General features: G+C 45.5%; 8 protein-coding genes across 8 annotated transcripts in view; 5 read left to right on the top strand and 3 right to left on the bottom strand.

The window, feature by feature from the left end:
- Nucleotides 1-302, bottom strand: part of LOC131284452 (innexin inx7) — a 1,567-nt gene extending 1,265 nt beyond the window's left edge. The window contains exons 1-2 of the mRNA XM_058313311.1: nt 163-302; nt 1-73 (exon numbers count right to left, since the gene is read on the bottom strand). The exon at nt 1-73 is cut by the window's left edge and continues 202 nt beyond it. Of these exons, the coding sequence (XP_058169294.1) occupies nt 1-73; nt 163-302 (213 nt within the window). The remainder of the gene's footprint in view (nt 74-162) is intronic.
- Nucleotides 303-2,591: 2,289 nt separating this feature from the next.
- On the top strand, nt 2,592-6,624 carry LOC131289070 (glutamate [NMDA] receptor subunit 1). Its single transcript, XM_058318269.1, has 12 exons — nt 2,592-2,759; nt 2,892-3,014; nt 3,117-3,338; nt 3,429-3,631; nt 3,720-3,885; nt 3,954-4,059; nt 4,134-4,294; nt 4,590-4,806; nt 4,896-5,465; nt 5,540-5,813; nt 5,876-6,302; nt 6,370-6,624. Exons 1-12 carry the CDS (start codon nt 2,592-2,594, stop codon nt 6,622-6,624), a joined length of 2,892 nt encoding a protein of 963 aa, XP_058174252.1.
- A 2,055-nt stretch (nt 6,625-8,679) lies between these two features.
- On the top strand, nt 8,680-19,021 carry LOC131284453 (LIM domain only protein 7). Its single transcript, XM_058313313.1, has 10 exons — nt 8,680-8,747; nt 12,893-13,276; nt 13,345-13,453; nt 13,533-14,639; nt 15,838-16,572; nt 17,110-17,242; nt 17,318-17,872; nt 17,941-18,184; nt 18,262-18,491; nt 18,684-19,021. The coding sequence occupies exons 1-10, from the start codon at nt 8,680-8,682 to the stop codon at nt 18,869-18,871; spliced, it is 3,753 nt and encodes a 1,250-aa protein (XP_058169296.1). The 3' UTR covers nt 18,872-19,021.
- A 1,026-nt stretch (nt 19,022-20,047) lies between these two features.
- On the top strand, nt 20,048-30,657 carry LOC131288419 (biotin--protein ligase). Its single transcript, XM_058317550.1, has 11 exons — nt 20,048-20,174; nt 20,281-20,721; nt 20,798-21,000; nt 21,065-21,862; nt 21,931-22,076; nt 22,148-22,286; nt 22,354-22,554; nt 22,631-22,816; nt 22,875-23,024; nt 23,097-23,240; nt 30,134-30,657. The coding sequence occupies exons 1-11, from the start codon at nt 20,048-20,050 to the stop codon at nt 30,641-30,643; spliced, it is 3,045 nt and encodes a 1,014-aa protein (XP_058173533.1). The 3' UTR covers nt 30,644-30,657.
- LOC131288417 (kinase suppressor of Ras 1) lies at nt 23,820-28,745 on the bottom strand. The gene is made up of 2 exons (XM_058317549.1): nt 27,679-28,745; nt 23,820-27,598 (listed from the first exon to the last, which is right to left on the bottom strand). Exons 1-2 carry the CDS (start codon nt 28,058-28,060, stop codon nt 24,297-24,299), a joined length of 3,684 nt encoding a protein of 1,227 aa, XP_058173532.1. The 5' UTR covers nt 28,061-28,745; the 3' UTR covers nt 23,820-24,296.
- A 2,020-nt stretch (nt 30,658-32,677) lies between the features above and the next one.
- Nucleotides 32,678-40,040, top strand: LOC131284454 (homeobox protein Hox-D1-like). The gene is made up of 3 exons (XM_058313314.1): nt 32,678-33,323; nt 39,387-39,589; nt 39,660-40,040. Exons 1-3 carry the CDS (start codon nt 32,678-32,680, stop codon nt 40,038-40,040), a joined length of 1,230 nt encoding a protein of 409 aa, XP_058169297.1.
- Nucleotides 40,041-40,243: 203 nt separating this feature from the next.
- LOC131288764 (AP-3 complex subunit mu-1) lies at nt 40,244-42,048 on the bottom strand. Its single transcript, XM_058317938.1, has 7 exons — nt 42,014-42,048; nt 41,861-41,948; nt 41,463-41,788; nt 41,242-41,401; nt 40,870-41,170; nt 40,597-40,800; nt 40,244-40,456 (listed from the first exon to the last, which is right to left on the bottom strand). The coding sequence occupies exons 1-7, from the start codon at nt 42,046-42,048 to the stop codon at nt 40,323-40,325; spliced, it is 1,248 nt and encodes a 415-aa protein (XP_058173921.1). The 3' UTR covers nt 40,244-40,322.
- Nucleotides 42,049-42,515: 467 nt separating this feature from the next.
- LOC131287417 (26S proteasome non-ATPase regulatory subunit 5) lies at nt 42,516-44,238 on the top strand. The gene is made up of 4 exons (XM_058316466.1): nt 42,516-42,718; nt 42,796-43,538; nt 43,620-43,806; nt 43,875-44,238. The coding sequence occupies exons 1-4, from the start codon at nt 42,552-42,554 to the stop codon at nt 44,236-44,238; spliced, it is 1,461 nt and encodes a 486-aa protein (XP_058172449.1). The 5' UTR covers nt 42,516-42,551.
- The last annotated feature ends 7,228 nt before the right edge of the window (nt 44,239-51,466 follow it).

Here is a 51,466-nt window from a genome sequence, read left to right on the forward strand (position 1 = left end):
GCAGAACGTATTGATGACATGCTCCGGTATGGAACCTCCGGTAATGCATCGAATGTGCTCCCCAATGTACTGCCTGTAGTAAATAAAAACAGCAAATACGACACAGATTGCCAAATAACTAATTCATCTTCCACTGGAACACTTTTCCTGCGCTTACTCTACCTGGAGGTCACCAGAAGCGTACACACTAGCAGAATGATAAACGTTGCCCGGTAGTGGAACTTGAATGCAAGATTGTCGATCGTCACTAACTTGTACTTAAATTTAAGATGAGGTGAAAGCACCGAAAATGTATTCAACATTCTCACGCCTGGTCAAGTGTCTTAGGGCTTTGTTGGTGAGCGAACCAGCGTATGCTGCAATGCACTGAACGACGGACGACATTTCTTGGGACCTAGGAGGTGTCATAAGGCCAGTTCGAAGTACTGATAAAAAAAGCCTTCCTTCTTCAAGCGGTCGTGGCGATAACGTTATCATTTGATGCCTTTGGAGTGCGCGAAGGTTGAAGTTTGAGGCGGTAATGATACAGCTAGGAAACACCACGACTGTTGTCCAAAACACAAAAAATATGTACCTTTCTGTCTCTTCGCCTTGGGATACCCAGTGAGCTCCAATCAACTGATAGTGTGCATGTTTTCATTCTACTGGTAATATAAGTGTTTTAGTAGGCTCTTGAAGAGAAACAGCATCTCTTGAGTATACTGTCCCTGTGGCTCGTTTTTAGATTTCAAAACAAAGCTTTCGTGTTCTTGTCTACAATTCACTTTTACTTACTTAATTAATTGGCGCTACAACCGCTGAGCGGTCCTGGCTTGACAATCCGAAACCGCTCACGGTCGCTCCTCAAACTGGTCCATCCTTCCATCTCAATTTAGGCCTACCACGTCTCCCTTGGGGGCAGCCTAATAGGACTTTACGGTCTGGGTCGTCCATTCGCATGACGTGACCAGCAAACCGGAGCCTGGCAAGTCTAATTCGCTGTAGGACAGTGAGGTCTCCGTATAACCCTTAACCTGTGGTCACAGCTTTCCGCAACCGCATGCGGTTGCGTTTTTGATCTGTCAAACGAGCACAGCTTTTTGCAAAAAATAATACTTTAATGTTTGAATATACCACTTATATGAGCAAATAATCTCATTAAAGTCTACTAGGAACAATATTTATTGTTGACATATAAAAACGCAAGAGTCTGCGGCAAGAATCAAACTCGTTTGATTTTTTAGTACAGAAACCGCAAGGTCTTGCGTCTGCGGTGACAGCCCATGACAGCTCCTATCTCTCCCATGGGAAAAAACGCAACCGCATGCGGTTGCGCAAAGCTGTGACCAGGGGTTTAGAGCTCGTCAGTATATCGGCTCTTCCATTGGCCCTCCACACAACCGGGGCCAAAAATCCCCCTAAGCACGGCTATGTGGGTTCCGTCAGATTTGGATAGAGTCCATGGTGTCGTATGACAGAGTCGGAGGCATATGTGGGCACTGGAACTATGTATGACCGGTATAGTCCCAGCTTCGACTGTCTTGACAGGTATCGTAAGTGGAAGAGTTTTCTCAGACTGTAATATGACCTGTTGGCTGCAAGTACCCTAGCGCAAATTTCATTTTCAATAGTGTTGTCGGTGCTGACCGTTGACCCAAGATAGGTGAAATGTTGCACTACTTCAAAAGTGCGTTCTTCTACTTGTACGTCACCCTCGCGTAGGCAGGGCCGCTGATGGTGCCACTTATTATCTTGGTTTTTCCCTCGTTAATCTGCAGTCAGAGGTTGTTCGCCGCTTACTCGATCCTTTGGTATGCTTCTGCTACATAGGAGAGTCTTCTGCCAATAATATCAATATATCATAGTATGCCAGGATCTGAATTGACTTACACAAGATGGTCCCCGAAGTTTCGGATGGCCCTCTCTGGCGCTAGGTTGAAGAGTATGCAAGCAATCTATCCATCCCCTTGGCGCAGTCCCTTGGTGGTAGCAAAGGAACTTGGGAGTTTGGTCAAGTGACGTTGATCAAGGTAATTATTACAAGATTGATTAATTAAGTCGATTTTGATTAATTTACCTAAAAAAATTCAAATATTTTGGAGAACCGATTTTATGGCGTCGTATTTTTATGGCGCAAAGAGCGGTTATCCTTAAAATTCGCGTGCTTTATCAATCAGCTGTTGTTGGTGTGTCCCAACCTGGGGTGCGTCATGCGCATTGCACACCCATCGTTCCTAAACGCCCAACCGACTCCCATTTGTTACTTCCACCACGCACACACAGTGCAGTGAATCCTCTCCAGGTGACAGTTGAAATGGCTTTTTTCCGTGCAGTGGCAGTGGGAAAAGTGTACAAAAATGTGAAAATTCTTCAATTCGAATCCATTTAGTTGCACTACCATCTGTTTGAGCCAGGTCGGGCCCACCAGCTAGGCGGGCGGGCGCAAGTATCAACGGGAAACAATACTTCGTGTTCCATAACTAGGCTAGAGCTATTAGGCAACTCCTTTTCAAGTACCAGAAAGGACACGGGTGTGTGTCGAGGCTGTTTTTTTTCTTGGTCGGGAAAATTTTGGTACGACGAGGAAAGGAATAAAAAACTCCGGCGGAAAAATGAAGTTAACACGAATGCTGACCCTCGCCTGTATGCTGCTGAGCCTGATGATTCCACAGGTCCTGCTGGCCCAGAAACCAACTGGCGCGGAAAGCCCTTCGTACTACAACATCGGTGGTGTGCTGAGCAATAACGAAAGTGAATCTCACTTTGGCACGGTTATAGCGGTAGGTGTTATCTAACAGGTTCCTCCATGTTTAGCTTCCGAACGCAACGGTTTGCGTCCTATGCTGCTTATCTTTTCTGTAACTGTAAAGTAAATCTGATCGCAAGCCTCCCGTTTGCTTCTCCACGTGCAGCACCTCAACTTCGACCAACAGTACGTCCCGCGCGGTACTACCTACTACGATAAGACGATTCGGATCGATAAAAATCCCATCAAAACGGCGCTCAATGTTTGTAAACACTTGATCTCCCGGAGGGTAAGTGTTGGAGGCTCGTTTGTGGACTGTTTATTTGTTTTGGGGCATATTAATAGTGCGCCTTTTTCGTTGTTGTTTTTTTCTTCTCCTTCGGTTATCAAGGTTTATGCGGTGGTCGTCTCGCACGAACCGACGGGTGATCTGTCCCCGGCTGCCGTCAGCTACACGAGCGGGTTCTATCAGATTCCGGTCATTGGCATTTCTTCCCGTGAGGCCGCATTCTCGGACAAGAACATTCACGTGTCGTTCCTCCGCACGGTGCCACCGTACTACCATCAGGCGGACGTGTGGCTGGAAATTTTGAGCGACTTCGGGTACACCAAGGTACTCGCCTTGTGGATGTCTGATTTGTGTAGCTTTGAAATGCTTAAAATCTCAATGATATAAAACGTTTTTGTTTCATCTGTATGGTAGGTCATAATCATCCACAGCTCCGATACGGATGGTCGTGCTGTCCTAGGTCGCTTCCAGACAACCTCCCAGACGAACTACGACGATATCGATGTGCGGGCGACGGTTGAATCGATCGTGGAGTTCGAGCCGAAACTGGACAGCTTCAGCTCGTACCTAATGGACATGAAAACGGCACAATCGCGCGTTTACCTTCTCTACGCTAGGTATTGACCGATGATCATCTACATCTGGGTTACCATTTATTTTTAACACTCGCCGAATTTTGGTTCGTGTTTTACCTTATTACCTAAGCCAAGAGGACGCATACGTTATTTTCCGCGATGCAGCCATTCACAATATGACCGAGTATGGGCACATCTGGATCGTCACCGAGCAGGCACTGAGCGCGAACAACACTCCGATCGGAATAATCGGTTTGAAGCTAAACAACGCTGAAAATGAAACGGATCACATAAAGGTATGCAGAGTTGTTTTTTTCAATTTCGAACTATAAGGACTCCCTACAAAATTGTTTCGTTTTGTTAGGATGCAATTTATATTCTCGCATCGGCCATCAAAGAGATGACGGTGAACGAAACGATCACCGAGGCTCCAAAGGACTGCGACGACTCGGGAGCTATCTGGGAGTCGGGTAGGTTAAATCAATCCTTAAGAGACCAGTTAAGTCGACTCTTTGCTTATGGAACACTCGCTCAAATGTTACAGGGAAACGGCTGTTCGGTTATCTGAAAACGAGAAACATCCGTGGTGAAACGGGCCAGGTGGCGTTCGATGATAATGGCGATCGCATGTACGCCGAGTACGATGTCATCAATGTCCACGAGAATCATTCGTTTGTCAAAGTCGGCAGTTTCCACTACGATTCGGTAAGTGAGAAGGATTTATGTTTGATTTTGGTTAACCTCCCTCTTGCCTTAAAAGTATACCCATCGCTGTGCCTCCATATCTGTTGTTTTCATTACGCCCAAATTTTGTGATGTGAAAATCGTCACGTAGCGATAATAGGGGGCGATTATCAATTGAACGGGCTTTGCTCACGCGATTAGCCACGCCTTTTGTGGATGATCCGATCGGACGTCAGGTGTACATCATGCCCAGTGTACTAGTAATCTACTACTAACCTAGTTTCGTTCAATTCTGGCTCACTGATAACACTCACAGGAGAAGCGGAAGATGCGCCTGAAGATAAACGATAGCAGTATCACTTGGCCGGGAAATACGGGTAAGAAACCGGAAGGTATTATGATACCGACGCATCTGAAGGTGCTGACGATCGAGGAGAAGCCCTTCGTCTACGCACGCAAGCTGCTCGACGATGAGATCGACTGTGCGGACGATGAGGTGGTTTGTCCACATTTCAACATCACCAACGGGAATGGTATGTTGTGGTTGATGACACCGGAAGCCTATGTTCCCGAACGCCGACAAAAATGCTTTTTGTTGTGTCTTCCCTTTATCGTCCATCAGAGCAAGAGTACTGCTGCAAGGGATACTGCATCGATCTACTGAAGGCGCTGGCGCAGCGAATCAATTTCACGTACGACCTAGCCCTCTCCCCTGACGGTCAGTTTGGTCACTATCAGCTGAAGAACCACACGACCGGTATCGGCACGACGGTGAAAAAGGAGTGGAACGGATTGATTGGCGAGCTGGTCGCGGAACGGGCCGACCTGATCGTGGCTCCCCTAACGATCAATCCGGAGCGGGCCGAGTTTATCGAGTTTTCGAAACCCTTCAAATACCAGGGCATCACGATCCTGGAGAAGAAACCGTCCCGCTCCAGTACGCTCGTGTCTTTCCTGCAGCCGTTCAGCAATACGCTCTGGATACTGGTGATGGTGTCGGTGCACGTGGTCGCGCTGGTCCTTTACCTGCTGGATCGGTTTTCTCCCTTCGGACGTTTCAAACTGTCCAGTAACGACGGAACGGAAGAGGACGCACTTAATCTCAGCTCGGCAATATGGTTCGCGTGGGGTGTGCTGCTGAACAGTGGCATCGGTGAGGGTACGCCAAGGAGCTTCTCAGCACGTGTTCTAGGTGAGTCGGTGGGGACCATATACCTTTTCATAGTATTAAGCCATTTTTTTTAATTACCATCTTTGTACATTAAGGAATGGTATGGGCTGGTTTTGCCATGATCATCGTTGCCTCATACACTGCCAACTTGGCCGCCTTCCTTGTGTTGGAACGGCCTAAAACCAAACTGACCGGTATCAACGATGCCCGGTTGCGAAATACGATGGAGAATTTGACCTGCGCCACAGTGAAGGGCTCTTCGGTCGATATGTACTTCCGTCGGCAGGTCGAGCTGTCGAACATGTACCGGACGATGGAGGCCAACAACTATGACACCGCCGAGCAAGCGATTCAGGATGTGAAGGATGGGTGAGATACTAAGAAATACTATTCTTGAGCTATTCTTAAGCTTCTAAGTTTGGTTTTTCCAGTAAACTGATGGCATTTATTTGGGACTCTTCGAGGCTGGAATATGAAGCTTCCAAAGACTGTGAGCTCGTTACGGCGGGTGAGCTTTTCGGACGCAGCGGGTATGGAATCGGGTTGCAAAAGGCATCACCATGGACCGATGCTGTCACTCTGGCGATACTGGATTTTCACGAAAGCGGGTTCATGGAGTCCTTGGATAAGGAGTGGATTTTCCATGGGAACGTACAGCAATGCGAACAGTTTGAGAAAACACCCAATACGCTTGGACTGAAGAATATGGCCGGAGTGTTCATACTGGTCGGGGCGGGTATCGTGGGCGGAATTGGATTGATCATTATAGAGGTGGTGTACAAAAAGCATCAGATAAAGAAGCAGAAAAAGATGGAAATTGCGCGCCACGCTGCCGACAAATGGCGTGGTACTATAGAGGTTAGTATGTGATTACTTACACGAAATACTTTAAGCAACACGTTTTCTCACCGGTTTTATTTCGCAGAAACGGAAAACTTTACGCGCTTCCTTGGCAATGCAACGGCAGTACAACGTTGGCTTGAATTCGGTTTCCAAATCGGTTAGCCAGAACTGTGAGAAAACTCGCTATCCACTGCTAACGCCGCTGCCCCGCACGCCGGAACGGGCCTGGCCAAAGGATCAGGAGTATATCGTTAACAGGAAAAACAATAACACTAACAAACCGCCACCGCGTTACATGCCCACGTACGCCACCGATGTGTCCCATTTGATAGTCTAAAACAAAAAAAAAACTAAAACGTAAATCGAGAGGATGTTCAGAAGAGGGTCGGAACCGTATCCATCCACCCCACCGGTCTCCAAAATGCGCCTAATAATGTGTGTTTAGCCAACACTTAACTACCGTCAACGTTTTGAGCTGTTCGAAGTGGGAGGGAAAATCGGAAAAATACTCCAATTCCGTTTACGTGTTGTTCGATACAGGTAATTATTTACATTCGTTAGATAAGTATACACTTTTAGCACTCAGCAACAAAATTACTTCCACCAAAAAAAGCAATGAACAGGTTTTAGTAGAACGGAACGGTACCTACGGTGGCGTACAATCACTTTTCTTATTGTTTGATATTTATTGCAAAGGAGTGTCAAATATTTTTTGTACACCATTTGTACACGTTAGCTAAATGAGTGCATTCTGTATAAGGTGCTAGTGCAGTTTATCGATTGTTTTGTCTCCAAGAGACATTTGTTTGGCTCTAGAAAAGAATCTGCGTTAACGTTTCAACCAATGTTTGGTTTGATTCCATATATTGAGATCCACTATTGTGTACCAAAGAATATGAGGACACGCCTGTCGCGCCAGCGGCTTCCATGTCCGGCATAGTAGTAGTTGTTAGCCTAAAGTTTACCAACATACTAGCCATGAAAAAGAAAGTAATTTTATCACTGTTAGCTGTTAAAAAGGAGAACTAAACAAACAGAAAACAACAGAAACAACAAGTTTAACCATGCTCAGTCTTTTGCACAACAAGTAAAACCAAAAGAAAAGTATATTCTAGCATAACTTAAACTAAAAGTAGATGAATGAAACATTGATGTTTGACGATTCTAATATTAAACAACATTTTAAAATGCCAAAATCTTTATCTAAACAACATGCAATGATGCAATTTTTGCGGGAATTTGTTAACATGTTTGAAGGATATGCAAACGTAGGGTAATACAATGGTGGCGAGAGGGAATGATAGATATACAAATAGTCAATATTATGCATCAATAAAATGAATAATAAATTTAAACATACAAAAGTAAAACAAAAACTGGCTCAACTTTAAAGGCTAACGATTCGGCTCCTCAGGGTTTTGGGGTAAATAAGATGGGATTAAGTGGTTGTCCAAACGCCACATGGAAGACCACTGTGCCTGGAGAAAGCAGGCGTACGCTTCGTTTTATAAACCTTGGAGGGAAAGAGAGAGCTGCTGTTGCAAAGAAGAGAATCGTGTGCGAGGTGGTTTCAAGGTGCCTACAGTTCCAGGTAGATAAATGTGCATCGGAATGACTTACCGTGACTTGACACATCGCCTCCGGTGGAATTTTCATACTTGCCTGAACCGGTTCTTATTTCCCAGTTTATGCTAATCGAACGGATTTTTTGTTTAAATAAACAAGTTCAATAAGATAAGATAATACAACATTTAAAGACCAGCAATTACCAGCAATATATTGGTGGCAATATTGAAGCTACTAAAAGTCATTCCGCTCTACACGAAGCTACCTGTGCATGTAGGTACCTTGCTCTTCGACATTCCATCGTCCATTCGCACGGGAGAAAGAGAGCGCAGTTGCTAGGAAAAGCTGACCGGGACTTGTGGTGTGTTTGATACATTCCGTTAGTCGTCGCTGTCGTCGTCGTCGTCGCGGTAATCGGATTCATTTCGAGAAATCACGGTTGCGTGTACGTTCGCGACCGCGAAGAAATACAATTGTGTCACGAAAGTTCCCATGTTTGCGGGGGTGTTCCGACCATTTAGATGCTGTGTCTGAAGTCTTAGCCGCGAGTATCGGTCGCTGCGTTACACGTTCTCCGCTGGGAGGAGGACCGTGACGGGTGTTTGCGGAGTGCAGTGTTTCCCTTCCCGTCGAATGTTTAGTGAATATAAAAATAGGCAACCGATTCATCGACATCGGGAACAGGCTGCCAAAGAAGCGTGCCTACCATAATTGGGTAGCGGGAAGCACTAGAGTGCTGTTGCTTCATCCGTAAAGTGCAGCATCGGCATAACAGTTTCAAGCAACACAGTCAGCAGCAGTGTGAATCTCAGCTTAGGCATTGCGAATGTCAACAGTGATCTGTGGATTTTCTCCAGAGCAGCAGCAGCAGCAGCAGCAGCAGCAGAAACAACGGTGACGTTGCTGTGATCAACCGCTACCATCACCACCACCACCAACACCGCCAACTCCAGCAGCAGCCGCGCAGCAACCACGGAGCCGAAGCGTACACGGTTTGTTTGCTTTTTAGGGTAATATACACCGCGAGAGACCCGTAGTGTTTACCTGCTAGTAACACGAACTAGCAGCATCACTGGCCACCCCGTTCCAAACGGGTGCTAGTAGTTGTGTAGTAATAGCCACACTACTAACCACTAGCCCATTGGCTGCCCGCGGGCAATTATTTAGCGAAAGCGACTTTTTATTATTTTTGCTTTATATAATTTCTACCACTCCACCCGACGCCTTCGTCGAGAAGTACCCCCCGATGACATGATATCGCGATGTAAATAAACCGTTTGTGGCTCCAAACCAAATTGGACCTCACACATGGTTCTTGGTTTGGTGGGTTGGCCAGAAGCAAATAAAAACGCAACGTGCCAGAAGCAGATAGTAATGTTTTTGCCAGTTGCACACGCGCCATGCAGATTATCAGCAATCTAGCGCCCTGGTCACGGCTCGTAGAGTCACCGAAAACAGGTGGCGCCGCGCACATACACACACACAAACACACGCGCAAAGGGTGGTAGCGGTGCATATGAGCGGAGATAGTGCATTCGGTTGATAGTGTCCGATTAGTTGATTATCCCCTCCCCAATCTCCCTCACCCTTCACCACTTCACAGCCTATGCGTTTCTTTTTCTCCGCCCAATGTCTTTCTCACGCGCCCGTCCATCTCGTCATGGATAGATGCATGATGAATTGGAGCAGTGGTCGGCAACCAGCTCAGTTTAAAGAGCCAAGTAACTTTGCCGCGAGTTTAGACAACGAAGCAAGCAGATCAGACCTACTGAATTTAGAGGAAAATTCGCAGTAAAAAAGTTATCAAGATCCCATCAACATTCCTAAATTCAATTAATTCTGTTTTAAATTGACCATAACAACAATATTGTTTTTTTATCAGCACAATGAAGGTCCCCTGAGATGAGCCCTCCTAAACATGTTGCACCAAACATAGTAAATAGTAAAGAATGGCCAAGAAATGAATCATAAATTTCCATGTTACCATACATTGGGAAATCTTACTTGGCGGATTTCTTCAAAGAACGAAAATCGCTTTCCATTATGGCGCAAAGATGCTCAACACTAGGAGTATGAATAAATGTAGCTTCCTTTGAGTAATTTGGTTTTTCCATCCACCCGTCCATTTTACGTCAGACACGTCCGTGAACTTAGTGTTAAGATTCGCCGCCCTTTGGGCACGAGCACGGTTGCCGACCCCCGGAATTAGACGAATCCACTAGACAGGTTGGTAGGGCCACAGAGCAGGACGGGAAAGCGGCGGGCTGGCGAAAAGGGAACGGGGTTTGGAATGGGATCAAAGTAGGTTTTCTCTCGCGTCTCCGCCTGGCGTTGTGTGCTGCTTGGGGGTTGGTTTCGGCTCGCAGCGGACGGTTCCCCTGGGCTGCGTCAACAGCGCGCTGCGTCGTCGCTGTTAGTGTCACTCGAAACGGGTGGAAATCTGAGACACAGGCAAACGCAGCCAACACTTCCATTGGCTGCCATACACGGCACGGCACGGGACGGGACAGGACAGGCGCGGACAGTTCGAGAAAAGGTATAGTCAGTCAGTCTCCCCCTCTCCTTTAGCTCACGGTGTGCCCAGCACGCACAACGCGCAGTAACGCGGCTTGCCGTGCCGTGGACGAACACGCGAGTCGTTTCGCTTTTCTTCGCGCTCCCTTAGGAGGAGGAGAAGGTGGAGGAACAGGAGAACCCAAACCCCGTGGATCGTGTTTTAGTGTCGCCGTGTCACTTCCTCTCGGACATTCCTGGTGTTGTTTGGCGATTGTTTTGTTTTGCTACGGTACTGATCGATCGATCGAACTTCTAGTGAGTTTAGTGACCATCCATCAGCGCGAGAAGAAAGTGGACGGATCAACGATAACGGTGACGAAAGCGCGAACTGGGATCGCCGATGTAATGGTTTTATCTTCTTCTGCCACTTCACGTTCTTTTCCCTGCCTGCCTTTCTCTCTTTCTCCCTCCCTACCCCCATTGCGTATTTTCCCCCATTCTGTGCTGGGCGGCGTTTGTTTTCTTTCGCACATAAATAAAAAAAGAAGGCTGTTTAGAGATTGCTACTGGCCACACCGTCGCCGCCACCGCCTAACGGTACACACTGCCTGGCCTCCATAATACAGAACCATCTCTTCCCAACCTTCCCGTTTAGCGCCTGCCGTTATTGTTGCTCTTGTGTTGTCGATGAGCCTTGAGGAAAAGAAAATAGGCGGAAGGAAGCAAGAAGAATAAGAAACCAGGAAAAGAAAATACAAAAACATCTCAGCTCTGGTAACGCTGGTGGGTGACAAACTGGCGGAGGCACTGGCCAGGGAGTTGGTGGAGCTTCGGGAGGTGGCAGTGCGTTGTCTGTGCAACGCGCCAACATGCACATTTCACCTTCAATTCAATTCCACCCGTTGGGTAACCTACACAAAAAACTCCACCACCACCACCCGGACCGGATGACGGCCGGACCACGCGCACTCCGGATGTTTGAAGGGCACACAATTTTTCTAATGTGTAAACGGTGTTACAATTCTTGTTGTCCGCCACTTTTCGTGTTTTATTTTTTAAATGGCCACAAATCAGTTGCGTCCGAGTGCGCCCACAACGAGATACTACCTGAGAGATAGCCTCCGTATCAGGTTTGCGCTCTGCCTGATAGCATGTTTGTTTGACGTTGGCAAGAGACAACTAATTATTACGATTTTTTTTTGAAGGTGCATGTAACACCAAACCATTCGCCGGCCAAACGGTGGACATAAAGTACTTAGTTCGAGTACCAACTAATTGGTTCCGGCAGCATTCCGCCACGGTTTCTAAATATAGTTTTTAAGTACAGTCCGGCGGACAAATGCGTGACCGACCTATGGCAAAACGATTAAATATTTCTAGACCATTTTTTTTTCAGCATAACTGAGTCATGTCCTAAATATGAATTATTTTATATGAGGTTGTACCATTCCCTGCGAAAAAATGATCTATTTGTCAAGACAGGTATGCTAATAATGGTATTCTGCAACATTGTTGTCCGAAAGATCGTACCAGAAATGTTATGCAGTTTCGCTCAACAAGTGTGTGGACGGGTAAAATATTTTACTTTTATCCCACAATTCCAGTATGATTTCAACATCATACCGTAACTTGATGATGTAGCATGTATTCATGCTTTACTTTTGAGCATGTGATCGAAGATAAAATTTGAATGGGAAATATATTTCAGGAATACAAGAATATTTCCTGCTTGTATAACATAGGCAGGATATTCAAAGGCTCGATGTAATGATGTGGCTTAGAAGATTTGATATTTTGGAGAAGAAATGATAAAACATAAAACATTTCTTTGTGTGGTACACTTGTGTGGAGAACTTTTTTGTGGGATTAAAAATCTTCAACCAAGTATTTATTAAACTAACGAAAATGACCTAGGATACAAAAACTTTTGTTTAAGAAAATCTGTCAACAGATAAATGACCTGTTGTAAATGCCATGTTAGAGAATATAATTTGAATATAAAAAGGATACACGTTTATGGAAGAAATTATGTTTCCGTTGGCCGAACTCTAGGTCTTGTTGAGCAGACTGTGAAAGCGTTATGCTATTAGCATTGTAAATGTTAAACTAGTGCGATTCGTAATGGATGCGTTTCGAGCGTAGCTTACACACAGAGCCATTGCATAACACGGCGGTCGACGTTCCAAAGGGGCTAATTTTTACCCATTTGTAAATGCAAGATTTGGCGGCAAACATGTGGTGATAGCTATCCGAAAAACCGTACCGAAAATAACCCCTGACTAAGCTTCTTGGCCAGGGGTGTCGCAGCTAAAAATATGACCGGAAATTGATCGAGCAAAACATACCAAAAAAAAAAAAAAAAAACAAAACCCACCCTCCCGAAAACAGAGAAATGAAACTAATCTCGCGTCTTAATCCGGTCTCCACCGCAACGACACCATCCGGTGCCGGGGTTTTACGGCGGTTGCACAATATAATTCGCAGATGGCCGCGGCACCACCGAACAACAGCAGCAACAATAACAACAACAGCAGCAGCAACAATAACAACAACAACAACAACAACAACAACAACATCAGTATCACAAATGAGACGGATGAATTCATCAAGAAGAGCCGGGTGACGCGGGCCGCACCGCCCAAGCCGGCCTACGATCCGCTGCAGTTCGTCCAGATCAAACCGGCTAAGCTGTACGATCTGAACAAGGCAAAACCGTCCACCGAGCGAAAGGTGGTGGAGGTGAAGACCCCGCGCGAGGTGGAAGACGCGGAGGAGTGGCAGTGCAATCTGGACAACTGGAAGTCGTCCCGCAGGAAACGGGTCGAGCACATCATCGACAAGATCACCGAGGCGAAGAAGATCGAGCAGGAGGAAGTGTGCCGGGGGCGCAAGAAGTCGAAGACGTTTTCCGAAATGTTGGAAAATAGGTAAAGTTTTGGGTTGGTGCTTTTTCAAACAAATGAGCCATTCCATTTAACCTGGCGTGTGCTTTCAGTGGATCGCGGAGGAGGTTTATTTTGCCTGGCGCCGAGGATGACGATGATGGTGGCAGCTTTAGCGATGATCTGCAGGACAATAGGGATCCCTCGAAACAGCAGTACAAGGTAAAATGCCCACGATACGGTTTTAATTTCCCATTTATTGATCAAACCTCCGGCGGGGGTTCTTTTCCACTTTCTACAGGACGAATCGACCGACGATCGGGCGACGGATGATACTAGCAGCTGCTGCTCGTCCAAAGTCACCGACGGAGAATCGAAAACGCCCGATCTGGGCGAATCGCAAGAGATGCCGGAAATGAACGAGTTTTCCCTAGCGATAGAAAACTACAAGTCAAAGTTTCCCATGACACAGAGCAGAACGGCGATGTTGTCCAGCGGCATGATGGCATCCACCACCGTTGGAACCACGACCACTGCCACCACCACGTCGTCTGTGGTTAGTTCAATTGAAAGCAATAGCAACGATAATTACGAGAGTACTAATAGCAATAGTATCAGTGACGACGGCAAAGGGGAAGCTCCGCTGACGGCGACAAATGCGTCAAACGAAGCGTTCGGTAGCGTAGAGGAAAAGGCGCCCAGTTCGGGGCGTCCCATATTGTTCGAGTTTGCGGGTAACCGGGCGGAAAAGATAAGCAATGACGAACATTCGGAAAAGTCGGATCAATCCCCGGCGAAGGTGAATGTGATAGAACGACGGCGACTGTTCGAGCAGTTCCAGCAGCTGTCCTGTGCGCCCGATGCGACACCGGCGACCGCAAAGTTGACCCAAAGCAGCGGCAGCAGCAGTGGCCAGGAAGAGTGCCGGTACTCTGAGGGTACGCAATCATCCACCGACGAACCGCCGACGGGAGGTCCCGGTTCGGAATGGTTTACCGCGGGAAGCATCAAGGAGCGTCGTGCCATTTTCGAGCGGTACCAATCGAACGAGCTGGTGGTGAACGAAGAGATGACCAACGAACTGGGACGCAGCCGAAGCAGCAGCAGTACGCAGGTCACGAAGAGCCGCTCCGAGTCGAACTTTGGCTTCGTGAATGGCAGTACGGGCCGGTTCGAGCTGACCCTGGCGCAGCTGAAGCGTAATGGCGGGGCCGATTGCTGCGAGGACAGCGGTATCCAGTCGACGACGGATCTGTCCCGCAGCTCGGTGGTGTCGCAGGCGGACGAACACGATCCATCGTCCATGTTGCTGCTCTCGGAGGAGGCACTGGGAAAGAGTCCAAATCGATCGGCCGCGACACTCGATTCGGCGAGCGAATTTTCCGACACCGACTGCAGCAACGGACAGGTACGTTTGTTTGTGTCCCCGTGTGTGTGTGTGTGTCTGTCCATCGTAAGGGTTTTCTATGTGTCTCCTGCATGGGCTTGCTTTTAACCGCTTGCTGAATGATGTTTCCCGTACGATCCTTTGGTTCGAGTTTTATTTTTTGACCTCGGTCTGCAACAGGGTTTATGTTGGAATGTCGCTAGTTTTGTCCGGCGCCAATTTTTTTCCCTTTAATTTTGCTTTGGATTTGTTGGCAAACGATCGTCTTTTCGGGTGCGAATGATGGGTGCATATTTTTCCGCTTACGTTTTCGAAAAAAGACAGATCTGCTTGTCCTTCGTTGCGTTGCATGGTGTGGTATTTGCACGTCTGAAAAATGTATTTGACTGCATTCCTTTCCCAGCGCGTTTTGGCAACATTATAACCTTGTGGCTGCAATTATCTTTTCGGTTATTCATTTTTAGAATGTTTCGTTGCCGCGTGTTGCGTTCCCATCTTTGCGATGATTCACTCCATCTAGTCCTTTTTCGAGATTACTTGTTGCCTGTTTCCCGAAAGCATATTAATCCTTTTGTTTTTAAGTTAACGTTTGTGCATGATGTGCGAGACATTTCGTTGCGCAGTTGGTATCCGTCGTTGGCTTTAACATTATCGTTTGCGCACTAAATGTTACGTTGGCTGATGTTTTGATGTTGCAAACAAAACCCCGACTTACCCCGGCCACTCAAGGTTATCTTACTTTCTTTTTGCAATGTGCAAACTATTTAAAGGAAGCGGCCCGGGCGGCGTCTATCTAGTCTATTACCACAGCAGCCTATTTGGAGTGCAGTTGAGCAAAAGTAAAGAAATAAAATGCATAAACCAGTTGTTGTAAGCATCCACCTTCTCCTCGTTACTTACAAAATGCAAATCCCCGCGCCCACGTCCCCTCCTACCAAAGTTGCCCGTAGAGTTACACTTTAGGAACGTGCGCGCCCGTGACTTCAATCGTCGGCTGAATGATCAGTCGGGTTTGACGAGACGCATTCATACTGAAGGTAGGATGTAATGGGTTTAAACGTAGGAACTTGCCAAACAAATGAGTACAGTTACGTTCGATAGGGAAAACCTATGATGCAAAGAGAGGGGGAGTTAGGCAAAAGTAGTTTATCTCTTCGGCACGTTGCCATAGAATGTAATTCTGTTTTAGCGCACTATTAACATATCTTCTCATACGTAGCTTCTTGACAATGCGCTCGATGTGGCGTTCGAGGAAATGGATAGTGAACTGAATGAATCCGGTACCATCGTGGACGAACCGGCACCAAAAGGAGGGGGACCGATGCAGGAGCAGCAGGCCACCGAAATAGTACCATTGCCCACCGACTTTGTCCCAACCGATGCTGCCATCCTGGGCGGAAACGAAGTTGTGCTGCTACCGTTGCCAAAATCGGCACTTACACCACCGAAGGAAAAGCCACCACCACCCCCGGTCGACGATGAGCCGGAGCTGGAGCTGGAGCTGGAACAACAGCAGGAGGGTACACCGTCAGCCGGTGGACTTGTGGCCGCTGGCATTACGAGTTGGATGCAAAAGAATGAGATAGCTGCTATGCAGATGAACCGGATGATGGTCTCGGGCGCTGTTGATGGTATGCACCCGGAGTCGCACCTGGAGTCACGGGTAGATTTTTACGACCAAAAGCTGGACTCATCGATGGACGGTATGCAGCGGGACGAGTATCTCCAGCTAGCGGACGAACAGTGGAGAAGTCTGGAAAGCTACGAAGTGGTACACCAGGTTCAGCAAAAGCATGATCAGCAGCACCAGCGCAAACAGCAGAACGAACAGGACAGGGAGGAAGAGCGACAGCAGCATCAGAGAGAGAAGGACCAGCAAGAGCTACTGGTGTACAGTAATCGAATCGAAGCGCAGCCCCATCACCATCAGCTGTACGATCCCGGAGATCATGAGGTAACAGACAATTGCAACCAGTGATGTATCGCAAGGAACTCTTAATCATTCAAACATGTTTCGGCAATAATGATGATGCCATTTGATGTCAGCTCATAATGATCGAATGGAAATTAACACGAGAGTCCAGATAGCGCTTTTATCGCAATCCAACTTTCTTTTTAACGGCATTATCGGCTGGTTATTTTTACATAAAAAGGTTTTCTTAAAATCCAAATTAAAGTATTTGTAAAAAAGCTTTCGGTAAAGATTCCAAAGCTATGTCTTCTAGTGTTAAAAAAAGTCATCTATTGGATTCATTCGTTTGCTTAACTTCTTTTTAAATTTACGCATATAATCAAATGAATGTGGCACTCATTCAAATTTGCTATACGGGCCAGTTGCTTCATCACTGATTGCGATTATACTTTTTTGTGTACGTTCTGTTGCCCCGGAGGTGATAAGAGTTGGAAACACATGACTACATGGTAGCGTATTTCAGAGCATTCTTTTAATTCCTATCCACACTCTGTGTGTTCGACTTGTGTGTATTCCTAGGAAATAGTTAGCGTAGAGCGCGAACTTCTACAGATAGAACAGGAGGAACTGCAGCGTCGAAGAGAGAAACAGATGTTCTACGAAAAGCGCACGAGTACCGACGCTGGCCGTCATCCGGACCAGCTGCATCAGGGTCACCATCAGCAGCAATTGCCACCTGCACAGCAGCAGCAGCAGCAGCAGCAACCGCCACATCATCACACAGTAGAACCCGTTCAGCAGCAATCTGCGCATCAGCAACAACCACACCGTCCGCTGCAGCAAGAACCGTACTATGAAGCACACCATCACCATCACCTCCATCATCATCTTTCGCACAACCTGCACCAAAATCACCACCATCACCAAAACCATCACCGGGCGTCCATGCCGGCCATCGACAGCCGCTCGCTGCAGAACGTGAACTCGTACGCTTCGTACGACACCCCGTACGTGGACGATGTGAACTCGGCGTACGAGATGACCTCGTTGCACCGCGAATCGATGCCAAATCTATCGCAGGCGGTCACCTCCTCGTCCCATCCATCGTCACTGTCGTCGTACGGCGAGGAAGCGTACTCGGCCAACTCGGCCACCAGTTTCGATGGCAGTGGGTGGCTGCCTCCGGTAGAACATCGCTCGGGCAATCGTCCTACGGTGGCGCCAAGACCAGCGCTAAATGGGTTTCTCGACCGACCGGTGGGCCCGAACGGTGGAGGAGGATTCCTTGGAGTAGGTGATAGGCAGCGAGTATCGAACAGTATGTTCGAGCAACAACCCAAAGGTAAAATGTTTTACCACGATCATCATCGTTACACTCGTACGAATAATGTTTTTGATGTTTTGCAACAGATAATAAACAAAATGCATACCACTCAGCCATGGGGATCAACCGTGGTGGAGGGCAGCTAGCGGCAAACAGCATGCCGTACGGTCAGCACTGGCTGGTACAGGAAGCGGAGCAACGGCGCATCGAGCAGCATCAGAAAAATGCAAGCAACAACACCACCACCAAACGGCCCTTGCCAAAGTTTGTCATCGATGCGATTACGCAGCGGGTGCAAAAATTGAATGCCGGCAGTCCGGAACAGTCGGAGTGAGTGAAGGAAAATTGTGCCCCGAAAACGATCACCCTTTGTGACGATTTTTTTTATATTTTCTGCACACGTGTAGCCGCAGTAATTTATCGGAGGATTCGGATCTGGCAATGCTGCATTCGATGAAACATCATCACCACCAGCACCACCAGCCGCTGCCGCGGCCACACCATCCACAGCAGCAGCAGCCGCTCCCACCTTTGCCACCTCAACAGCAACCGCCGCAACAACAGTATTCAAACGCAAGCGATAAAGTGCTGAGCGTAAGTGGCAAAAAGGAATGCTCGCACTGCCGAATAGAACTGGGTACGTACGTGTTGATTAACGAAAAGACCGGGCTTAGCGCCAGGGTGGTGGTGGAGCTTTTGTTTAGGGAGAACTAATCCCTACGCACGTTCTACTGTTGCGCGGGGGATTTTATGTAACCATTGTTTGACTGTTCTGGAGCTAACATTTCGTGTATTTCTTTTACTTTTTAATCCACCATTCTCCTCTCAGGCAAGGGTGCAGCGATGGCGATTGAGAGCCTGGGTTTGTTCTACCATATCGAATGCTTCAAATGCTGCGTTTGTCACGTTAAGCTCGGGGACGGCACCAATGGTATAGATGTACGCGTTAGGAAGTATCGACTTCATTGCCAAAACTGTTTCTCTAGTGAAGACGGTGTAAAGTTTAGTTGCGTTTAAGAGCAAAAAAGTGAGAGCAAAAGCAAACAAAAACTAATTTATTCTTCCCGCCCCTCTCTTGACCTGAACAACCTTTAATACCTTATACCTTTCGCTTTGTATGATGAACTTGAATTATATTATTATCAGTTTTTGATAGATTTATTACGATTATTATTAATAATTATATTATTATTACTCTTTGTTCGTTTCAATAAAAGCAATAATTATGAAAATTAACTACGACCACGTGTTGTGTTTCAAATTGTTTCAAAAATTCAATTTACCGAAAATGCTCTGGAAACACGTTGAAATATGAATTATTTTTAGTTTAAAAAAGAATACTACAGTTTTGCGTTGGGAAAATAAGTGGAATCATGGTCATATGTGTTTAATCAAGTCTTAAAACCTATGCAAATGTTTTATAATCTTTTCATATGAACAGGTGGTTGCTATTTCCAGATCAGGTGGTTTCAATCTGCTGCTTTCCATGAGGTTCACAGTTGACACTCCGTGAACTGTTCGAACCTAGTGTTCGCTGAAGATCGAAGACAAATCTAAACATTGTATAAAAATATTTTAAAATTCGTCAACTAAAATGAAAATATCTTTATTTCAAAATCTGCTTAATTGAAGAATCACAAAATAATTTCAAAAGTACTCCAACCGGTTCAGCTTTTTGAAACGGTTCTTCGCCCAAGCAACCACAAAGTGGACCCACTTGGATAGTGGGTCCAAGGGAGATTTAAATTAGAAAATAACGTACTTACACAAACTTGAAACTTGCAATTTGTAAGAAAGTTCTAAATAATAGCTTTAGTAATTTCTTCAACGAGTTACATCCGTAAAACAAGATAAATTTGTCTTACGTTTGTCGATGATTCCCATCTCTACTGTTTTGGTTTTGACATGCTCCTACTTCGGAGCCAAAAATGTAAACAAACCCTAATCGCCATCGATATTGCGTGAACAAGTGTACCAGTGGTAGGAGCGATTCCAAAAATCCACTAGTATTTAAACGTGAATCCGTGACTCGTGCTTTACCCGCTTCAGTAATACAGATTTTACCCAGGCAATATAATACTTCACGCATGTTTCCATAAAATAACGGTGCCCCCTTCGCTAACCACCTCCGGCCAGTAGGCTTTTTCCATCCATTCTCGTTGGCCTCTGTCGATTAAATCATCCCCGTGCACTATGCTGTTTACACTCATGTATCTCGCTATGACCATCCGCACCTCGTCGAAGTTTAGAGTTATAAAAAATAATCTCAGGAAAATACTGACCGATCGCTACGCTGTCAGCTTTTACACAACATCCAATGGTGGTAATAATTTACTAAATTGTATTCTGCCTGCTGTCATTAATTTAAGCTGCACCAACACTCTTGATTCGGGTTTTCACAACTGCTTAACCGCTTTCCCTATCAGGTAATTGGGCAGCTGGTTCTCCCGATGCGTCGCCTTGTACCAACGTGACCACCTGCATCTGGTATGGTCCGGAACAGCGTGGTTGTCTTCTGTATCCAGTCCAACGGAAATCTCTCTCAAGCTGGATCAGCGTTCCGGAAACGATCAAATCCCTGCAGGTGACTGGCGCTTCCTGCGATTGGCAGAGTGTGAATCAGAAAAACGACACCGTACATCTGCTTGTTACGTTAGAACAATCGTTCGAGCAGACCCCAGAGGATTCTGTCGATTCGATTATGCTAACAAGATTCGGACGCTTTTTGGCCTGGAATCGTTCTACTCGGGGATTGCAAGTGCTACTGGAAACGGATACAGCACACCTGTTTCAACTATTCGTAGCAACCTTTGGCCAAAATCGGTATCTTATGAACGCTGGCCGTTTGAAACTGATTCATTTAGAAAGTAGGTGGACGACGTTTGGAACTCTATGATCGATGAATATTGGAAATGATCATTTCTTTGTGCTAATTCATTGCAGGTGTGGAAACATATGACGAGCCCAAACCTTTTGAAGAATCGAAAGACTTGGTCGAATCGTTCCCAACCGTTACTGAACAAACATTTACCACCGACGCATGGCTCTCATCGCTGTTTAAAATTCTTCCCGATAAAGATCCCGATCCGATTCAAGTCCCAATATCTGGCATTCAACCGGATATCATCGCTTCCAACGATATTAAGGTGGGTTAAACTTGATTCCAACTGTATTATTTCACGACTAAGGCTTTTTTCCTTACCCAAACAGATTTCCCTCGACATGGTCGATGGCACTGTAAAGTCTAGTCAAAGCAAAGCGGATGTTCTGACCAGTGGGAGCACCTCCCGCAATAGGTCCCAATTGGATCTAACCGACGGGATTGCATCCACTGTGGATTATTTGGATAAAGCTCCAACACCAAATGATAGTCCTGTTCCGGAAGACATTAAAACTGAAACAAATACAACATCCCCAGTTGTGCAAAATGTACCTAACAAGCTTGATGTAGCTCAATCGGTTGTTGCACAAGTAGCCAAAAATGATACACCGACAGAAGCGCCACCGATTGTAATGAATGTAGTTTCCAATGGAACGCACAAGAATCCTCCCGTTACATCACCGGAAAAACCCAAGACTATCCCAGCAGTACAAAAACCTGTGGTCACGCAGAAGGGAGACTCACCCGTAGTGAAACCGAAAACGGCCCGATCGTTGAGGAAAAGTTCGTTCCCGTCCAGTCGGCTACGGCTCGTCAATATGCCCGCCGGCGTCGCAACGAAACCACCGAACATTCTAGTTCATTCCGATAGTAGCTCCACGATGGAGTACGTCATTGCCACCTTGAACAATCTGCTGGAACCGAATACTTACACAATCTATCCGATAACGACGGCGCAGGCGATGGCAGGCAACTGGCAGCAGAGCACCGTACTCATCATCGTCGCCGGGACGCTCGATGTGGGCGTTCGGAAGGTTTTGCTGGACTATTTCCTGCACGGTGGAATTGTGTTCAGCTTGTGTTCGGATTTACTGGACAGTATACTTCCCGATTCGAAAACGGCAGAGGTGTGTACCTATTGTAAGGTTTGGAGCATCCTTCAAATGAGATTTTATCGATTTGTCCCTCTTTTCAGATACGAGAACGTGAGCTGGTAAGCTTTTCCTACCGTAGATGGAAGCAAATAAAGATGCTGCACCACATTTTCTGCTACCAGCTTTCACCAGCCAAAAAGCAATTTTCACTGGAATCGGAAGAAACTGCCACCTTGATGCCCGTTTCGTAAGTCAAACATCGATCCATTCAGTTCTTACAAATCATCTGATCAACGTTCACTTTTTCTGTTTCCATAGCTACGTCGATGCCATAGATTTGTCCGGCAAGCCACATTCATTGACAGTGGAAATACTCGCGCAGGAGGAAACATGGAATACGCCCAGCATTTTGGAAGCGCACAATCGTAGTACCGGAGGTCGAGCCATATTTTCACAGGTGAACAATCTTGGAACGAAGAAATCTCCAAAAGACACAACTTTTTACCATTTTATTTCCCTTTCAGATTCATCTGGAGCTGGATCCTTCCCAGTTTCAAACGACCATCGATGGGGCTGATAGTTCACTGCAGAACTCCAACCAACTGCGGTATGAAATACTGAGCGATCTGCTTGGCAGTCGTATCGGATTGAAATTGCGTGATAAAACCACCGAAATGGGCGATTCCATTACTTACAAAAATGCATTCTTTTTGGGCAAACATGAGGTAAAGCGTAAACGCCCACAAACGACGGAGTATCGAGGGCAAGCAATAAACGTTCCCGGTTTCTTTCCTTCCCTAGGCCAAGGTGGACGTATTGGGTGCACTGAAGGACACTATGGTGCGCCCAAATGTTATCCAAACGACCGACCTAACTTTACAGTTTTGTGGTAAAAGTGAGTCCACTCCTGGACCGGCGACAGAAACGCATCTGCCAGTGATGATATTTCACTGTCCGGAAGATTTCTCCACCGTGGAATATTTTGAGGTGGGCCTTCGACGAGGAAGAAATTCGTTTCGCATACTAATTTTTTTTTCTTTCTCAGAACCTAACGACAAACCAAATCGGACGCATTGGCATCTACGCACCAATCATGACCAGCTCGATGCTGATCGTGTCCAACTTGACCCTAGCCCACGGCTTTATGGTCATATCGCGCTATCAAACTAAAGGAAAGGGACGTAATAACAACCAGGTATGTGTCGGACTGCCGGAGTTTAAACTGTAGATGTATTTTACCTTACCGTTTTCTTATCGTTGTCAACAGTGGTTGAGTCCTCCCGGATGTGCGATGTTTTCCCTACAACTGCACATTCCCATGAATAGTCCACTGGGGCAGCGGTTATCGATGGTGCAGCATTTAGTAGCGGTATCGATCGTAACGGCCTTGTTATCTCTACCAGGTTATGAGGTAAGTGCAGTTACCCAAAAAGTGTTATAAACCCAAAAATACTATATTTAATTTCCCACTGGAAAATATGAACCACAGTCGAACTTGAGTAATTTTGCATACCGGCATCGCCAAGGTTCAATGACAGTCAGAAACCCAATTAAAAAAAACCTCTCTGGGTTATAATTTTGATAAAAAATCTACTTTCTACGTTATCCAGGATTATCTTTCGACTGCATGAGAATATGCATCTCTAAAACAAAAAAAGTATATTCTCGTATTTTGAGGAAGAAGTTATCTCCAAATTAGGATCAATCCGGGATCCGGGTACCAATTATTTTCTTTAATTAACACTTAAATGAACTAAGCGTTAATGCCTTTAGAAATTGCATAATTGCACCGGAGCATATTGATATATTTTCTCCGACTCGAAATTTCCATGTGTTGCGGAAGAAAACTTGAGTTTTACATTTTCGTAAATTGTTCAATCCTGCAGAAGAAATTCAGATACATTGGATGCTTCGTTCTGCTAATGGGTTTTTAACTTCTTGCAAAAAGATACACTCGCATGGGCTGGATTTGTAATTTTTGTCACACTTTATTCAACTTTGAAGCTATTTAGATTACAATTCTGATCCAATGATGTGATTAATTTGTTCTCTTGCTGTTCGTGGCGTTCGTCCTCCTCCGTTTCACATTCCGTTCCTTTCCGTTGACTCTGGTCGAAGACTCCTGCTCCGCACCGGTCGCTCTCGTCCCTAAAGTGTTCGAATCATGTTTCTCTCCTTCTGGCTTTCGCTGCGTTCTTAACACTGGCTAACTTAACCCATACACTGTCCGTCCTATATAGCCTATATTTATTTATTTTTATCTGTATAATCTCAACGTGCCTGCTCCTCCACTTATCGTCCGATGCAGTCAAACAATCAATGCCGCTTGCTTTGGGGCAAAAGGTGTCGTTTTCTTCCTCCCGCAACGAATGAAGTGACTATTTGCAAGGGTTCAACTCTTTCTATCTGCCGCTGCTGTTGTTGATGGAATGGGGGTGCCAAGGGGGTGGCGGGGTTTGTTTTCGCTTTAGAAGACCGATTCAGCCGACCGGGACAACTGTACCGGGTGCGAGGGTGACCGGGCAAGCCGTTTCTTGGGCAACCGCTCGAGATTGGACAGCAGTTTGGCAAAGTCGGGCCTATCGTCCGAGTGGTAGCTCCAGCACTGGATCAGGATGTCCTTGACGTCGCGCGATGCCTGCAGATTGGCGAGCGTTTGCTTCATGCCTCGGCCCACCTGCCAGATGATCGATTCGGCCGGCTGCGACTTGAAGGGAAACTCGCCGCACAGCAGCTCGTACCAGACGGTGCCGAACGCGTAGATGTCGGAGGCCCGCGAGAATGGCAGATCGCCCTCGACCGGCCGGTACGGCGTGAGGTTGCGCATCAGTTCTGGCGCTAGGTAGCACAGCCAGCCGCCCGGAATGCCGAGCCCGAGCTCGCAGTACAGCAGCTTGGTGGCGCTGAACAGCCCGAAGTCGGTGATGATCACCTTGCCGTTCTCGAGGAAGATGTTCTTCGTCTTCAGGTCCTTGTGCACGATGCCGCGCGCGTGCAGGTAGCCCATGCCCTGCGAGATCTGCTGCGCCACCAGCGTCGTTCGGTTCAGGTTGAACTTGTCCTTTCGCAGGTGGATGTGCGTGTAGAGCGTGTTGCCCTTGCACAGCGAGGTGACGATGGCCAGCCGGGGCGGCTTCATGCAGGCGCCCATGAACAGGACCACGTTCTCGTGTCGCGTCTTCTTGAACGTGGCCACCTCGAGTTTGAACGCCTCGAGTGTGCTCTCGTCCGCCACGTAGTCCTCCTTCAGCAGCTTCACGGCCACGTCCCCGTGCCAGAGGGCCCGATGCACCGTGCCGAAGCGCCCGTTGCCGATCTTCTCCTTCAGGTGCAGATCGTCGTACGGGATGTCCCACTCCTTGAGCGAGAGCGAGTTCTGCCGGGGCCAGCTGCTCTCGTGATCGCGCTCCTCGGTTGAATCGAGTCGTATCGGCGTCCGGTCGGAGGACGAGTCGGTACTGGTAGCACTAGCCGAGCCTGTCTTGTCCTCCCCACCACCGGGCACGTTGTGCTCCGCTTGATTATCTGGGAACTGCAGCCTCGGCACATCGACGGCGGTGGAGGTGTGACTGTTGCTGCCAAGGCTGCCAAGCCCGCTGGATGCATTGCCACCACCCGCGATGGGATGTGTTTCGAGTGTGACTCCGCCGCTACCACTACGATCGCTTCCACCGCTCGTTGCCATCGAACCACCGGTAACGATCGAAGACGTTGAAGTCATCATCGATCCACCGGCGCCACCAGGGGCCCCTCCACTCCCCACCTCCGGGAAGTTGAACTGCGAATGCTTGGACGTGGCGGGTGTTTGCGGCGGAAGTGACAGCAGTGCGGGGCTCGAGGGTGACGAACTGTTGCAGCTCGACCCGGCCGAGCTGCTGTCCGGTCCGCCACCACACGCATGGATCGCATGCATCGGTCCCCGTGGCATGCCCGGCTTCATCTCGCCACCACCGCGAACGCCTCCGCCGTACATGAGAGGATTGCCACCGCCGCCACCACCGCCCCGGCCAATGTTGGGTGAAACGCTTGGGCAGAGCGTGTCCGACTGGAGCGACTTCTTAAACTCATCCACAAACTCCTGCGGCAGGCCGCATGACGGTGGCACGCTCGACTTGCAGTCCTTGTGGCAGCGGAACTTACACTCGGTGCACTTGAAGCAGATGTACATCTGCTTGAGGCACAGGTCGCAGGTGCTCTTGGTGACCTTGAACTTTTTCGTAAACCGATGCTGTATCATGTGGCCCATGCCGCGCGTGATGATCGGTGTGCACGGTGACTTTGGTGGAACGGTTGCCGGGTGTGGCGGTATGCCCGGGTCAATGCCTCCGTACTCTCCTCCTCCCAGCTCCGAGCTGGTGTTGCCTGCCTGGTGCTGCTGCCCGTGATGATAATAATGATGACCGGGAGGGCCCTGGCCCTGCAGCAGATGGTGCTGGTCAATGCCACCGGACGCACTGGTGCTCACACTACTGCTGCCACTGCTCGTGACCGTCGGTTCCGTGTGGAGCCGAGTGCGGGAAAAGGTGCCTACCAGCCGGTTCGAGGCACTCCCATTCGCCAGCAGACGCTGCTGCTGATGCGACACGAACGTGCCACTTGCTCCGCCTCCGCTCGTCGGCAGGTTGGGGGAGGCCGTGGTCGTCAGGGACGGTGGACCGTCCGGACCGAGCGACACGACCGTCGATGGAATGTTGTTGTTGATGTGATTAATGCTGTTGTTGTTATTGTGGCCACTGCTGTTGTTGTTGCCGCCATTGGAATGGCCATTGTTGTTGTTATTGTTGTGGGCACCGCCTACCACGTTTGATGCCACATGTCCACCGCTAGCCGCACTCAATCCGCCCTGCTGTTGGGCAACGAACTGGGACTCGTGGGATTTCGATTTGGTAAGCGCCGTGGTAGCGTCCACCACTCCGCCCGGTGTGGAGGACGTCGTCGTGCTGGTGGACACCACCGCTCCGCCACCTGTTGTTGACGACGCCGGAACCACTGCAGCTGCCGCAGCGGCCGCCGCCGTCGAAGCCGCGGTGGAACAGGAAGAGGCGGATGTGGAGAGCAACGCAGTCTGATGTTTCCGCTTCGGAGGTGGTGTCGTGGGAAAGCCTCCTTTGCGGTTCTGCTTGTTGTTGTGCAGCAGCACGTTGGAGGGCGAGTTCGGTGGCGAAGGAGACGGCGTGCAGCCGCTCGTCGACGCTTCATCCGGGGAGATCGTATGATGTGGATTCAGGAGCGAGTCATGCTGCTGCTGATGGTGGTGATGGTGGTGGTGGTGGTGCGGTTGCTGCTGGTGTTGCATTTGTGGCACCGATTCCTCCGATTGCGGGCTAGTGGAAGTGGTCGGCAGCTGATGATGGTGATGCTGGTGATGCATAGCATCTGACCCTTGTCCGCCGGTGGGGCCATTATTGTGTCGCTGCTGGTAGCTTACGCCGCTGCTAGTGCTCTGCTTGTTCGTGCACTTGCTGCCAGCCAGCGATCGGTTGACGCGTGGCGAAGTCCGATGGCAGGCCGGTTGACGATCCCACGAGTCCCAGAACAGGTCCGGCGGGTCCATGCCCTTACGGCCGCTACCGTCGGCGGCTGGAGGTTCGAGCTGCTCCCGGCACCGCCGAAGATTGCCGCAGGCGCGCGTCAGCCGCTTGATTTCCTCCTCCCGAACGTACACATTGTTGCCCATGATTGTTCGCAGTTCCTTCTCGTCCTTTTCCAGCAGTCCCTCCAGCGTGCTGACCTGTTGTATCACAGCTTTGAGTGATGCACAGCTCAGACCTGAGCCACAAACAAGAAAGTAAACAAAACACCGTGTAGTTAATAGGAACACTTTTCTCATATGCTAAAGGTGTACTCACCTACAACTCTGAGCCATTGCTTGAGTTCGTTTCCTGTTGCGGGGAGCCCACGTGCCGGTAGCCGCTCGGGAAGTTTGGATTTCGTAATCAGCAGATCAGAGAACAGTTTCACCAGCTTTGTCTCGAGCGTGCGGATTTCCTGTTGGGTGAGCTCGGCGCTGGTGGCGCACTGCGTCCGCAGTCCCTCGAGCCGATCGGCCGATATATCGATCATGCTCTGTATCACATCGAGCCCTCGGCGGATGTTTACCTCACTGCTATCACTACCGCCACTGACGTCACTCCCATCATCACCTCCCGGACCACCCTCACCACCCTGGGTGGAGCTGGTGGTCGCGCTCGCAGCCGCCTTTGCTTCACAGGAATTGTTGTTGGCCATCATGATGGTTGCTGCTGTTGCTGCTAGCGGAATGCTGCGATCGAAGCGAGCCCGTAGCCCGGTAGTCGCTCGGGCCACCAAATTCGTCCAATGAAATGCAATCGTCCTGCTGCGCACGGTTCCAGCGGTAGGGCACTGGACATCCGTGATTTTTTATCGCCCGTTTTGGCCACCCCTCTACACCGCCGACACCCGTGTTCTTTACTTTGGTAAATGTGGCAGGATGAGCACTTCATCTCCCTAGCACACTCGTCATCATCGTCATCATCACAGCAATCTTTCGCACAGCAATGATGATGATGGTCGGGTTGTTGGTTCGCAATTGTTCGACTGCCATCGCACACTAGGATTGGGTTGAAGCAAATGGATGAAACTTTTTGGGGTTCAAGGGAAGGTACCTTCGAGAAAGGCACCTTACCTTCGGGAGGGCAAAACGAGCAGAAAGAAACCCTGCAATGTCCTCTGCACTATCCTTTCGCGCACCGCAGCAAGGATTCCGCAGCCAAGAAGAAGCTCGTTTTGCCTACCACCACCTCAACCACCACCGGCCACTGTCCAGCGCGAACGGAAGGATTTGGTCTCTAACAAAACGCACCACCACCGTACCCAGCAGGTACGGGTGCGCGGAAACGGGCCGGGTTGTGACCAATTCCGCAGGTATCCGAGGGCTCCGAATAAAATGCGGAATTTGTTTGTCGTCGTTCTGGTCGCTCTGGACACTCGAGATAGGTTCCGAAAAAATCAATGAATTTTTTCACTGTCAAAGTTGTAGTGTTGTGCCAATCGGGATTCGGAAGATTCGAAGACTCGATCTCTAGACGGATTCTAAAGATTTGACTCCATTAGGATTCGAATCATATTTGATTTGTTTGGGACTTGATTTGATTCGATTCCGACTTGATCCCAAACTATTTCAATCGACTCACAAAGATTTTAGTCAAATTGGCCACATATCGAGTCGATCTAGAGACAATGTAATTGACTTCAGTTTACTCAAATCGAACGCTACGTAGAATGGTTGATTGGACATAGATTGAGTTTTTTGCGCGATTTGCAAGTTAGGCTCTAGAAAAATTACTGCAACCAAAGTAATTCCAAAGAAATACAGTAGAATGTCGATTATCCGAGTTGTTCAACCCAACCAAACTCATATAGCCCACGGAATGACAATGGTTCAGACCAGGTGTTAGAAACAGTTGTGATTCTAACGCCAGCTGCCAATTCGGCTAAGCACAGACAGCCCGATCAAAATAGATAAGAAAGGGAACTTCATCGATCAGCTGACGGGTCGGCTGATCGGTAGAATCGATGACTCTTGGCGTCGGCCATCGGGGCCAGAAAAGGATAAATAGGGCATGTTTGGGCGCAATCAGGGATTTTGTGCAAATAGGAACCGTAATAAAGACTAATTTTTTGGTTTTTTCCGCTTCCGAAATTCCTATTAAATTTCTTATTTTTTCACATTCCTTTGCACATGTTAGAACACTTTCTAACACCAGGACTGAACCATTTGTACCGGATTCTGAACAAAACTATCACTCAAAATTGATAATCTTCTTAAGACAGTGTTATATACAAAAATAACTGTGCCCGTTTTCTTATGTGAATAGATTTTCCATGATCATTGATTGTATAATTGTTAAAGTAACAAATCGGCAAGTTTGGAAGCACGCCTGACGGATTGGGATTCGGATTTGAAGATCCGGATCTTAGAATGGATTTGAATCGAAAGATTCGAATCCCTGCAGGGATTCAGTTTCCCCATCACTGTTAAAGTTGCTCTCGAATCTCGAGCACCTCTAGTGTTTACCACAATCTGCACCCACAAGTTCGGAGTTGCTCCGGTTAAACTTAGTTCCAAGTGAAGTGTTTGAAATTTAAAATGTAGTTAAATTGTTTATGAAATAATAAACACTTAAAATTCAAATATTCATATTCTTTTACAGTAAAAATAAAAGTTTTTTCATTTTAAAAAGTGATATCTTTTGAAAATCGTCGATAAAAAAGAAACAGTGGGAACTGTTACAAATCCTGTGATAAATAATGTACAATACTGTGTTTTGTGGTTTATTTCAGAAACTGGACCTCGGATTGAAGTGGCCTAACGACATTTACGCCTACGGCTCGTCGAAGGTCGGTGGCAGCATTTCCAACACTCAAGTCGATGCAACCACCGCCATTATGAATGTAGGGGTTGGGCTTAACTTGAACAATAGTAAACCAACCATATGCGTAAACGATATAATTACACAGTACAATACCAAGCACTCAACAACACTACCGTTGCTTTCCTATGAAAAAACATTTGCTTTAATTTTCAACAAATTGGAAGAACTATATGACCGGGTACAGCGCGAGGGTGTAACGAGTCTTCAGGAGGAGTATTGTCGACTGTGGCTGCACCAGGATGCCGAGATAAGCATGATTGGACCATCCGGTGAGTCCTTGCAAGGCACCATCGTAGGAATTGACGATTATGGCTTTCTAGTTGTTAAGAAACAACCCTCTGGCGAAACGGTGTCCGTGCATCCTGATGGCAACAGCTTTGACATGATGCAAGGATTGATCATACCCAAATATAACTAAATAGTCGCAACGTTGTCCATACGGCCTGGTCTACAAAAGTTCGCTAAGCCAATGAAAATGAAAGTTTACAAAACCATTCCTATATGCAAGTCAAAGTCATTAGTTTTAAGTGGAGCCAGCGATAAGCTACGAATGTGTGTGCTTAGCTAGATTTCAAATACTATTGATGTGCCGCCATAGGCATCTGTTTTATTGTTGATGTATCTATTAAGTACAAGTGTAATCTTTAACTATAGAAAGTGTTTAAAATCGGTATATATATGTCTGATCAATCCTCAGCCTTACATGTTGGATAATGTAATTCCCGCCGTTAATATTCTATTAGACGATCTATTCTAATCTCTAATTGTTGTTGAATAAGAAACATGAATTGAAATATTCACCATTTTCTCGGCTATTTAAAATAAAGTTAACAGAATTTTGCAAAATTCAATCCTATGCAACCGTGCAAATTCAAACATTGATCAGTCAGTCACACAAAAAACAACGGAGAGTAGAAAATTATATAAAATTCCTATTATTGCTTATATGGATACACTTAATTAGAATTAATAATCATTCACGATAGAAGTGTTTATTGGGTTTAGATAGTGCAGCTTATAATGCTAAAAATATTTGTTAAAGCTTGGTGAACGTGGACTTTTTAAAAGATAGTGTAAAATTTTGATCCTTTTTAGCGTAATAATTTTTACATTGTTTTGTTTTTGTTTGAATGTTTCAGTTAAATCAAAACCGCAACTTTAAGAGTGGCGTGGTTAATATTTTTACTTATTATGTGTATGTTTATGGTGAGAGATGCTTTGGGTCTTTAAAAGTGTTATTCCATTCTAATGAAAATCAAAACATAGTAATAATTAAAATCAAATTCAGAGGTATAATGAAAGGTTTATCATAAATGGTCAATCGTGACGCAGTCATATCAATCAGACACCAATTGGAAATGTTAATCTAAAGCAAGCAAACTTAGACAACGATGGTTGAAAGGAAGGCTGGAATTCAAAATTTTCGATGTTATCCATTAATCCCTATATTTCCACTAGCTAGAAACATGAACATTTATTCCTCTTTAGAACACATTTCACGGTACTATGAAAAAATAAAAAAATCTTCCCAATCCTTTCCACTTGAGTCAATAAAAAAATAAAGCAAAATCAAACAGCTTACATAAATTGTGTTACTGTTGTTCTTTTTGTACTACTTTTTCTTTTCATATTTTAAATTCTCACTTTGTGTGTTTTTGCAAAGAAAAGAAATTAAAAAAATGTGTTTTCTTTCCCATTCATACAGTTCATCAATATGCTAATCAGGTACAAAACTTTGTGATAGAAAACTTCAAAATCATTTTCGTTAAAATTTCTGTGATAATTGCATACAACTAAACTGCCAAGAAAGCAACGCTTGGCCCAAATTTTTTTTTTTTTGGAAAATGAGACGTTTTGCATTGCTCGGTCCATTGAGTGTTAAAATGCCAGTTGGCCATGACGTCACACGGTTGCACAGGATTAGCCACGCCCATTACTCGGCAAGTTAAACCAGCCATTTTGCTCCTACAGGATATAAGGTGGAACGGGAAAGTAAAACATTTGATCTTAATTATCGCAAGAGCATTGAAGCGAACGGACGTGACCGCGAAGCGTTTCCTTGCTCCAGAACAGGATGGGACGTATCGGGTGAAGAGATGCGCTCATCCAGCGGCGAAAATGTGATCGTGGAGCGCATAATTAGTAAGCGTAGGTTTGGTGACTGAGCTACACGCTAAACAACATTTAGAACGCGGCGTGTGAGTGTTGTTGTCTGCGGCGGCTTAACTTTTTGAAAATTAAATAATTAAGTTATTAATGTTTTCGCGTCCCGCGCCAATTACACACGCCACTTTGAGCGTTTGACGATGGCGTGATGACGAGTAGTGTGGCGGGAATAGTGAACGATGTGATCTTTCGGTTGTGTGGTTAGTTGTCCCGGCATTGTGGCAGCTGTGGAAAAAGCTTAATTAAATCAAACACAAAACATATCGTCGACGACGTGTTTTCAAACATGGATTGCTATGATCATTCAGTGTCAGCAACGCCGCCGACGGTGGGAGGATCGACGGTTTATGGTGATTTTGGTGGTTGCAGCAGTTTACTGTACAGTCCCTCGACGGCTCAAACCGCTCAGCAATCCTTGCCCGATAAGTCAACCGGCGTCGGCGGTGGTGGAAACTACTGGTACTTTCCCTCGGCACACGCTCAACCGAATCTGCCAGTCGCCAATAATAATCCGTCGGAAAATACAACAGCCAGCAATAGAACTGTAGCGTCGCACGGTGATGGTCCGGTAGTGTACGGTAGTGGATCGCCGGAGATCTCCGAAGTTTCCCGGGATTATGGCCAAACCGCAACGCAGTTTGGAAGTCTCAATCGGTCGGTGATAAACAGTTCTAATCGACCGCCGATCACTTACAGCGGTAGCAACGTGGAGCTCGGATTCGGCAGTTTGTCCATTCAAGGCGATCTGGCTAGTGGCAATAGTAGTTCAAATAATGTTGGTGTTTTGGAGAAGAAATCCGATAACCATGGTGTGAAGGATCGGTTTTTGGTGACCAACCTGTTGCAGCTAAATAGTAAGCGCAGTCCGTGCCCCAGAAACCCGAGGCTGCCGTCGGATTCTTCGGGTTTAAATTCATCTACTGGCTCTGGAGGTAAGTGTACCAATACGAGTTCATATTTTTATATTTACATAAATTGTAAATTATTCTGGATTTGTATACAAGCAATCAGCATGGTTTTGTTCCGTTTAGCGAATTTAAAATATTTTTATAAAAACACAAACTGTACATAATAATGTATGTAGTCCAGCCCGGTTTACGTATCGTTTCCTATTGTTTACCTGGCTGAAAATGAGTCTTACAAACTGTAACTTATAGTGTGTAATATATAATCTTCTGTTTGGGCAAGTACTCTGTAAATACTAAGAGTGTTAGTCAAATTCAAAACCTCCACGATCGTGTACAAGTGTTCTCGATTGGTACATTATTGGTTTATATTTTTCTAATATCAAGTAGTTGAAATTGTTTTTTTCCCAAAAATTTAAATCGGTCAGCCGTGAAAAAACATTAAGGAGACGCTATCGTAACTATCATGAGATTAGAAAAAAACGGATAAATATATCCCAACAAGATTCTATCCCACAATCATGAGAAATTGCACCCTTTTGTGTTTTAAACCAACACACCCGAAGTTTCAACTCATTCCAGATCTCACTTTACATAGAAATGAAACAAAAACGATATGAATTTTTATTCATTAGAAAACGATTGACGGCTCTTTTGGAAGATTTTCATAACTTTTTTCCAAGCAGCTTAGCAAATACGTAATGTTACAATTGAATATTGATACAAAGGTACAAGGACGCGCAGACATACCCTTTTAATAGAACCTTCCCTTTATCAAGAATAGAATTCTAAACAGTCTTGCAGCTAATATCATTTTTAATTCAATTTAAATCTTCTTTGGAAATCTTTTGAGTAGAATGGGTAAACAATTAAGCGTGCCTTTTTTTTAGACAAAAATGATTTTGATGTGCAAAATCAAATTTCTCAAAAAAACCCCCAAATATACTTTTCCACAGGATGTCAAATTTGTTAAACATTTTGTTGAAAGACCCCCTTGAATCGAGTGGCTATTGCATGTAATTAACATTTTTTGTCTGATTTTAGAACATAATCTATTAGGATAATTGTATAGTGTTAGATCTTTCAATAGCTATTTTTGGATTTGTTTGTACGTTAGATGATCAAATCCCATATTTCATATCACTAATTTGGTACGTCTATCGTCCATTTGAGCGGGCCATTAAAGAAGAAGAAGAAGTTTGGTGCGTCCATCTGTATCGAATACTAAAGATTTAGATCGTTTCCATTGTTTCATTTATTGACAGTTACTGTTATATTCGCCGAGTAATATTAGGTCGCTGTTTGAGATGATATTTGAGGAGCCCGCTGTTTGAGATGGATTTCGTTATATCCTCCGGGTGTTATCCGTTGATCATCGCTCAGTGTGTTATGCGGTACGTTCAATTTTCGTGTATCGTAAACTAAAACCTTCCTCCAAATTTAATGAACGATAAACCTTTCAAAACCGAAAAATCATAAATGCGACTAAATAATACTAGCTGGCAATGCGAAAAGTACAAACAACCATAAAACTCTCACTTTGTGCGTCACGCATATGACAAACGGAAGATCGGATCCGATATGTAAAGCACAGGTCTTCTAAGACACCATAAACAGCGAGGCAAAAATGATGCACACCCTAGACGTAAAACATCGGAGTAGTGCGACCAACTACGCAGGCGGGAACTGATTTAGGTCGTCCTGGTAGCGTCAGTGTAGACGACTTGTAGCAAACGACAGGACGTCTACTAATTGAGCATGACACGTTAATTTTCGCTCGAGTGAAAAAGGCTACCGTAGAGAACCGTCCCATACATCCCGGTTCGACCATGGCATAGGTGGTTTGTTTCCAATGTTGGTGATGAAATTTTAATATCTCCGAACTGCGCGAAAGTTGACACGGGACAAAATGGGAAGGCTGCTGGGTGGGATGGCCGGAACGGAACGAGTCATATTCGCCACCCATTCGGGTGGGGTTATTAGTGAATGGGTTCAGTTTTCTAATGGCTGTTTGGCTCCCCCAAATCTTCGTTTCTAACTGCCCTTCGCTAGAGGTATTCTGCAGATTTGTTTCAAAATGTTACCCAAAAGAAACGCACCGTTTCTCGAGCCTATCCACGGAAGTGATGGATTCGTAAAACGGCTTCCGAAAACCGATCACCTACGACGGTGTCGCACGCGGAAGCGACCGTCGAAGGAACGGTTTGTGTAATAATTTTAAACTCATTTACAACCGTTTCTAGGAAGTGATTTCAGGCAGGAATCCCAAATCTTCGGCCATCTGTAAGAGGGGAGTGCTGTAACATTATTAAATTTCAAACGATTTCAAAACGCATTTCTTTTCGGTGCGCTCCATTCCGCGAGGGTGATCATTTCGGAGTCTTATTCTTAAGATTGCTTTCTTTAACTTTCTACCGTAGTAGCGCCAAATTGTAATTTTCTATGTTTACACAATGCCTCCAGATCTTTCATGTTATGCCAGTGTGATTTAATGTAATATTAATATAACTTTACTCTATCCCTTGTCGTGCCTTTCACGATCGCGATCGTACGTACTTTTACCCTTTAGGTATTCTTAGCATTTTTTTTAACTCAACCCTAAAAAAAACAACGAGAGTAAAAATTTATCTTTTCCTTTGAAATGGATATGAACCGATCATCGTCGTCTGTGTCACCATTCACCATTCGTTTCTCGTGCACCTTGGGCGTCGTGTCACGCGCGTGTCGTCGGCCAGGGGGAGCATCTATGGGAGGGTAGGAGGAAGACAGCCGTAGCAGTAGCAGCAGCAGCAGTAGCAACAGTAGCAGATGAGGACATTTCAACAGGCTTCCGCCGTAATTGGGATTGATTGTTCCAAAAATAATTCAGCCATAATATTATAACCCGCGACCCGTTCCGTGGAAGAGTGGAATGGCTCGCGGGAAAAGCGGGAAAGTGAAAAAATCGTACGCCGTCGTACGGTCGATACGCGCGGATGCTGCGGGTGACAGTTTGGGGCGCGCGGGTAGCAACCTTTCATCATACGGTGGATGTCGTGGTTGGACGGCGCGAAGCGGAAGAAAACATTACTGAACAAAAAAACTGCCTACTATGGTGCGTCGTGTTTTCCATGGATGATTGTCGCGAGAAGTTTGGTGGACAAAACCTGCACCCAATTACTTGCAGCTCGAAAGTGCTTTCGAATGCATTTACATGGCTGTGTACGGATTCGGCAATTAATAAGCACTTTCGGGGAAAATAAGTAACTTAGAAATGGACCAACTTTTTCACAATCATGTTTCATGACAATGGTTGTACTAGCGTTTTAGAGAAAGGAATGAAAAGCGGAAATTTTAAAAATGTTTGAGGATGATATAATTATTATTAATTATTATAAAAACAACTCACCGATCCGCATTTGCCTGAGGTTTTATATTGATATTAAAATTACTTTACGCAGAAAATACCTTAAGGCATAAACACAACAGACTCAACATTACATTTCTTTTTAATAAAAAAAATGTTTCTTTGCTAATGTACAGGTTACTACCGAATACCTCAGTTAACATAACGAACGAACTCATCTCGATAAAGTTGTTACGCGAGCCTCTCGACGTATGCGTACCATGTACCTATCACGCAAATATGTCCAGGAAACGTTAGGACCTGTCGTTGTGTAGCACCGATTTCAACCGCCTGTTGTCCTGCCTCATGCGCGCTGTCTCTTCGACTCGTACACCCTTTGAGTAACATTTCCGCTCGCACAAACGGAATGTTCGTTAATTTGTTGTTTTCTTACTTTGCTCCCATCTGGTGGCGTGTTCAATCCTTGGGCGGGCTGAAAAGGATTGCTGGAAACGATGGAAAACAAGGCGAACGAGCAACGGAAAAATTACCGCCTTTCGGAATGGAGGAAAAGGAAAACCCTTCTTCCGTTCCAGGAAGAAAGCCGAATCGGGATATGGGGATCGTGTGACATACGATGATCGGTCGCTTAAAAAAGTCGATACCTTTTTTATGAAGGGAAAAAGAAAAGCGGAAGTGAAATGATTGTCACAGGATGGAAAACAAGCGTGCACCAGTTGTCCTTAGATGTCACAGGCTGCGGTAGGTGTTTTCCTTCCAACTGGTTTTCATTTCAATGCAGTTAGGGATTTTATCTGAATTTTTGTTGAACAGTGTTCAAAACCAATCGACAGTTTTGTTTTGTTCTACAAATTCCTCATCCCAGCATTTTTTGGAATTAGTTTCACTTTAGGACAATGTTTGAAAATGGAATAAAGTGTCCGTTGAACGCTACACGAGTTTGCAAAAATTAAACCTTGGCGGCAGATGAAATCTCATCACTCTTCGGAAAAGAAGTACGCACCCGTCCATCAAAGTGCTACTCCTTTTGCGGTCCGTTGGCCGCTCATTAACTCCCGCACCAGATTGCTTCCAGCCGTGCAGTTGTTCCCATATACTTGCCACATGTCTGCCCCCACCGCAAGACAACACCACCCAAACCGTTCGCAGGGAACTCGAACTATTTTTCGCATCCATCATATGATGCATGCGCACGATCGTCAGCCTGCCCTGTTCTGCCCTGATCTCTGGCGCTTGGCACGGTTGTTTCGTTTTTGTTTCGTCGCTGCACTTCGTTCGCACAATAAACCCTTCCATTCGCGGTGAAAAACGTTTGAACCGAACCGCAACCGAGACGTTACGCGACCTCCCGAAAAGGGACAGACCCACCGGCGGGACAAGTGTGTGCCCCCTAATGACGGCTACCCGTGTCATCGCATGGTGCGTGCCATGTGGAAAAATAATCGGAGCCGGAGGTCGCGTAAATAAGAGGGATCTCTTGGAACTCTTTAAAAAAAATGCCTTGTTTACGGTTTAGTGAGTTGTAAAATGATCTGATTTGTTGGGATTAAGTCGTGTGTATCACTTACCAACTGCTTCCGCTCAGCCCAAGGAGTCACCAGCAAGCCCTTTCTGTTTGTCGGTTGCAGATGCGGCACCAGCGAGTCCCAATCCTCTACCGTTTACTACCCCTTTTCGCCTTGTGACGATCGGCAACGATAGGAGGATCGGTTACAGGGAAGATGATTGGGTGGTATGCATTTAGTGTGGCTTGAAAATGCGCCGAAATCGGGAAAGAATGTTTGAAGCCACATGTTCAAGTAAATTAACCAAAATCTTCAAATAATTCCCTCCATTTCGTTTGATGAAATCAACATTTTCAGCATCAATACAACAATCTTGTTTTAACATGGCATTGTATTGAGCCTATTTTTCCGCCCAATTTCCCGTGCGATCGCGCTCGCACTGGTAGAAGCCTTTGGCAAATGTGTTGAATTAAATCTGCGATGGAACAAATTATCCAAAACGCCACATAAACGAAGGCATAAAAACCGCTAATGGGTCGTCGTGTGCCCTCTACTCGCTGGATGTGTGAATGATATGAACGGGAAACCCTGATCGTAGTTCAACCGTCACGAAAGCTATCCGTTAAAAACTCATCAATCATCGTGCGGCAACCGCCTGGGTTCTTGGTGAACGCAGGGGATTAGGCACGATTATGTTTGTTTATCATGTTGTGCTTCTGGCTTTTCACAACTATATCGTGTCACCTGCTCGTCATGCCGGGGCACGATCGAGATCGTGGTATTTCGGTGTTACGGCGTGCGCATGATGTTTGTACGCACGGCGAGTGACGTGTTCGTCGAATAAGGATGTTTGGATGGATCAGAGATTGTTTGTTTTCAGGCAATTAAGTGCGTTCGGGTAATTATCTTAATTGAAGCGTTAATCCTCGAGTGTTCTTTCTTAATACGACGTGAAGTGGTACTTTCGTCGAAGGATTAATTCTGTAATTTAACGCCCGGCTTAAACCGCCAATTAAGTGATTATAACGAAGCTTTTTTTTATTCATTGTGGATGTTATTAATTTGTATCTGATTATTAAGAATATACTGTCGTATTGTTTTATGGGTTTCTATAATTTAACTAATTAATAAGGAAATTTGCTCAAAACGTAATAGATTTTGATTTTTGTCTAGTGTGCAATTTAATTTATTAATTTAATTTTAATGATATATGTTTTCTCTATACAAATTAATTAACAGACCCAGATGCCGAACAGAATCTATCCGACAAACGTATGAAGATAAATTCTTCGTCCCAGAAAAAGCCCAGACGAAACCGTACTACGTTCAGCACGAATCAACTGACGGCGCTGGAGAAAATCTTTGAAAAAACCCACTACCCCGATGCGTTCGTACGCGAGGAGCTAGCGAATAAAGTTGGCCTGAGTGAGGCTAGAGTGCAGGTAAGATTTTACCCCTATCAAGGAGAAAGGGTTTTCCACCTAACGGTTTTTTGGTTGCTCCCCCATCAAGGTGTGGTTCCAGAACCGTCGGGCAAAGTTTCGTCGAAACGAAAGGAGCGCTTCTTCCGGCGGTGGTGCCGGTGGCTGTAAAGTCGATGAGTTGTACCAACCCAGTGTCATACCGCCGGCCGGAAGTGGGGTTGGATTCGGTTTGGATAAACCCAATGCACCATATTCGGTGTCCTTCTCAACGCTGAGTTCCATTTTTTCTCCCGTTGTCTCGCAACTGCAGCATCACCATCATCACCATCACCATCACCCGGCGGCGGGTGCCACTAGGGGAAGCCAGCTGTTCCCTTCGTACACGCCACAGCACGAGGACGCAAGCTTCAACGCATCATCGTATCAGTTTCCCAATTTGAAGTATCTTAACAATCTACAACAAACATGAGCAAGTGGGTTGCAGGTTTGCAGATTTTTTTTTATTTTCGTTGCACCGAAATTGGCTTATCGATTTTTCTTGTTTCGGTGCACACGACAATCGACTTCGACAGCCACAGCAAATCGTCACAGTGATGTTAAATTTCTCAATTGAAAATAATCGGAAGAGAATAAACTCTAAACATTTCGTTGCCAATCTTATCCGATGGAGTATATTGTTATTTGCTTTTTATATATTTTAAGGCATAGCCACTTTGTTCTATAGTTGACGCAAGGCTAATTAAATAGAGGTTTACATACGAATCTGGAATTTTCCCGCCTTCGTCACGTACTTGACCCCTTTGAAGGGTTTGTACTTTTCGCCGTACATATCCAGCCGATTTACTTTCAATCCCGAAACCGCCATCTGGGAGATGGTGAAGTGTACTCTAGATAAGATAAGAGATGGAAATTGATGCGGTAAGTAATCCATCTAATTTGGTGGAATAAATTTGGACTGTTACCTATCAATGGTTGTTTCCAGGGTTGAGTTAGTAGCAGCGACAGAAACCTGAAAAGAAAGAAACATTGAATAATTAAAATTAAGGTACATTCAACCCATATCTCCATCATTCTCACCGTTCCACGGATATTGGGTAGTTTGGCCGCGTCGATTCTACCGATATCCCAGTGAAGCACCTTATTAACAGTATCGTACGTGTACTTTCCCTGGTTTACTACCAAGGAACAATTGGTTACGGCTTTTGGCATGCAGATGTCTAGCTTAACGGCTGTAAGAATAAAACAAAACGTGTTATCTTTCTTATTTCACTCAAGACCATTTTTTTTGTGAAATTTACCCTCCACGGTACGGCCCATAGTAGTTTTTGGCCCAACGGTAATGTCCAGCCGGGACTGTTCTCCCGATTTTAGCACCAAATTGTGACGCACATAGATTGGAATGGCTACGATGCTCTGTGTGCCAACGTGGTACGACATCAGCCGGAAGTTTCCGTCCGGTGGAATGAACGAGAGAATCCGCTCCGATTCCCAGCGCTTAAAGCGAACGCACGGATGGAACGACACATCGTCGAACAAGCGCGGATTCATGAAGGAGAGTGAAAGGTCGGGCATACCGCTCAGCTTTATGCAGCAATCGATCTATAGGGACAGAAGGAATGTAACATTAACTGCAGGAGCTCTCACCGTGTATCGTTTCCGATAAAACTTACATATCCTTGAATTTCGGCAAAAATCGTCTGCCCATTCTTGTCGATGATAGCATCCACCTCTTCGACTACATCGAAATAAGCTTCGTTGTTGGTGTACTTTACGCCGGTTCGTCGCCAAGGGATGGCCGATAGTTGCCCCGAAGGAAGTGTGCCACTGATACTGAAGAGTAAACAGGTAATTAGTTTGCTTCAATGAATTAGTATTACTCGCTGCTTCATACTTGGATTTTCCTGTCACAGAGTTGGCAATTGTCCGTAGAATGTTGGGTGGTTTGATCAGTTCCTTCAGAATATTGCACTCCGTCGCCAACGGGAACCCGTTGTCAAGCATTTCGTCCAACAGTTCGTACACGATGACGTAGTTTTCCTTAATTACATTTTCGTTGCACTCAGAAAAGTAATCCTCAAACGTGTCCACAACGCGGTGCAAAAACTCGATCACAAAAAGTGGTGGAAATTCCTGCTTACAGGCTGCAACGAGTGAGATTCCGTTCCGCTGGATTGAAACGAGATAATGGTGCGGGGTTGATATCACCGGCGGCACATCCTGGAAAGTGTGTAGAAATGGGATGCTTTACGATGCAGGATACTTTAAGAACTGGCATCTACGCGTACTTACGTTGGGAGATTCACGATGAACATCGAGAAAGTACGAAACACAGGTCCGAGACACGACACTGCGCCAGTGTTTCTCCAAAAAGACGTCCCTGTGGTGATACAGTTAGTTTGTACAATCGTCGGCACACGTGTCACAGCACTCCAGGCAACTTACCCGCTGCTGTTGACGATAAATAAACTGTGTATCATATTGATAGCTTATTTATGAAATAACAACTTGGAATTAATCACTTGTTCTCAGCAGATTACGATGCACAGATGCTAACATATGTTGTTATCAGTAGACGCATCTGAGTCACAAAAGTTTATGAATTGTTTACGTTGGCGTGTTTTTGACAGACCTATCCAAGGTTATTATATACTCTAAAGAAGGTTAGCATAAGTATATAGAAACCTTGAATCCGACGACAATAATGTGGTAAAATCAGTACGACTAAAATACTAAATAACTTTTTAGTTGCTTGTCCAACTTGACCAATAGGCCCCTAAAATGAAAAGACAAACAGTTTGATGTTAGCTAAATTCACCTCAGTTGGCGAAATGATACGAAAAACGCTTAATTTTTGGATGTCATCGTTATTTGACAACTGACCGCAAATGAAGCGTTTTGACTAAAAAAGTAAACAAGTTGTTTACTGCGCCGGTAAATTAAAACAATTTGTTTTAGTGCCCTGGTCGTATCGCTATTCATCATGGATGTAAATCAGTTGGAAAGTTTGATGCGAAATCTAGTGATAAAAGAAACACGCACCAACAGCTTGGATCTGTTGGAGAGCAAACTTGCCGATGTTGACCAGGAGGTTTACGAAGTAATGCTGCGGTCGGCAAGTTTGTTCCAATTTCTCGCTGATGCAAGCAAGTAAGTTTGTGCGACGAAATACCTACTCCTAACCAAAAACATGAACCCTTACGTTCTTTGATTTCAACTGATTGCAGCGATCAGTTCAACATTGCGGCCAGAATCATCTACGACAAAGCACTAGAGTTCTTTCCGAATGGGTCCATCGTGGTCGATCAGTTCATTGAACGATGTCTGACCCATCCGAAGAACAACGTCAAGCAGTTCGGTTTGCGTGGTGCCGCCACCATGGTGGACGAGTCGGTAGGATTGTCGCTAAACAATATACAGCTGCTTATTCAGCACTGCCTACCGATGAAGGAAGTATTCGTCAAAACATTGTTAGATATGCTGATCAAAACATTGCCCGGGGTCTTCACGGAGGTCGGTGTGCAAGAGCAACTGCAGAAAGTGCTCGAATGCAATGAAACGATCCGCTGCCGGGTGTATGAGGTAGTCTGCACCATCCTCGAGAAACGACCGGACTTGCTCAGCGCGGCTGATCCCACCCTAAAACGTGCATTGGCAGATTTGGACACGGATGACGTTCTGCTGCAGACCAGTGTGCTTCCCATTCTCACGCAGCTGCTGGCCACACAGGAAGGGTTCGCCTATGTCGAGTCGGTGGATCTGTTTCGGAAGGTATACGTAAACTTCGTTACCGTCGAAGTCAACCCGTACGTCCGTTTCGTGCTGCCCAATGCATTGAAGTTTTATGCAAACGCAGCCTTGGTGCAACCGGCATTGTTTCTTTCGCGTTATCCCGAAGCACTCGACTTTATCTTCGACAAGGCGGCCACTGGAGATCCGATGCTGATGGCGGTTGCTTACGAGTGCTTGGGTATGTTTGTTTGGCTTTACACCGTAGTTTCATGATCTAGTCGATCGACAGTTCATTACGTTTCTCTTATCACCTATGCAGGCATTGTGGGTAAAACGAATGAAGGAAAAATATTTCTGAGCGAACATCAGAGACATAAAATGGACGCCGTTTTGAAGGAGTTGCCGAACATTTTGCATACCACCACGGAAGCGTTCAAAGTTCGTTTTATTGACTGTCTCATAAATCTGTTCTCCGTGGAAAGTGAACCAATCGATAATCGGATCTCGTAAGTAAAATGGGATAGCTCTATTGTATGGCGATTTCTAATAACAAATCCCTTCCCAAAACTCGTAGAAGCATCACCCAAAAATGGTACGAAACCATGACGGAGCGCGAGGACTTGGAAATGGTACAGGAGCTGTTCAAGGTTCCCTTCCCGGACATAAAGATGGCCGCGCTGAGACTGTTGTCTGTCATCGTGGACTATCGTTGGGGTCAGCTTTTCTTCCAGAATACGGCCTGTTTCGGGGAGATACTGCTGAATCGTTCGTTGGACGTCGACGTGAATGTGACGCAGTACAAGTACGATGTGATAAAGAAGCTTTCGGAGTCGACCACGCTGGACAGCTTCGTGTGCGATACATTGAAACGGTATGTGTCGGAGGGCGCTTTCTATCGCAAAGCGAACGTTGAGGTGGTCATCGAAGGCGGGCAGTGAGAGGCGTTTTCATTTAATATTCTTTATTTAATTTTCCAACTGTATGGAATTGGATATGTTTTGAAGGAAATAAACTTTAATATAAGTTCTACGAACTAACTCCTTTGAAGTGTAGTTTTCTCTTTACGCTATCGTTAGAACGCATCTAGATTAACCATTACAATAAATGTTAATTAACAATTCAACCTGATAAGCAGAATTGCAAAACGTTTGAGTTTGCAAATTAGCTTGGACTTCTGGTTGTATGAAATTCTATTGTTTTTAATTCTGGTGTACACATAAACTATTGCAATTTTATAAGCTATTTGATGAGGTTAACTTTCATTTTTGAAAATTGATTATCAGCCTCGATTGAGTTCGACACCGCTGCATTAGCAATCAGCATCTTCTGATGGATCAAATAACGAAGAAAAACTGAAAAGACGAAGCAAATCGAACATGGCCTTAGTGAAAAAAATAATGAAAATGTGTGTCAAATCGTGAGAAGTAAATTTGAAGGCCATTTGACACTTTCACTGCAAATAATTGGCTTCATCAGCGATAGATTCCTCTCGACTGTAGAAATGCGAGCAGTGAGAGTGGCTTCCAAAGAAACGGAAATGAAAGAAATAATTCAAATGAAACGTGACACGAGGCGTCCGTCGTGTGTTACAGCATTTTACATTGTATCTCGATATGATTTTTATTTTCCTCCTTCCTAGATGGATTTGAAAACGGCAAACGAAAAATGTAAATTTATTGAAGAGGTTTCCGTTCCAATGCATGACAGCACGCGATCATCTTCGTACGGCAATATGATGCAAGTATCCATTATCTCTACGCTCAAATGAAACCTATTAGCGTTTTCGAGTGTGGATGTTAATTTATTTAGCTTTTTTACTCACCACCTCCCCTTTCGCTCTTATCACAGCGCGTGAGGTAAGGCATGGAAATCATATGCCGCCCCGTGATTGATTGAAACCGGCCTGACCAGCCGCAGGGCATGGGATCGACTTGATCCGCCCGGACGCCGTGGAATGTACCGGGAGAGGACAGGCGGTTTCAAACCGGAGTTTGAAGTGCTTAGGAAGCCCGGCCCTCCACAGAGTACTTACGCGCGAGAGGTCACGGTCGTGGAACAAGGAACTCGACTCGCAAGCTCACCAGTGTCGACCGATCTTCGCGGACATTTATTGGCGGAAGGTGTGTTACCGATGATTGCGCCGCTTGTCGCCTGGATATGTTTACCGAGTGCGTGCTGTGGCGGAGCCAACTATCCTCTCTTACGATGATGATCCAAGTTCGATCGTTGACAGGTGAGCCGATCATAGCCCCGGGCGGTGGTGGGCTTCAGGTACTTACTTTTTTGGCGACTTAGAGCAGCAGGAAGCGATACCACCTATGATCAAGTTGACGTTAGGGAGTGGAAACGGGGAGATCATCTTTAATAGGTTGAAGATATTGTCGTCGTTTGTCGACTTCTCTTTTCCTATTGGTGGTTTGTGGAGAGGAATCAGACGACAAGAAATTATGATGATTTGATCCAACAAGGATGTCATTAAACAGCGCAATATGATCGCTCAACCAGAGAGTTTCGTACTTAGCGACATCATTAGAGAAGCGCATCGCACCGTAAAGTTTTGATTATGTATTCTGGTAAGCTCTTGATGTCTGTGACGTTTTTGGAGGTTCTAAAACCAGTATTTGGTTCGGGATTAGCTCGTGGCAAAATAAGGGAAAGAGAAGATTTCGATTGTTGATTATTATGGAATGGAATTTAAATATCTTTCGGACAAAAACGTAATGTATGCACCTAGACGAATCGGGTATAATTCATTAAACCGGATCTCCAGCTAGAACTGCTAGAACCGGGATGATTCATTGGATTTTAAATGCAGCCCGAAGTTTAGGAGCTTATTTTATCCGAGTTGTGACTATGGTAAGGGAAGGTAAACACCTTTCTATGTAATTATGCACATTGTAGATTTAACCTAAAGCTACCAAGGTTTAGTACTAACCAAGTGTGCCCAAGTGTAAGGCGTGCAGCCCTTGATCAGTTCTAGTCCTTAGGGCGTAGCTTGTAAATTATTTTCCGAGCGCCACACGTTGTGTCACCTTTCAATCCCCGTCGTTCGCAACCGATCTGTTCGAATATATCCACTTATCCGGTATCACCACGCTGGTGGTGCAGGTGTCTTTGGGTCAAATGATGCTTTTGCATGGTGCCTTGAAGGCACGAAGGACTCATTCGTAGACGTTAGACGATTAATTAGTCGAGCCACATTAGCGCAGGTATGATATCACACCATTGCTATTGCGATCGATACATGGCTGGGACTTGCGTTTCAAGTGGACGATTTCGTTTCGCATGCCATTTGCAACTTCAATTCTGCCAACATAATCACGCAAATTTTTCACGGTCTTTTTATTGAATTAGCCGCAATTCAAGTAACATCCTGTTTCGTGCAATGAACCAAATGGATAGAAATAAAAAAAAACCTTTTGTATAACTACTATTATGTTTCTACATCAATTCAATCAATAAAAAAGAAAGATTGGAATTATTCGACCTGAATGTGTAAAAAAAACCTTTGATTAGAATTCATTTGAACCATGCTCCGTTATTTTAAAAAATCCGATACAGGGTAGGTATGCGATGAACATCTGCCCTCATATGCAGATGTTTACTTTGATTTAATCACTACGAACGACGTCATTGATAACTCATTAGATACGACGCGTGAAAAATGAAAGCCACAAAATCTTAAACTTTTTCCAAGAGACTGTGTCTAGGGACTTTTTTTAACAAAAAGTATAAGCTCTTGCATCTTTTCTAAAATAAACTCAAGGATATTCACAGGCTCACTAAGGCGAATTTGACATTTGTCCTAGCAAAAGTCCGTTGCGCAAAATGTGATTAGCGATCCGGTCAAACAATCCATGCGTAACTAATGTAAAATTTGAACCGACCAAAATAAACGCAAAGGTCGATAGAGTAACACTATGGTACAAACAAAAAAATCTAAAAAAAAAACTATAAAAGACTCAACTCATTAATCGACGGATAACGAATAGTTGGATCGAGAGAATACTTTTCGAACTCTTTTGTGCGATCCGTCCTTGAAGGATGAGCAAGGCTTGACTACTTTCGTTGCGATACGTTGGTTGGTATGGGACCCCATTGAAGGGCATCGCGTCCTTGAAGGATGCGAACGTCAACGTCGATAGATCTTTGGTCGGTTTACGATGACGGCTAATCTACGCAAGTTAGCCCATTTGAATGCCTTTGTCTTAGCCACAGAATAGATGACATTTTAATCACCATTGTAGCAACATTGCTGTCGGTGCCAGTTTGGACGTTGATTTGGCTTTTGTGAAATAATGGTGCTGTTTTTCAGCGAAAAAAAAAATACTTTGCACAATTTAAATTGAAATGTCTTCAAAGTTTTATTTTAAAAACTGTATAACTATTTTACAAGGCGATAATCCGATAACGGATTTTTATGACTTTTTGTCCGTTGCACATGCTTTGGTAAATTTAAACAATGGCCATAGCCTTAAGTCTGACGAGGGTGACCACTTTCGCACTAATCCAACAGAGTGTGTTTTCGTGAACCGAAGAAATGAAGCAGCCGACGTCGGAGTCGACAGGAAAACGGAGCTTTAGAAAGTAAGACATTGAAATGTAATCCCCCAGTATGCCGGCCACCGAACGGTCCTACCGTCAAACTATGCACCCACCCCAAACGCCGGCTGTTATGTTACAGGACCGATATCGATATCACTTATTTATCTTTCAAATACTCTATGATTACGTACGCCGTGTTTGCCACGAGCCGCTGGACTGTTTGGAAGCTTGTGGGTAGCTTTATTTCATTTTCTTTTTGTTTTGCTTCCCGTTTGTCCATTTTCGGAAGGTTCCGCTAGGCTTCACCAGTTATGTGATGTCTGCTCGTTGGATGAACGGCTTTTCCTGCGAGGCGAGATTTAGTTTCTTTTTCTTTTTTTTTTCGTTTTGGCAGATTATTGTGAGACAACATAAATGGTGGCTTAGCTACCAATTTTCGAGTCGAGGGTCCGAAAATTGTCGAGTCTGCCCCGACCGAAACGTGCACATATGCAAACGGGGCGCATGGGAGAGATCAATGTGGTGCGGGCAACCCGGAAGGGACGGCCAAGGTAGCCGTATCGAACCCCCGAAAGCCCTGGGAAATGGGGTGATTGTGGCGAAACAAATTTCCTAACGCTCGCGGCCAGTTATGTGTTATGTGATGGGGTGATTTTTGGGGAGGTTTATTATTTTACGCATAGGTTTTTTTTTATTTCACAATACTTGTACCACCCCATGATATGGCCAGGTTTCCACGAGACAAGAGTTATCTGGTTAGTTTTGGTTTCATTCACTTTCCTCTCTTCTTTGCCTCTTTAGCTCCTGTCGGCTGTACAGGGATGGGAAAAACAAGAGGAAGTTATCAAAAAGAGTGAAAAAACGTTAAAAACGTTCACCCCTTCCGGTTTTTTGCAATGTCTTTCGAGATCACGATCGAAAACATCGTTGGCGTAACGTTTTCTTTCACCCTCCCGGCTGCGTTAACATCACCAACACTGGCAGCCTTTCCCAAAACCTCTTATCATCGTAAAATGGTCGTCGGGGAAAACGGCGAAAAATAAAATCCCAAACAATCGCCCATCAACAACATTTTCATTTCCATCGCACACGATATTAAATTCAATGTTTCGTTCGCATCTGTCTATCCGGAAGTTTCACTTTTTCCCGCGACAACGAGACCGAAACGGCGAGGTCGCCCCGATGGCCCGATGCGAGCAGCGAACGAACATCTGATTTCACCGAGCACTAGATTATGCTGGTTTTGATCCCCATTTCTGCTAACGATGTCATTGGCGTAATCGTTTTTCAGTGTTTGCTTCTAGAGTTTTCCTTGCTTCCTTCCGCTGAGGTCGGCAGACAAATGAGACCGGAACCGGGCCGGATCCGTTGACCAGTCCGGTTTGTGTGTTTGTGTGCGTGTGGGTGGAAGGTTGGCCACCATAACCCCGGCGCAATCGCGCAACATGTGGCACACGTCCATGCGTAATGGATGCGTGATTTCAAGGGTCTAACCTTGCGCCACTAAAGAAATGTTCGCTGTTTCGGTTTCCAAACGGTTTCGGGTACGTAATTCGTGTGTGGGGTTGCATTGATGTGGCACATCGATCATGAGCCAGTATGCGTACGACGCGCCCTCCATACCGACCACCCGATGCCGTCCATTGGCTACGGAGCCGCATAGTGGGTGGCAAGTCCTATGCAACGGCAATGCGCAGAAGTCCTATCCTAAGTGCCGGGGAGGGGAAGACACCGAAGGGGTTGGATTGACAGCTCCTTTCACGTGCCAGGGTATGTGTGTGTGATTACGCGTTATGTGTGTCACGGTATGCACGTGTTGCGTGCCTTATTGTAATGGCTTGTTTTGCGTTCGATTTTGGTTCCAAATGATCAATAGAAGGGACGTGCCGGGTCGCTGCCATTAGTTTTGCTGTCCACCAAAAGAAACAACGAAGTCTTGTGATACCAAGATGCCAATTCAATTGCAGCACCAAAAGCAGTTCATGCCCCTGACAACCTTCTATATGTGTTGTAATAATGTTTGTAAAGCCTCTAAATACCTCAGAATTTCGCTGGCTTTTCTTGCCCACAGGAATCTGCTTAAGACAAACACACCGGCTGAATTCTGTCGCCATGTTTGCGCTTCTGCCAAGGTTGAAGGTTAGCAATGGCAAAGAAACAATAAGCAAGAACCCGTGTCCGTAAGGTTTGTTTTCCGTCGCCCCACTTGTCTGTCATACCTTCCCCCTCCCACCGTGGGTTTGATGGACGGAAACCTTGCCGGGAGGAAAGTTTACCTTTACAACGGACTGCCGCGAGTTGAACGAAACCACCGTAGTTAAAAAAGCAAGAAAACCTCTGGACCACCAGAAATGCTGACCAATACACGATTTTTATTTGTCGTTTTTCGGTTCGGTCCTTTTTGTTATTTTTCGCATTTGCGATTTGTCACCTCTTTCGGCGGGTTATGCTGGCCGCGAGGTTATTTACCGTCTGTCCGGTGACGTTGTGCGCCGTTGGATCAAGTGTTGGAGCGTCCGAGTGGTTCAGTCGTCGCAAGTACATAAATAATAAAAATAAAGTAGCAAACCGAAAACGAAGAGATTGTCATCGAGTTCCGTAATGTTTTTGAAATCTTCTTAATTTTCACGCTCAATTTGATAGTAAATTTTAACAGTTTGTTGAGTAATGATGATGATGAGTAATGTTGGCAATACTAAAAAACTGAAATTTAATCCTATTTAATTATTTGTAGCTCTTCTAATCAAGTTAGTGGAAATGATGTTTTTAATGCATTCCTTTCTAACTGTGAGTGAAAATTGAAATGATGAATTAACCCCCTAACTATTACAATACTACAACATTGCTTATTGAAAGCTAAATAAAATGTATAAAATATCAGCTGAAAATAAAAATTTGAACTCCATTTCCTAGCAAACGCATAGAAAGCATGCAAACAAAAAAATCAATAAAATAAAAACCATTTTTCAAGGGCTATAAAAAACAAAGCTGCCATTTACATCAGCAACACTAAATCATTTGAACAATAGACATTTTTTTTTAAATAAATAAATAAATTATAAATATATGTAACATATAGATCCTTACCACTTTCCTTCTGTTGCATTCAATGAATGTAGTTAACGTATATTTTGAAAATTGCTATCTTTGAACTTTTATTCGCAATGGAAAAAATGCGTATCTCGTTGGCCTTTGTTCTGCTGTATTTCTCGCCATAAATCAATCAAAGTAGATCATTACTTCAACAAATGGCGGCTAAGTGGCACAGGTACTAATCCTACTAGCGGCTGGTGTTGTTCCCCAAAAGTCCTCTCAGCATCCACTGGTGAAGATTCACGCAAACACATTCCACACACCTCTCGCCCGAGCATGATCGACGCCGCGAACGAACGCCCAAACGTGCTGGCTGCGTTCGTGCTCGTGACGAAGTGCGATGGCGCATATGGCGGGGATGTATAGTATATACCCCGTTGGCGAAGTGGCTGGTGGTGCTTATGGGATTACTGCCCGCACGGTGGCTTTGGGCCACTCGCCGTTGTACTTGGCCCGGTACGTGCGATCAGTCTGGTTGCAGTCTTCGGGCGCGCAGGTTGTGCATTCCGGTTAGTGTTTCGGTTCGAC

The sequence above is a fragment of the Anopheles ziemanni genome, chromosome 3 (genome assembly GCF_943734765.1).
Source record: "Anopheles ziemanni chromosome 3, idAnoZiCoDA_A2_x.2, whole genome shotgun sequence".
Taxonomy (NCBI): Eukaryota; Metazoa; Arthropoda; class Insecta; order Diptera; family Culicidae; genus Anopheles; species Anopheles ziemanni.

Coding starts and splice junctions, on each gene's coding strand:
- LOC131289070 (XM_058318269.1), top strand. CDS start 2,592: ATGAAGTTAACACGAATGCTGACCCTCGCCTGTATGCTGCTGAGCCTG. Junction 3,886..3,953: donor ATGAAACGGATCACATAAAG/GTATGCAGAGTT, acceptor TCGTTTTGTTAG/GATGCAATTTATATTCTCGC. Junction 5,466..5,539: donor CTTCTCAGCACGTGTTCTAG/GTGAGTCGGTGG, acceptor TTGTACATTAAG/GAATGGTATGGGCTGGTTTT.
- LOC131284454 (XM_058313314.1), top strand. CDS start 32,678: ATGGATTGCTATGATCATTCAGTGTCAGCAACGCCGCCGACGGTGGGA. Junction 33,324..39,386: donor TTCATCTACTGGCTCTGGAG/GTAAGTGTACCA, acceptor ATTAATTAACAG/ACCCAGATGCCGAACAGAAT. Junction 39,590..39,659: donor TGAGTGAGGCTAGAGTGCAG/GTAAGATTTTAC, acceptor TCCCCCATCAAG/GTGTGGTTCCAGAACCGTCG.
- LOC131288419 (XM_058317550.1), top strand. CDS start 20,048: ATGCTGTTTACACTCATGTATCTCGCTATGACCATCCGCACCTCGTCG. Junction 22,287..22,353: donor GTCGAGCCATATTTTCACAG/GTGAACAATCTT, acceptor TTTCCCTTTCAG/ATTCATCTGGAGCTGGATCC. Junction 22,555..22,630: donor TCTTTTTGGGCAAACATGAG/GTAAAGCGTAAA, acceptor TTCCTTCCCTAG/GCCAAGGTGGACGTATTGGG.
- LOC131284453 (XM_058313313.1), top strand. CDS start 8,680: ATGTCAACAGTGATCTGTGGATTTTCTCCAGAGCAGCAGCAGCAGCAG. Junction 13,277..13,344: donor TCCGAAATGTTGGAAAATAG/GTAAAGTTTTGG, acceptor GTGTGCTTTCAG/TGGATCGCGGAGGAGGTTTA. Junction 17,873..17,940: donor GTTCGAGCAACAACCCAAAG/GTAAAATGTTTT, acceptor GTTTTGCAACAG/ATAATAAACAAAATGCATAC.
- LOC131287417 (XM_058316466.1), top strand. CDS start 42,552: ATGGATGTAAATCAGTTGGAAAGTTTGATGCGAAATCTAGTGATAAAA. Junction 42,719..42,795: donor TTTCTCGCTGATGCAAGCAA/GTAAGTTTGTGC, acceptor AACTGATTGCAG/CGATCAGTTCAACATTGCGG. Junction 43,539..43,619: donor GGTTGCTTACGAGTGCTTGG/GTATGTTTGTTT, acceptor TCACCTATGCAG/GCATTGTGGGTAAAACGAAT.
- LOC131288764 (XM_058317938.1), bottom strand. CDS start 42,048: ATGATACACAGTTTATTTATCGTCAACAGCAGCGG. Junction 41,171..41,241: donor TTGCCGAAATTCAAGGATAT/GTAAGTTTTATC, acceptor CTGTCCCTATAG/ATCGATTGCTGCATAAAGCT. Junction 40,457..40,596: donor CTTAATTTTAATTATTCAAT/GTTTCTTTCTTT, acceptor TCTTATCTAGAG/TACACTTCACCATCTCCCAG.
- LOC131288417 (XM_058317549.1), bottom strand. CDS start 28,060: ATGATGGCCAACAACAATTCCTGTGAAGCAAAGGCGGCTGCGAGCGCG. Junction 27,599..27,678: donor GCAATGGCTCAGAGTTGTAG/GTGAGTACACCT, acceptor TTTGTGGCTCAG/GTCTGAGCTGTGCATCACTC.